General features: G+C 33.9%; 3 protein-coding genes across 4 annotated transcripts in view; 1 reads left to right on the top strand and 2 right to left on the bottom strand.

The window, feature by feature from the left end:
- Window positions 1–6,855, bottom strand: part of LOC129221993 (zinc finger MYND domain-containing protein 11-like) — a 90,044-nt gene extending 83,189 nt beyond the window's left edge. For both annotated transcript variants that reach the window (XM_054856402.1, XM_054856403.1), the window contains exon 1: window positions 6,785–6,855. The gene's annotated coding sequence lies outside the window, so the exon portion shown is untranslated. The remainder of the gene's footprint in view (window positions 1–6,784) is intronic.
- Window positions 6,856–7,938: 1,083 nt separating this feature from the next.
- Window positions 7,939–10,489, top strand: LOC129222134 (scaffold attachment factor B1-like). The gene is given in 5 exon segments (XM_054856585.1): window positions 7,939–8,758; window positions 8,761–8,939; window positions 8,941–9,051; window positions 9,053–9,690; window positions 9,692–10,489. Coding segments are annotated over 5 exon segments (1,953 nt in total). The 5' UTR covers window positions 7,939–8,106; the 3' UTR covers window positions 10,065–10,489.
- Window positions 10,490–58,428: 47,939 nt separating this feature from the next.
- Window positions 58,429–62,210, bottom strand: LOC129222277 (uncharacterized). The gene is made up of 2 exons (XM_054856759.1): window positions 60,036–62,210; window positions 58,429–58,498 (listed from the first exon to the last, which is right to left on the bottom strand). Exon 1 carries the CDS (start codon window positions 62,166–62,168, stop codon window positions 60,876–60,878), a length of 1,293 nt encoding a protein of 430 aa, XP_054712734.1. The 5' UTR covers window positions 62,169–62,210; the 3' UTR covers window positions 58,429–58,498; window positions 60,036–60,875.
- Window positions 62,211–72,089: the final 9,879 nt, after the last annotated feature.

The raw sequence follows: 72,089 nt of genomic DNA, 5'->3' as shown, positions 1-72,089 counted from the left end.
GGTTTTGTTAATCTCTGACTGCAATTGCAAAGTCAGAACAGATCTAACAGTTCTTCAAAAGTTGTCCCAGGAAATGAAATTCAATCAAGACTAAAACAGATCGAACAGTTGCAACTAGACGTTAAATTGTGGATATCATAAATTTGCCACAGCGACTGTGCATGCGGACGGACTTAGATCATTGGACTCTCTGTTTTAAGATTCCATGTTATTTGTTTTGTTAATATTTAAGCAGAGAAACAAATTAGTGAATGAGATTAGAATGCTGTCCCCCCCCCCTAACTTTAGCTGATACAAAATTTCTTTCCCTCTGTTTTTCAGTTTTTATATATTTAAGGGGGGAAGAAGTTTTAAATGCCGGCACTAAACTGGGGTTAAATTATTAGAATATTTTGAGTGACACATTATATGAAACATCTAACTTTATAATTGAAAGTAAAAAATATCACTTTTTTTTATTGGTTTGCTTATTTTCTAAATTAATGTATTTTTCACAAACATAACACATAATGATTTGAAAATAGTTTATGAAATATGCGTATGGATATCCGTGTGTTGCGTGTTTAACAGAAAAATGTTTGCAATTAATTTAAGCAAGACTTTTAATGAGCTAAGTCCGCATGCATCAAGTGCAGTCGCTGTGGCAAATTTGGGATATTCGTGACAGGGGTAGGAGTTCAAATTTAAAAATTCCAGGACATAATTTTAATAAAATTCCAGGACAATTCCAGGACATCATTCATGACTTTACAGATTACTTTCGGAGCAAGTGGAACCTACAATATATAACTATTATGGCACAGAAGAATAAATGGTTAATTCAATCTGTTTATTTACTTAATTATTTATCCAGGAAACACTGGCATTACTGCTTAGTCCCAGCAATAAGTATATCTACTAATTTTCATCACTATAAAATGAAAACTATGATCTTCAGCTAGCAGATGAGGCCATAAGATGGATTTAGAAGGAAAATAAACCAGGGGTTCGCAAATTCTTCCGATTTCTGGTACCCCTATATGAGGAATCAGAGGGTACTATGAGGAATTAGAATTTCCTCCTAGCACCCTACTCTATGTGTTACATGCAGATTTAGTGATACCATGGACACTTCGTCTTCTCCTAGGGAATCCCAGGGTGCCGCAGCAAAGATTGGGAACCCTTGACATAAACAATGAAATAAAACTAGCAACTGCAGCTGCTAGACCCATGAAAATTCAGTATTTTTAACAGTTCTCAAAAAAAGAAGAAAAAAGTTATCAGCTAAAGTAATATCAACTTGCATGTATATTTCAAAAAATACTCTGTTCATGAGATGTCAAACTATTTTCTAAATAATTATGATAGCAACACATTTTAGTTTAGATGTTTGTTGAAACATTGTTACATATATACATTATACACTCATGAACATATTATATATTAATACATTTTTAATGAGAAGCAATTCTCTTGATTTTTTAAATTCATTAACAACTTTACAAAGATCTTGATAAAATAAGGACCAACAAAATGAACAATCTAGCAACTTACCTCTTAAAAACATCACTGAGCTTTACTGTGAATTGAAAAAGTAGGATACACAAGCAGAATATTCCAAATGTTATGTATTTATATGTTCTCCAAAGATTAATAAATTTCCATAAGTTATTCAAATGTTATTAACAGGCTTTTTGTAACCCAAAGATGAGGAATAAACATGAATTACAAAGGAAGGAAAATTTAAGCTTGCCTTTGCCGGAACAACATTAGTAAATGAAAATTTCAGGGAAATCCCCAATTGTACTAAAACAATATTAAAAAAAAAAAAAAAAAAATAAATAAATAAAAAGAATTCAAATTGAAATTTCCAACAAAATAAATTTTTGAAATTGAATTAACATTTAAAACAAAATTATGACCAAAATTTTAGAAAAAAAATTAGGAACCTAGTGATATTTGCCAACTAAAAAACTATAATTGCAATGGGCTTTAAGGAGTCACATAACCTCAAAAATGACCTTTTGACCCAAAAAAATTTTAATGGATTTTAAAATTGGTATCTCTTGGCATTTTTTCAGTCACTAATCCAATGCTCCGTATGTATTGGCAGGTTAAATTAGGGAGCACAAACTAAAATCTCCACGTGCATCGAGCACTTCTCTCAAGAACATCCACGTGCAACGCGGACAGCACTCAGAAGCTGCGATGGCGATAATCTACACGAGCTACGCGAACACGATGCACAACAACGGTTCATTTCATTTCACTTCATTCTGCGCCACCGCGCACCTACACTCGCAGAGCAGATAGAAAATTCAGGGAACATCTTGAATCCCCGCACCGCTTCATTCCCTCCCTCCGTAGAACTTTCTTTTCTACCAGTATTTTTACAGCGGCGAAGGTGTGAACGTGAACCCTCCAATCCTTGAGAGGCGCACGATCGCTTCGCACACAGCGCATGCGCTGAACCTAGATGGCCCACGTGATCAGCTGAGGAGAAGGTTGACGGCAAATGAATACAGCCCGGCGATGGGATTGCAGTTTTCACGCTTTTTTTTTTAACTTTATTTTTTATTCATTCAAACAAAAAGAAAGGCTTGAAATTCCAGGAATTCCAGGACATTTTTAAACATTCAAGGACATTCCAGGACATGAAAAAAAAAATCAGGAATTCCAGGACAACTCCGAGCCCTGTCGTGATTTGTCGTCGAGTACAGTTGTTTAGATCTTCTGACGCAGTCAAATTTAAAATATTTAATGGCTTCGTTTTTTTTGCTTGGTGATAATGCGTTATTTCGTCTTTTAATGAACCTTTAAACAAAACTAGGTAATAAACAAGACAAAGACCTCCATCAAAAGAAAGATAAATTACCGAACAACTAAAATTATCCCATAAAACGTAAAATAATCCACGATTTAAGAAAAAAGTCATTAAATAAAAAGTGAAACGCTAGATTAAAATAGCCCACAAGCTGTAAAACATTTTAAAAAACCTTCATGAAAATGTTGAATAATCCCTCAAATAGAGAAACTAATAGAATTTATTGCTAAGTTGTAAAATACTCGAAAACAATATAATTTAAAATATAGTATTTTATAATCCAGGAAATTTTCTTTGCAACAGAGAGGATACAAGGATTGCAATAAAATTTAGATGGCCCAATTCTCGCAAAACGGACATAGAATCTTAATGGTCAGAAAATAACATGACGTTAAATTAAACTTGCCATTATTGTTCCTTAAAAACACAAAACAGCATTGTTTCAATTGAAAACTTTTTGACTTGAATTTCTCAATTTTAAAAATACAGACAAAATAATAATATCAATGCAAAAAGATGTGATAACTCATCAAAAACAACCCTGTTGTAAAAAAAAATTTCCCCGCCAAGAAAACCATTAACTCTTCCGCACAAAAAAGAAAACCTGCATCCTAAACCCAAAAACCCTCAGCTAAAAATACCCAAAGCTAAAAATAATTTTTTATATTCTGTTTAAGCATTAATGAAAAAAAGCTGACCCATTCCTTTCAACTCTCCTTCAATTTTAACCGAGATTTCTTTAAAGAGTAAACAGGGGTAGAAGTGACCGACTTGTCACATATAGGACATTTTCCACAAAAAATATAGGACAAATATAGTACACATTATATGAATAATTTTGGTATGAAAAGGAAATAATACATATCATATATTATTCAGTTATTATTATCAATGATTTTGTGTAAAAAAAACCTCAAACAAAATACCTTACATCTATATTTACTTTCCTGTAGTTGAGAGAATAATTTTTGAAAAAAATGTACTTTATAGACTAAATAACTAAACAAAATTTGAACAAAAATAATTTTTATTTTTTCTTCCTCACTCATGACCCAAGAACTAATTCCACTGCTCTTAGATTTTATATCAAAACTGAACCCTTTACCACTTTTATTTAGAACAAACAGAGCTTGAGAAGGATCCTTCTGACTTCTTCAGTTTTTCTTTATGCTTGAATGTTTTAGCATGCTGTCTCAATTGCGAAAATCCACTATTGCTTATGGGCACTGAACAGTTGCAAAAATGGCAAAAAAGGGGGTAAAATCATCTTTTCCTTTAGTGCACCATGCACCAAATTCGTAGAATTAATGTCCTCCTGGTTCAACAACTCCATACGAAATGTTGTTAAGCGATGCGATTTCACCATTATAATTTCACTTATTACAACAAACTACGTTTTAACATCATAAGGAACTAACCATTCCACGATCCCAAAATTCCACAAAAAGAAAAGATTGCAAAAAGAAAATTAGAACATTCCGATCAGAAAATGCACTGAATGCAAAAATATACCAACGAAAACCATGATGGAAAACAAAACAAATGGCTGTTTTCCCCCCCCCCCCCCAAATGCAAAATTCTAAAACCAACTTCAGCATTAGTTCTCGAAACTCCACCCACTATAGAGTGACGTCACATTGCTGTGTAGCCAATGAGAGAAGATGCCTGTTGCAGAATTTAGTCAGTTGAGTTTTTTAATTTGAAATTCATTTGGGCACGTACTTTCAGCCAAAAATCCGATGTCAGTAAGTTTATTTACCGTTCTTTTTAAAAGATATGCATGGTATAAAACAGGAATATAGGAAATATAGGACATTTTTAAAAAATATAGGATGATTTTGATGCTTTTTTTGAAAATATAGGAAATATAGGAATAGGATATAGGACTACTTCGACCCCTGAGTAAATCAGTCGTGATTTATTTTCGCCGTAGATGACATTTTTTGAAGAAACAGTGCCAATACCCTGACGGGAATACCTTCTCTAGTAAATTTTACACTTGGGTAGTTGATTTGGGTAAAAAAAAAAATTGAGATCCGTATCTGTATTCGCGGATCTTGACATTAATGATCCGGATCTACTTTTTTAACGATCCGGCACATCACTAGTTGTGGGCGAAAAATTTGCATTAGCCCTTAAATTCGTTACTCATGAATAATTCACGTTATAGCCACTTCGCATAAGTCAAATCGTGTTGTAGCGGGAGTCGACTATTTTATTTTCTTGCTCTGACTGCATCATCTATCGAAGATGCAAAAAGTGTGCAGGTATAAGCAATTTTATGTCTACTCTAAGTGTTCTTGGACTTTAGATATTTTTTTCTCTCGTCATTTAAATCTAGCATTAAATTTTATATACACTGTGCATCGCTTCAATGGCACATAATCTATATCAATGAATTTTAAGAAATCAAGCAAGTTAGGTAATAAATGAAGTTGTGGCTGAAATATGCTTTTTGGACCATTTTGAAATGCAAAAGACAAAAAAATAACGTTAATTGAATAAATAAAAAAAGAGCTACTTGGCTTTTTTCTCCATGTAATTTCAGAAAAACTTAGAAAACCTATTTTCACCTATTTTAGAAAAACTGCATTGTATATTTATGTACCTAATAGGGAAGCTGCATTGATTAAAAATAAAAAAAAAAAGAAAAAATAAAGGGAAACAATTTTTTTTTAGAAAACTTGCATTACCTTAAAAATTATAAGTCTCTACATTTATTAAATCTGTAATTTATCTATAAAACTTCGCTAGTTACTTTGCATCAATTAGATTTTACTATTTGCAATATGTATAATTTATAAAAGCATTTGGGAAAAAACTATGAAGTTTTTGAAAAAAAAGTTTTTTTTGAAAAAAAAAAAAACATGCTTTAAAAAAAAACACTTGGTTTAAACCAAACAACCCTGATTATTACTGTATGATTTTTCCCTCATTTAAAAAAGTGTTGTGATTTTTTTCTATTCTGATTGGTACTGTGGAGTAATTTTGAAGCTCCCTAATATTTTGGTGAGTCTTTTTTTTAAACTAAGTTATGCAGTACTGCGGCTGAGCCACCAATATGTTTGTTGCTTTTTTTTGTTATACATAGTCTATTGGTAATACTATATCGTCGCCTCAGAGCAACAGTAGGATATCTTAGTGTTATTCCTGGGATTAGATGTCTTAGTGTTGCTCTGATGTGACAATATGTATGTATACAGCGCTGCAGTTTGAAAAAAATATTTGAAGTAACACACCTCTTTCTTCTGTTTCGATGGTAAAACCAATTTGTGAGGCATCATAGCTTTTCACGTGTGCATGGGGAAATCTAAAACTGTTTTTTCCTTCAGGCAGGAGCAGAGATATGCAGATTTAAAAGTGCCTTTTGAAGGCGGCTATGTTCTCTTTCTACTACAGGACACCTACTAGACAGGGGTTGGATAACAGTCAATGAAACGAGCATGTGGATGCTTCAAATTGTTAATTGATCATAATTATCTATATTTCCATTTTTGTACTCATTCTAAACTATTGAAAATAATTGATTTTTTAATTATGGATAAGAAAAAGTTAAATAGCAATGGTCGGATTTAGCTCTTTCCTATGTCAAAAGAGGTTTGTCCCCTTTCGATATAATCCAAAAAACCATAGTTACTTCATGGCACGGACATGTCATTTGTCAATTTAATAGTCGTCCTCTAACGACTTATAGCACTTACAAATGAAAACTGTTTGGCAAAAGTCTCGCTCTAAAACTTGTGATGAATATTAGATTTTTTTAACAGTATATGCAAAGGAATGTTAAAATTGTACTTAAAAATTCCAATATAGATTTAATAGTCATGACTTTCATTGTTAAGTTCTAATTTTAAGATAACATGACTGAACAACATGAGCAGTTAAAAAAAGTATTGAGATACAGGATTAACTAATACCTTTCAAGATATAATGATATTTGAAGCCAAAAATGAAATGATTAAGATGCAAAGTTCTACTTACCGTCATACATTCTTCTTAAATGTAAGAATTAAGAAATCTGTTTGTGCTTTTGGCTATTGCCATGGGATGGGATATTATGGATGTTGAAAATAAACAGAGCTGAGTTTTGCTGCAGAATCTCTATTTATTTTTTTTCTATTAAGAAAAAAAAATTAATGACTAATCTATTGTTTCAGAGTTTACTAATCTAGAAAGTGCTAATACTGGTATTTTTAATGATTTTTATAAGTTACTTTACTTCTATCACTAAGGGTGCATTCGGAAACGCGGATCGGTCGCCTCGGTGGAACCGCTGACGTCACTTAACCGCGTTCGGAAACACTGCGGTTGTTTTCTGGCGGTCGACTTGGTAGCAACCTGTGGCACCGCTGTCTGGAAGCGGTTAGCGAGATCACAAACGTCACAAAGTCTGTGTTGGCCAATCCGGTCGTGTTTCATGTTTTTGATCGTAACACACGTGACTTGCCTATTATGAAAGTTACGCGTTGATTGGAGTGTCGTTTGCTGCTGAACTAGAACTACCGCGGTTTAACCACGAGCGTTCGGAAACACAGCTGTTCTACCGGAATTCCTAGAGAAATTCCAAATACGTCATAACCACACCGGACTAACCACGCGGTGGTAACCGGTGGATCGTGTTTCCGAACGCAGCCTTAAGGGTGCATTCGGAAACGCGGATCGGTCGCCTCGGTGCAACCGTAAGCGTTCGAAAACGCTTGCGGTGGAACCGGTGACGTCACTTAACCGCGTTCGGAAACGCTGCGGTTGTTTTCTGGCGGTCGACTTGGTAGCAACCTGTGGCACCGCTGTCTGGAAGCGGTTAGCGAGATCACAAACGTCACAAAGTCTGTGTTGGCCAATCCGGTCGTGTTTCATGTTTTGATCGTAAACGCACGTGACTTGCCTATTATGAAAGTTACGCTTTGATTGGAGTGTCGTTTGCTGCTGAACTAGAACTACCCGCGGTTTAACCACGAGCGTTCGGAAACACAGCTGTTCTACCGGAATTCCTAGAGAAATTCCAAATACGTCATAACCACACCGGACTAACCACGCGGTGTAACCGGTGGATCGTTTCCGAACGCAGCCTTATTAGCTTCGTGAATGCTGGCTTGATGCTGGCAACCGGTCTCAGTGTTGATGGTGATGATGTGATGACGCCATTTGCCCCTTACAGAACACAGAGAATAGAAGTGTGAAGCTCAGAAGAATTAACAAGTTGCAAGAATTCGGAAAATAAATACGTGAGAACTTTATCCATCATTTTAAGAAGTTGCGAGGATTGTATAAATAAAGTCAAGAAGCAACAAATTGGTTGAAGAATGGCAGCCGAGGTTGAAGAAAGTACCAACGTAAGAAGTCCTACAGTTGAAAATAATTGTCAAGTAAATAATGTGAAGTTATGCGATCTGAAAGTTGTTGATTTAAGAATTGAATTAGAGAAAAGGGATCTTGACAAAACAGGTAATAAATCGACCTTAATGGAAAGATTGAAAAGTGCTCTTATAGAAGATGGTGAAGATCCGGATGAGTTTACCTTTGAACTTAACAGCGAATGCCCAGGTACCGCAAAGAAAAAGAAAAATGCTACAGATATGAACGATTCAGTTGAAGTCGATAAGAACAGTTATGAAGAAAAAAACAGTGATGTAACCCTCCAGCTATCTATTGATGAAGATGAAGCACAGCTAAATGAAGATGATGTTGTTTTAGATGTTTCCAAAAGTGATAGCGAAGCTCAGACAGCTAAAGATGATTCTACTCAAATAAAGACAGAAGAAGAAAATCATGTGGTGAACTCTGCGCCTCTTACACCAATTAAATCTACAAAAATAAAAACAGAGGAAGTGAAAGATATAAAAATCACAAAGACAACCCAGACTAAAACTATTGAATCAGCACCTACTGTCTCTCCTAAAGTTTTGAAAGTTATTGGGAAGAATGAAAAAAATGAAAAACCCTACTGTATTAGCCAAAAAGTTTATGGATTACAGGGCTACCTAATGGTACAAGAGCTGCAGATTTGAAAACTTTATTTAGCAAGCAAGGAAGAGTTTTATCTGTTAAAATTGTTATAAGCAAGCATACTCCTGCAAAATATTATGGGTTTGTTACTATGGCTACCAGCAAGGATGCATCAAAAGCCATTCAAAAATCTTCACCGAACCGAACTGAATGGAAAAACTATTTCTGTTGAGAAGACGCAAAGTGAGCCAAGCACATTGTTGAAGAAATCAGAATCAAAAACTATTACTGTGAACGCTAAAAAAACAAACTTTAAAGAAAGAAAGTGTTCCTAAAGTGAGTGCACAGCCCGTGAAAGCATCTGTAGAAAATGTATCTAAGAAAGTAGAAAATAAAGCTGTAGAAACAAAATCTTCTCCTGAATCAGGAAAGCATAAAGAAGAGAAAAACTTATCCAATGACAAGGCTAAAGTTAAAGAAAGGGACAGAAAAACAAGAGAGGTGAAGGACAGAGAATCACATCGACCTCCTGTGCGCAGATCGTCCGGATTAAGGCCCAGATCATATCCCTATGGCGAGAAGCAGAGCTATGGCAGTTATAGAAGACCATTTGGCAGACCTTTCGCTGCCCGTTCCAGTTTTCGACCCAGATCCAGTTTGCTGCTCTATCAGAAAATCCGAGAAGAACGGAGGGAAGCAGAAAGAAGAACGGTCGAAGAAATTTCTCGCCACAGATACATAGAGAGGAAGCAAAGAGAAGAAGCTTACCGTTTGGAACGAGAAAAAGAAAAACTGCGAATTGAGAGGGAGATTTTAGAGAGAGAAAGGGCAGAAATACTAAAATTAGAAAGAGAAAAGCAACGATTAGAGCGGGAGAGACTAGAAAGGGAAAGAGAAGAGTTGAGGCGTGTGGCAGAAGTAAGGCGAAGCAGCAAGCGCCCCCCTGAGCCGAGAGCCGGAACCCTTCTGGGACGAAAGGAAGAAACCCCGCTATGAAAGCAGAAGCTTTGAAACGTCTCGATATGACTTCCCGACGACGAACAGCTCCAGAGAAAGTGGATACCGCAGTGATCTTGATCGAAACCCCGAATATGTGGAGAGAGAAGCAACTCGAAGAGAGATAACGATTCGTCCAAGAGAAGAGAGGCAAGTCTACAATCGAAGTAGTGAATATAGGGAAAGAGAGCGCAGAAGTTTTCCTCCCAGGGAGAGGCATCCATCCTCTGGAGGAAGAAGTAGAGATGACTGGAAGCACGAAAGAAGAGTTCATGTTTCGCCCAGCAGCACCAGAGACAGAAGATTAGCTTACTTTTAAAATCATATTATGTGAATGGTTAAATTGTATAGTATATGAAACCTGCATTAAAGAAAACAAAAAGATATGTCTTGTACAGTTGATAGTTTTAAAGGAAGAGAAAATTTTCATAAAATCATACTATGTAGTCATCGTGAAAAATGTAAATCATCAATACCGATACTGGTGTATATGTTGTATGATATATAGGAAGCCTCAAGCATTTTCTTTTACTGAAAAAAGAAATATATTTTTATTCTAATTAAATTTGGAACAAAGAAAAAAGGATTAGGTATTTAAAGGTAAGAATTTTTAAAAGCATGTGTTTGTTCGTATTTTAAATGTAGAGAAATCCCAAAACATCTTTCGTATTAGAAATTGTTCATTAGTGTATTGCTTGCCTATTAATTAAAAGTCTGGGGGGGGGGAGGGATCTTCATCCAAAATACAGTCTAAACCTTATTTTAAGGCTCCTGATATTTTATCAATATCCGTAAATTCCTATAATATCAAGCATTTCTTGCTATTTGCTGGCACGATTTTCATACTTTTCTTTTTTTATTTGTTCCTTTGACTTTTGTTATTGCCCTTTTTTTATTTTAATTCTGCTAACTTATCCAGTATCATACTCATAGGTAGGCTAATGTTTAACTAACTAAAATGTATAGGCTAAATTCAACAAACTGTATTGAAGCTTGACATCATAAAAGAAACAGCATACTAAGATGTCTCAAGAGTTAGTAAACACTTGCTGCTAAAATTAGAACTTTGAGCATTTTGGAAATTTTTTTGTTATCACTTGGCAATTAATATTTAATTTCTTTTGCTAGTGTTTACGAACACCTACAGGGGTCGATCCAGCGCCAAATTGGGGCCGCTTTGCGGCCCCTTCACAAAATTCCGCATGGCAAAAGTGGCCCCATTCACAAAATTCCGCGTCGTAAAAGCAGCCCCTTCACAAAAATTTATAAAAAGGCAGCCTTTTCACAATATTTTTAAATGTGTACGCATCTACGCGGGAGTCTCTTCCACCTTCACCCATCTTATCTTTTTGCTTGCTGCGTGAGGTGTTTTTGCTTGAGAGCGTCAGAGGAGGGACGCTTGTAATTGGTAGCTTGTTTTCAGGAAAATCCTAAATTTTACTTTGATTACGCAATATATATTTAGTATTAATTTGTGTTGAGTTTCAAAATCCAATTCTAAAATACCTTTACTTAAAATAAAATTATTTTACATGCTGTTTTTATATTTTTATTTGTTTTGAAGATCTTGATTTCCTTACATCGGCCATGGTAATCGAATTTTTCGCATTTTTGATGTTTACTGTACCTTGTTAAGAGGCAAACAAATAAAATTTCTTATATATTTATTAACATCATTAAATTGCAAAGTTTTAAACGAAATACCTACTCTGTAAGAACGTCAAAAGTCAAAAAATTAAACGCTGAATGCTGGTGCAGTATTATTTTGGGTTTTAATTACTTTTAAGTTTTTCAAACACATACATGGAATCTTTAATGAGTATTTCACTTCTGTGTTAAGAAATATGATATCTTTGAGTCTGTTCATATTGTATTTATTAGGAGTTATCATTACGTTCAGCATCATGTGCAATTTTCATTGCTCTTAAAGCAGGGTGGCGACAGATCAGGGAAAAATCAGGGAACTTTATTAATCAGGGAAAAGTCAGGGAATTTTGAAAAAATAACAAAAAATCAGGGAAAATTGATTTTATCAAGAAAAAAATGTTTTTTTTTTTGCTTTACAAAATTAAGTTCTCTAATTCCCTATGCATTTTCCACCAATTATCTGTTTAAAAAAAAGTAAAATTAATGAGGTGCAATTATACACTGCCGCATATTTGCGCACCTTTTTTTCCTCAACGTCAAAATATCGAATCTTACTTATTAATCACAGGATGAACTTCCTAAGATCGCTTCTGTGTCTGTTAGGTTGTTTATTTTACCTAGCTTGAAATTTCCTTTCACGCTTTCAATGCTACGTAAAATAAACAACCCTACATGAAAAGAGGAAGCCTTCATTAATGCCTTAGCTCCTCTGCCTTTATTCCATTGTCTCGAAGTAATTAGCATACTGTAATCGCAATTTCAAGAAGAAATCTTTGGTTTTTGATACTACAAAAGCTTAAAAGTTATTGCTTCGTGTTTTTAATTTAATTGCTAAAATTGAACTTTCAATCAAAAAAAACTTTTTTTTTTTTGCCGTTATACTATTTGCAGTCACCACAGATCATAAAGGTTTTCTTTTCTTCAGTCTTAAATGATACTTTTATTTTATAACCAAGTTGAAATCTTCTTTTATATACTTTGAAATTACCTAATTGCTTTTTTTCTTTCATTTCAAAGTTATTTGTTACAAAAGCAATCTAAGATTTTTTTCGTTACATACTGAAATCATTTGAAATAGAGTTAACTTGTGTACTTAAGTAAATATCTTTATTTTTTATTGTTCAAATGCTGTTTTCATTCATTAAAACCTATGTTCTTGATTAGAGAAAAGCTCCCTATGAATGGATGTCAAATGGTTTCATCTTTTTTGCATAAAAATGTCAGTTAGTTACATAAGAATAACTACATTACTTCTATTCTTCTTAAAATTCTTATGCTAAATGGGTTCTGGAAGTAAAGTTTTTTTTTAATTTTAATTTTCTATATTCTTTCCATATAGAAAAATTTAATATACTATTTTGTAGGTTTCCCCCCCCCCCCCCCAAAAAAATTTGACTTGATATGTTTTTTTTAACAATTTTATTAAAAAAGTAGCATCTTTTAAAAATATATCTTTAATTCAACAACTTAAAACGTTTAAAATACTGCATTTTATACAAACATACAATGGATTTCAAGTAGAGCAAAGAAAAAAAACCAATATCATTGGTAACGTAAATCAGGGAAATTTAGTGAACTTAATCAGGGAAGTCAGGGAACTTTTTTTCACAATTCCTGTCGCCACCCTGTAAAGTATTTGAGAGGGGCAAACAGGGAATCTGTTGCGAGACTTTCACCTTAAGAAAGTGTGCCTTGCATATGTATATTTGTAAAAAGCAATAAATGTAATGTATGTGTCAAATTACGAATAAAATGTTAAGGGTCTTACTTCCCCCCTCCCCCAGAGCATTTTCTCTTGACAGCTTTCAGATATTCTTCAAGAACTTGTAATCACCCCTGAAACCTGTCTAGGGCTTTTCTATAACGATACAACAGCTAAAAATGCTTTAATATAATCTTTTCCAAGAAAAAAATCACGAGAAGGTCTTTTTTACAAAAATAAAGAAAATTCACAAAAATGTTTTGCTTTTTCACAAAAATAACGAAATTTCACAAAAATATAATGCCTTTTCACAAAATGGGGACCCAAAAAATAAAATCTGGATCGACCCCTGACCTAGTATTGGTTGCTGAGTCAAAGATGGCATCAAAGGTGATCACTTTTGTCTGTGTATTCGTATTGATCTTTTTATCTCCATTTTAGCCTACTTTCCCGTTAAAGTGCAAAGTATGAAAGAAAGCAAAACGCATCTTAAAATATCGCTAAAAAAACATGAATTGATCAAATAAGTAAATAGAAAAATTAAACATTCAATGATTTTGGTACTTTGTTTTAAGAAATCAGCTTAAAATGTTAAAAAAGTTATGTTTGACATGATTTGCTAATTAAGAAAATATTGATAAAATACTAGAAAGTTGATGTTAGTGTATAGAAAAGTAGACTCGCTTAATTCTGAATAAAACTTCTTGTTACTTTACGTCTTTCTCCCTGTTTTTATCTCTGGGCTTTTCTCTCTTTCTATTTCATTTTTGGCACCTTTGTGCAGAAATGTGTAATAGGGCTATCTCGAAAAAATGTCCGGTGCGTAACACAAAGTTTTTTATTTTATTCAAGTAACTATGAATTAAATATGGGATTAACTGTTGTGCTTTGTGCAGCATTATTTTTTGAAGGCTTTGGTTAGCTGGAAAAAATAAAAAACTTAGCGTTGCGCACAGGACATTTTTTCGAGAATCGCCTAATAAAGGATTTATACATTACAGCAAGAGTCTCAAACTTATTGCCCACAGGTCAACTGCCTCTCAAAGAGATTTTGTCTGGAACGAAAGAAGCTGAGAAACTTTTTAAAAACAAATTGTTTAAGGCATAGTCCATCTCAATGCAGGCAAAAAAAAAAAAAGGAATAAGTCTTACCTTCAAAGCTTTTTGAGTTTTCGAATTTAACATAAGGGCAATTCCATGGTGTTGGATAGAGACGTACCAAGCGGCACTTTGACCGAGTACTGAGTATCAATTATGTTTTAAGAACCACCACCGACACACACATGATGAATTTTGCATTCATTGGAATAGTAGTACAGACCTCTATGTCCATATAATAGATTTTAAAACCAATTTCCAGCTAAAATTTAACTACACATTATTTAAAAAATTTTGTTTGTGTCAAAAATTTTACAAAAAAAATTATTTTTTAAATTAAAAATAAATAAGTAAAAGATACGATCATGTTGAAATTAACACTAATTATATCAATCTATTATAGTTCTATAGTCCACCAAACATAAATAATTTATAAAACAAACAACGTTAAAGCACAAATGTTCAAGAACACTGCAGACACGTGCTTCTGCATTACAAGGAACGTCTTTTTGAGTGCATAAAATGTGAACTAATGAAATTAAAAGCATCCAACAAAAAAAAAAAAAAAAAAAAAATCCGACTCTTGTCAGAAATCTTTAAATCCATAAGCTCACATTTTGAGCATTCCTTGTAACTCCGTAACACTTATCTGCAGTGTTCCTGCACATTTGTGCTTTTAACATTGTTTTATTTTTTAAGCAAAGGTTTTTTTTTCTTTTAATATTTGTTTGTAGTAAAAATCTATTTAATGATTTAAAATTTTCATATAGTAAAATCCTTCTAATGCGTACACTAACGGGACAAAATTTTTTGTGTGCAATAGAAAGGTGTCTGCAGGACAGGGGTTTAGTAATGTTATTTGCATTGGAACTGGGGAATTAAAAATTGTCCACCTGAGAGGGGTGTCCGTTAGGAGGGGTTTTACTGTATTTTCTATACTTACCCTTTTTAATAAATAAGTTTTATATTAACTTGATAGACATTACTTACTCCATTATTTACTCCATTGAAGCATAACAAACTTCAATGTTCTCAAAATTTAAATTTGACTTGTGAATATGAATTGTAAATGATTGCAGTGTATTATATGCTTGCACATTTTTATTAATTGTCAATCTGTATTGAACAATCTTCAACAATTACAACTACTCGGTATTGGCCGAGTATCTGATGAAAATTTGGCCGAGTACCGAGTAGTTACTGAGTACTCAGTACGTCTCTAGTATTGAAACTTGCATGAAAGAAAACCATTTAGATTTAGGTAGGTCTCTAATGTGGTGTGATTAATAATTTCAGATAACATGAATCAATTTTTTAGAAGTGTACCATTCGCTCAAAATATCCATTCGTTGAGTTTAAATAATTTTATTGTGAAACAGTATTAAAAAGCAATTTTAAAATTCAGATTTTACTTATGTGATTCGAAAAAGGCATCTCTTATTGATTGCTAAAAATAGGTAACAATTACTTTAAACATTCTTTTTTCTATGTCATAAATATATCTATATTGATTCATGACATGCGTTGATTCAGTGCTAACAATAAGAAAGCCGAAAGCACAGAAGTCTATCGACTCCATGTTTGTTTCCATATCACCAGTTTTGTTAGCGGCTGACAGACTTAGATAAAATGAAAAGCTTTCTGCAAACACAAATCCTAACTGGAAAATTTTCTGCAAATAATTATTTTGCCTAATTCATTCTTAATTTATATCAAAATCTAAAAAAGCCAGGGGAAAAAAAACTGTAAAATAATTTTAAATTTTTTTCTGCAATAACATATAGTTAACACTTGCTTTTCACAAACTGAAGAAAATTGCCTTAACCATTCTTTTTTGCCCAATATCAATCGCCAAACGTAGATAAAATGAAAAGCTCTCTGCGAACACAAATCCTTACTGGAAATTTTTTTGCAAATAGTTATTTTGCCCAATTCACCCTTGAATCAAGAATTAAATGTATATTTAAATACGAAGAGAAAGACAAGTGCTTTAAATCATTTTTTTTTACAATAATATATAGTTTGCTTATGTTTCACCAACTAAAGAAAACTTCCAATCCCATTATTTTTTTTCACACTTGTGCTGGCTTTGGTAGAAATAAACTGGGATTTTTTAAAATTTTCCTTTAAAAAAAAAAAAAAAAATTAAACTACGTACTAACATTAGCAGATTAAAAAAAAAATTTCTGCAAAGCCAAAAATTTTCTACAAACGCCGTTCACGCGTTCGTCTATATTATGCAAGACTGACGGCTGATTAATTACCTGGCGCTCACTGTAACGGCATTTTTAAATCAACATCCATAACTTAGTTAATGTGTGTATATGTACTCACATATATATAAATGCACGATTAAAAAGAAAAAATAACATGGATTGCATATGCCTATCCTTAAATATTGAATTTTTTTTAATGTTTTCTGAGAAAATATAGCTGTTATATGCTCTTTAATGTGTAAAAAATCAATTTTACGATCTTTTCCAGAATTTTTTTTTCCCTTACAGCTCAAAATTTCTGGAAATTTTATATCTTTAACAAAATTAGCAATCAGAAAATGAGTATGATCTCATATTCTAAATTTGTCACATGTAGCCCAAAAACAGAGTATGTGAACCATGTGTTGGTGAGATTATATGAGACAAAATTAAATGCTGTTAAAATCATTACAGCAGTACTCTTAAAGTTAACATGTTATACTATTAAAATTACTCAAAAATTCATTAAAAAAAAGTCAGTTTATGAATTGAAAACAAGTAAAATCGTCTATATTTTGTATATTTCATAAATATAAAAAATAAATAAACAGAAGTTTAATACATATGCTAATATTAAAGATGTATGAGTGCACTGTGCAGGGCACAGCTAGATAAAATAGACGCACGTCGTGCGCGGATACATTTGCTGTAGATATGTGCATTGGCTGAAAATTGTTAATAATATCCATATTAAACACTGGTTATCTTCCAAATTTGAAGATAAATTAATGAAAAATGTTTATTAGAGCTTTCACGAATACATGATTGAAAGCAAGAGGCATTTTCTTACTAAAAATTTTACCTACCCGCTGCATGTTGAGTTTCATTCGTGCAGATAGTTTTGAGCTATGTGCGCAGATATTTTATATTTTTATCTTACTCTGGTGCAGGGAAGAAAAAAGAAAAAAATGCGTCAAAGGTTTTTACATTTTTGGGTAACATTTAACATCCAATTGAATAAAAAAAACTGAGTTTATTAGAAAATATAGGATACATAGAATATCTGACAAATTGTGAAAATATGGGAGATATAGGAGGACTATGAGCCCCGTTTCTACATAGTCCAAAAGCTGTCTGTGAAGATATTTAATCAAATCTTTTAATTTTACTTGACTCAAGTTCTGAAGTTCTTAAATTAGTACTCCGACCCCTTTTTATGTATCAGAGATGAAAATCTTCCTCGGATCCGCGATTTTCTGCTTTTTTTTCTCATTTCCCGGATCCCAAGCATTTTCAAGCAATCGGTTGCTATCGCGCTCTTCCCATCAAGATTTTTGCTCATTCACGTGTTCTTTCTAAGGTAGAAAGAAGAAAGGAGCTTCGTTTTGCGGGTGGGGAGGGAAAAAGGCTCGAGAATGACGTAGAAAGCGTCAGCGTTTATGGATTTCGAAATCTGATTGCATCCGTTTCCGTAACACCCACTCATTTTTGTCTACCATGCCATCCTATCACTTAATCCTTTATAACTTTTTGTAGACTATTGTATTATTTTCAACCCTTGTGTTTTATTTTTTGCTGAAGACTTGTACGCTCTTGGGCTTGTTTTGTCACGCACATTTCACAGTCACTTTCTAGCGATCGTCCAAATACCCCCTCACCTCTCCCTTCTGCGCCGACCTTCCCATCAGGATTCTTACTGAGGCACATGTTCTTTCTTGAGTAGAAAGAAGTAAGGAACTTTTTGCTGTTTCTGCAGAGGGTGAAATAGGAGTGAAAGAGGAAGTGCTGGAGAGTAATGTTGGGTGCAATCTGCAATCGTTAGATGTAGCTTTTGAAATCCGATTGCATCTGCTTCTATATAATCTGTAACACTCTCTCATTTTTATCTGCTATGCCAATCTACTTCTTAAACATTAATACCTTTTTGTAGACTCATATTTTCAACCCCTCTTATACTTTATTTATTTATTTTTATGAAGACTGCCACTCCCATTCCAAAATGTTTATCCTATTCTATCTGAGTTAATTTAAGCCAACATCATTCTTCTTATCTAGTTTTATTGCTTCTCAGGCTTACCAAAGATACAGCTCAAGAAGATCTTAAAAAATTCAAATTTATTTTAATTATACTGTGCTATTTTATTATGATAGACATGTAAATATAGGAAATTAAAGATGCTTATATTCTCAAATCATGACATAGTGTTCAAAACTTTTTTATAAATTTAAAACTAATCATTTTTATGCTAGTGCTTAAAATGACCATCAAATCTCAAAAAGTTTTCAATTGGATTTAGTTTTTTAATGATTTTTATAGAATATACCAAGCTGCTCTACAAAATTTTAAAATGCTCCTCAAAAAGACAATATACAGTGAAATACGTTTAACAGCAAGGTTCTTACGCTTCTTCAAAATTCCTCCAATACTCCTTCATTCAGGAAATTTTCCTAAAGGGCCCTTCAAACTCCTTCATTTTGGTTTTAATTCCTTCAAAACTCCTTCTTTTTTAGTTCGAATACATAATTTTTCTCTATGACAGTGACTTAAAATTAGAGACGTACCGAGTACTCGGTAACTACTCGGTACTCGGCCAAATTTTGATCAGATATTCGGCCAATACCGAGTAGTTGCAAAAAATTGAAAATTGTCCAAGACAGATATTAAAATTTATAAAAAAGCGCAAGCATATTTAATATTCTGCAATCATTTTACAAGTCAATTTTAAATTTTGAGAATAATGAAGTTTTTAATGCTTTAATGGAATAAATCTTTATTTTGATGTCCCCAAAGTTAATAAAACTTATTTATTAAAAATTGTGCAAAAAGGTAAGTATAGAAAATATGAAATTTTTACATAAAAAATAGATTTTTGCTGCAAACAAAAATTAGTTATAAGAAATATAAAAATTCCTTTGCTTAAAAAAAGGGAAATAAAACAACGTTAAAAGCATAGTGCAGGAACATTGCAGACACGTGTTTTGGCGTTACAAGAAATTCCTTTTTCAATGCACAAAATGTGAGCTTGTAGATTTAAAGGCATCCGACAAAAGTCGGACTTTTTTGTCGAATGTCTTAACATTCTTTAGCTCACATTTTATGCACTGATAAAGAATTATTTATGTTTGGCGGACTAGAACTAAAATAGATTGGTATAGTTTGTCTTAATTCCAACTTGATCAATCATACCTTTTATTTATTTATTTTTAATTTTAAAAATAATTTTTTTTGTAAAATTTTTGACTTAAGCAAAATTTTTGAAATAATACGAAATTAAATTTCAGCAGGAATTTAGTTTTAAAAACTTTTATGCGGACAAAGAGGTCTATATCACTATTCCAATAAGTTCAAAATTGATTACGTGTGTGTCAATGGTTCTTCTTAAAACATAATTGGTATTTGTTAACTCGGCGGAGTAGTGAAATGTCGAGTACTCGGTACTCGGCCAAAGTGCTACTCGGTACGTCTCTACTTAAAATACTTCAATCGACAACTTAACATTGTCACTAGGACAAAGGTATATTTACGATTTTGATGTAGTAATTTCGTACATTTATTTTTTTCATAAAGATGTGATTTACAAATTGAGCATAGGAGTCATAAAAGTTGAAGGTGAAAATATTATTAGATGACGAAGACATTTCATAAGTGAAGTAAAACATGTTTAAACGGTGCTTAGCTATTTTTTCAAGTTTTATATCTATTGCTTTTCCCTCTACCACACTCTCAGCAGCAAAAGTCAGTTTGTCTAATTATTATTTAAATATTCAAAAATACATTAGATATACTATATTAAGCAATTGTGTTAAAGAAAACAATTGTTTAGTAAATCGCAGTTCGGATAATGTAAAAAGGGTCATCCATGTTTGATGTCATAACTTGAGGGGGAGCCGGGTACATGAAATTGTGACAAGGGAGAAAGAGTGATAAAAAGTGACATCACACAGTTGTTACAACATTATGTCATGACATGTGACGAGGAGTAGTAAGGTGGAGTGTGACATTTTGTGACAAAGGGGAAGGGGGTCAAATACGATGAATAAAAGTGCAACACCATTTAAGGACAGCCCATTAGTACTCCTTCAAAATCTCATTTTACGCCTTCAAAACTCCTCCAAAAATCTTTCATTTTACTTCTGAAATTGAGTAAGAACCCTGAACAGGAAAACGCTTAACATGAAAAATCGGTTGATGCACTGGTATAGTGATCCGGATTGTATACTGCAGACTTAAATCATGAAATTTTTTTTTCGGTCCTTTCACCTTCGCGTTAAACGTTTTCCACTGTAGTATCAATATAATTTCACGTATAATGTAAAAAATATATATTTAAGTCTCACAATTTTTCCTCTTTTTTGACTTCAGGCTGTTTTTATCCCTGATACATACAACTATCTTTTTAGGACCTTCGTTTTTTATTTTCTGCATGTTACCATTAAAACTTCCATAGTGATCAAGAGCAATTCCCTTTGATTGTGATTAAAATGTTGCGAGATTTTTGTGTCATGTCCTACAGATGCAGATTCAAAGTGCTTCTACGGTGAAGTGTTTCCACCCAATTCTGGGTTTTTCAAGCATTTTTTTTTAAGCAAGCAATTCTTATTTTTATTCATCAAATGCTTTAAGTAGTGGAACAGTTTGTAGTTGTACTATATTGGTTATGTTAAAATGACATAAGAATCCATGCTGATCTGAATAGTTGTGGAGCAATGGATTGCTAAATACATAGCCTATATTTACTTGTGTCCTTAATACTAGTGGAAATCATCAAAAATCTTCCTTCAAGTTAAGCATATCAGAACAAAATCTAAAAGCTAGCTTAAGCAAGACACTGAAAGATCGGATATAGACTAATAAGTGTCGCTTCAAAACTGCTGTTCATCAGTTGCAAATAATTATATGAAACTCACTTCAAAAATTATAACAGTGAAACCCTGATTTTAGGTCCCCCAAATCTTTGTTTTTCCCTATGCTAATAAACGTTAATTTAACCCAGATTGTAATCTTGTTATTTATGAATTCTCCGCATTTTTTGTTTTCCCTGGGAAGTAAAAAAAAGGATATGTTTCAAATAATAAGCAAATTTATTTTCAAAAAATAAGCAATATGTTTCATTTGTTTTCAAAAGATAATCCATGTTGTTGAAAGTTAATCTATAAAAACAACTTCTGGATGTTTCTTCCACCAACAAAGATGAACTAGAAGTACAACCCGTTGTTTCTTTTTATATTACATTGAAGAGCTTACAAATAATGAAAGACTATTTTCTTCCTCATAAAGATCTGGAAGAAAGAACTTGCAAAGTACAGTAGAACCTCGATTAACCGAGGTTTCTGTTAACTGAGTCAGTAATGAAGTCTATTTTTTAAAAAAATAATGTGAATTCAATAAAACAAGGAATTTTCAATTTGAAAATAAAAATATTTTTTTAAAATTTGTTTATTTACATGCATTTTTCAATGTTTTAACTTGACATAGTAAAAAAATCAATTGGCTTTTAAAAACTTGCTGCAAGTTATTTTTTATTTTAGTTTTTTAACTGTAAAACATTACTTTTTATTCGTTTATTTTCATCTTTTAAAAGCATTCTATTGTATTTTTAATTCATACATTTTTCAAAATTGTGCTCCTGACAAGTTTTTATACAAAGTTTCTATTAACCGAGATTTCCGACATCCGAGGCACTAGCGGTCCAATTAGTTCGGAAAATCGAGGTTCTACTGTATTTCAATTCTGAAAGATCCTGCATTTACTTGGTGATTCACTATTACGTACTCAACTTAAACGACCAGATTTGCAAGTAGATGTGTTAAAATGTAACATAATGTTTTCATACAATGCAGATACAGTCAGACCTCGATATAAAGTCACCCCTCGGAACTTCACGAAACTGACCTTATAAGTGGGGTGACCTTAAAACCGATTCATATATATATTTATTGATAAATAAACACATATATACATTAATTTTTCCAAAATTTAATACGCTGAAAAATATCAGTTAATTAGGTTATAATAGTTTATTCGATTTGAGCCAATTAAAATTTTTGGAATCAATAAGAAACTCTGAAATGATTTTTTAAAACTTTCATTTAGAGTAAAGCTGCATACAAATATGCCCAAAAACATAACTGATGTGCAACTTACCTTACTTAAAATTATTAATACAGGACTGATGTGTTTTTTCTTTAACTTAAGCAAAATGGTTTCTAAGCATTTTTTGAAAATTTTCTTCAACTTCTCATAACTGGTAAAAAAGTGTGATATGTACGTGCTGAGTGCCTGCGTTGCTGCTTCGTAGTTTAGTATCACTGTCGTAATAACCACTTGCTACTGCATTCTGTGCACTACATGCTACGTTAATAATAGGAAAAACGACATCACTTTTTAAGGATCGTGTATCGCGGTAAATTCTTGGAAGTGAATCTGTTAGGCACGGAAATTGTTCTAAGAAATCTGACAAAAGTGACCTTATAAGCGAGTTATGTATTATCACCTGACCATACATACCTGATAATAGATGACATAGAATTCCTATTCAGTGAGCCAAGACTTTTAAGAAAAGTGACCTTATATGCGGGGTGACCTTATATCGAGGTCTGACTGTATTACACCTTATGAAAGATTCAGCACTTAGTTTTTGCTATTTGATTTTTGCTTTATGTATTTTCTGTAGTTAACCTTTCTCCGTATTTTAACTCTGTTCTTTGAGGAACATGAAGTTGGGTTTTACTAATTATAAATAAAGATCTTCAAAATATGAATGTTGGAAGTACAGAATAAATGATCGGATTGCAATTAAATCAAGGAAAATGATGCTTTATGATCCCATTTATGGTATGTTTTTTTTTTTTTTTCAATAGAATAGAAACACTAACATGGATAGTTTATTTCACTTTTAATTAAAAGTACTTTATTTTAAAAATAAAACAATTATTTACATTGCTGATACAAATGCGTCCAGTTGTTTTAAAAGTTTTTGGTAGATAATATCAAACTCTCAAATTAAAAAAAAAAATCTTAGTAGCTTCCACAATTTTTTTTACACAATCCTTTCCAAAGAAGCTTCGACTCTTTTTGTGGGATCTAGGTGGCTGTCAAGTAGTGGTAAACCAATGTGTTGGTCGTCATTTTTTCTGTAAAGCTCTAAATATTTAAATCTTGTATATATTCATATAAATTATTTGCACTTCTGGTTCAAATAAGTGTAGAGAAAAGTTATTTTTTTTTTCATACAATTTTTGAGCTTTTAATTTATCCAATGTTTGTTACAAAATTGCTAACCATTTTTTTTTTGCAATTATTTGCTATTTTGTTGTAATTAATGATTGTATACTGGTTTTCAAGTTGAAAGAAAAATAAAAATTGTTGAAATACACTGTAGTTTTGTCAAATTTTATAAGATTTTATAATGATTTCTTACAGTAATTTTCCTCCATATTTTCTCTATGTTAAGTAGGCTTTTCATTTTTTTAATTAGAAAGTATTTCCAGTGCGTCTTTTAACTTCATCGTATTTTTTGACTGAAGAGTTTGATTTTGAAAATTCTTGTTTCTATTATTTGAATCTCAGCTTTTAGTCTCAAATGTGATATATGAATGTATATAATGAAGGAATAATTAAGAGTATTAAACCAGCTTCTGTTAATTTTAAATAAAAATAAAAGGAAACCTTGTTCTTGCTAAATGTATTTTATTCATTACGTTCCTGTTGATGAGTATCAGGGTTCAACAGGTCCCAGCCTGTAAAAATCCGTACGAGTTTTTTAAGTCAGAATCACTTGAAGAAACCCACTATCTCGATAAAGTGGGTATATTTCAGAATTAACTGCATATTCAAAAAATTTAGTTTCTTGAAAAAAAAAACTACTTAGGAGACCAAAAGATTAATAAAAATGCTTTGAAAAACTGCAGTAGGGAATCTCTTTTTTAACAGCAGCTAATGCAAGGTTGCCGAGTGAAGAAGTTACACAACAATAATCACATGAAGTAAACCAAAAGCAGCCAACTCGTGTGAAAACTGCCATATTCCTTCAACTGTAACCATACCTGAATAATTATAACATATTTCTGTGCATGGCTCCACTGGATACTTACGTGCCTTGGCAAACGCTGAAACCCATGGCAACAAAGAGGGAGCTACAGGGCACTCCTGTTTCCATTGCTTTGCCATTTATTGGTGGATGCAGGGGTTCCCCTGGCGCCTCTTGCGGTCAAAATGGGCGATGTCCAATCAAAAATATAAACAAACTTTGAAACATTGATTATGATTGGTGGGTGAATGCATGAGCTGCATCGGTTTAACACAGAAAAGTCAAAAATTGTCAAGGCCCCTTAAGCGATAATTTAGTGGGGCCATGTTCTGTGTTAATGCCAGATTTATGACCCTTAATTTAATTACTAATTTGAATAGTGTTGTCAAAAAAATTCTAACTTCTTGAGTCAATTTTAAAATGTGGTATTTATATAGTTTACGGTTTGTTGCATTTATCTTAAAACTTAGTCATGGTTGACTGAACAATCTGCAGAACATATGCATTCGAAGCTTATAACTCAAATATTCCTTTATCTCGAAGTGTTTATTGGGTCCCAAACTCTTGAGATTGTTTCGGAAACTTCCCATAACTCGAAAGTTTTAGCTCCTTCCTTGGGACTTCGAGTTATTGAGAGTTGACTGCATTACTAGAAATGCACAGAGTATTCGGTACCCTGTGTATTCGGCTAAACAAGCCGAATATTCAGTTCAGTTGAATTGCGATTCAGTTCGTCAACAAACTCTTATTTCTTTTTCTCAATACAATGGATGAAAGTTATAGTACAGTACCACTATCACATTCAAAGTAACTGATCTAAGAGAAAACATGCAGATGTTAAATTATCAGTTGATCCATCTCAGTTTTGAATAGTCCGAAATTGGTTTAGGACAGGACAGGTGGCTTTTACCCTGCAAAAGTGTCTTCAGGACATAAAAATGGTTGGTAAAAATCAGTTAAAGTCAGTATTTAAAAATTTGTTAGTATTTACAGAAATTAGTCAGTAAAGTCAGTTTTTCTTTTCTTTCTTTTTTTTTTTTTTTGCAAATTTACTAAATTAATTTTAAAATAATATTCGCTACCAATTTTGTTTTCATTTTCTGACAACTTTTTAAAAAGGCCAAAAAACCTTTGAAACATTTTCCTGTTTTTTCTCAAAGTACAAGGTAAGAAGATTTTTTCGAGTAATAAGGTATACATGACAGCTACATTTGTGTAAGATATTGCGATCAGTAAAAATTTATGTTTAAATTCTTATTTAAAATTTGTGCCTTCAACTTTCATCATAAGTTCTTGTGCCAGGGTTGTATGGTTTGAACCAAGTGTTTTTTTTTTTTTTTTTTTTAAACCTTGTGGGGTTTTTTTTTTTTTTTTTCAAAAATGGTTTGTTCAAAAATTTCATTGTTTTCCCCCAAATATTTTCATAATTTTTACATATTATTGCAAAGAATAAAATCTAATTAATGCAAAGTAACTAGCAAAGCTTTGTAGATAAATTACAGATTTAATAAATTTAGAAACTTATATTTTTTAAAGTTGTGCAAATTTGCTAAAGAGTTTTTATTTTTATTTATTTTTTCAAATCTATGCAGCTTTTCCATAAGTTACATAAATATACAAGACAGACCAACTAAGTTTTCTAAAATTACATAGAAATAACAGAATTTCTTTAAAAATACCAAGCACTTTTTATAATGCACTCAAAAGGTCACCAACTTTTCTGGGTCAGAAAGGACAATTTAAGTATTCCTGTAGTTTTCACACATTCCAAGAAAATGACACCACAAACAAAGAAAAGTGTGTCTCAAGTAATGAAGAGAATTTATTATCATTATCTAGCTTTCAATCATAACTGAGTGTTGAAACAAGCATATCTTTATATATTAATAGGCAAGCCGTTTTCTTTCGGTACCAATTCCTCCTCTGTTTGTGAACCGATTTTCTTCATTCTTTTTTTGTTCGGTAGCTATTGCCGAGTTTAGTGTCATCGATAAAATTTTTTGAAATCGAATGCTAACTAACTGAGATATTAATAAAAAACGAATTTTCGTCCTAAATGGCCTTTCTACGAGAACGGATGGTCCAATTTTTTCGAATTTGATATGGTTGAAAAGGTCTTTAAAAAACACTCCTAACGAAAAGATTGTCAGGGCGCCCCAGGTCCAATAACCTAAATCCATTAGAAAAAAAGTTATAAGCGTATTTTATTTAGCGAAACTCAAAAATTTTATCTCATTTCCATTGTTAAAATTCATTTGTGGAAGCATGAAACATTAAATTTTAATAGGTTTTTTAAACGGCTCTTTCTACATGAAAAATGCATTTAGTGCTTCGAGCTTGATATGGTTGGAAAGCTCGTGCAAAATACTATAAAACACGTTCTACCCGGTTTACCGTTCGAAAATTCCAATCTGCTAAAATGGCTAGAAAATGCGCTAGAAGCAATTAAAAGTCAGTAAAAAAACATTTTTATTTGCTTTTTCATGCGACATAGCTTGAAGGAATTGCTGGATAATATTGTCATGTTGCCAATTCTCACTTGAGCATAAAAAAATGAAATACTTGCATTTGTTTTTATTACTGAGGCTTTTTGGGTAACTACGGGTATTTAAAATATTTTCATTTGGATTATGTTTTCACGATTTTTATATTTAAATTATTTTACGCAATGAGGGAAGAATTTCAGTTCCAGCATCCAATAATACCTGCATTTGCTAATACCACAAACAGATCTCAAGGTGAAACTTTTGATAAAATTGGCGTATTATTACGACGCCATGTTACGTACTCTCACGACAATTATATGTTGTTGTGAGAGTTCTTTCATTTGACTGCTGGAAATTATATCTTTAACGGCAAGATCATGTCTAATTTTATAAAAAATATTGTAAAGAAGTTTTACGTATTAAGGGAGTTTCGTGGCATCATTTCATTCAGAACGACTTCCATAATTGAAATTGGTGAACTTTATCCATTTTGGCACTAATGCCAGGACAAGAAATGGTTTTCTTTTGCATTCGTGCAGAAATGCCTATTTGCAAGGAACTGATTACGAATGAATTCCCTCTTTAAGATGGGGTTCATTAAATTGTAACCGTTCGTGACAAGGCGGAGGAAATAAATGACAAGAGGAGCATACAATGGAGAGAATGGGACATTAAGCTTTTTTTTTTTTGATACGAACATTTATGAAAAACAGTGAGATATGTGGCAAAGGGAAGAGGGGTTATGGTGAAATGTGAAACTTTGCGACAAAGGGGAGAGAGATCAAAAATTTTGAAAAGTGCATTTGTCAGTTTTCCCCTAAACCGTAAACAAATCACAAACACGATTAAAAAAAAACAAAAAACACTATCATTGTGGCGTCCAGTGTTTTTGAATGGACAATTTTTAACGTAGCAAGTAGGATTCGTTCATTTGACTGTTTGGAATTTAATAATTCTAACGGCAGAGGTCAAGGCAACTTACTCAATAATATTAAACTTATTAATAGAAGCATTGTTCATGCAGAAGTTTTACGTATAATCTGAGTTTTGCAGGATAATTTCGTTAGGGAAAATTTTGATAAATGTTAAATTGGCAGGCGCTCTTCATCTATTGGCGTCAAATTTTTGGCACCAATTGCAGCTCAAGAAATGTTTTTACGAAAACAAAGAATAGGTAAATATATATTTGCATACGGTTGCCACAAAATAGGGGCTGTCCACGAATGAAGTCTCAGTTTAAAGTGGGGTTCACGAAATAGTAACAGTTTGTGACAAGGGAGAGGAAAGACATGACAAGAGGAGCACACAATGGGAAGAACGCGACAACAAGCCTTTTCTTAATAGGAACATTTATGAAAAACAGCGTGACATCTGACAAAGGGAAGAGGGGAATAGTGAAGTGCAAAACATTGTGACAAAGGGGGGGGGGGGAGGGTCGAAAAGTTTGACATCAGTTATGCCCCGCCCTTAACCATAAACAAATCACAAAGTCGACCTTTTTTTAAAAATTGTACTATTATTACGATGCCCAGTGTTTTTGAATGGACAGTTATATATTAACACGAGTAGAGTTCGTTCATTTGATACTTGGAAATCTATATTTCTAATGACGAAGAAGCAACTTACTCAATAATAGTAGACGTTTTATGAGTAACATTGTTCACACAGAAGTTTTACGTATAAATTGAGTTTTGATGCTTCATTTCATACGGGAATATTTCGAAAATTGGATAATTGGTGATTTTTATCCATTGGCGTCAATTTTTTTGTTTCAATGTTTTTCCTTTGCATATGTATACAAAGAGTAGGGTAATATTTATTTGCTTAGGGTTAGCACAAAGCAACATGATATCCAAAATAAAATTATTCAAGCGAGAAATTTGTCGACCACACCAATTTCTCAATGGAGTTGTTTCCTTAAACCAAAAGAACTATTTTTAATCACTGAAAGAGATAGAATAAGGAAAAAAATGTTGAGCTTATATACATAATATTTTCTCTCCCAATGGGGTTGTTTCCTTCAATCAAAAGTACTACTTTCAGTCACTGAAATAGATAGAATAAGAGAAAAAAAAATGTTGAGCCAGAAAAAACTTTTATTTTTTCAACAGTTGTTTATTTAAAACTTTTTTGAATGTCCGATTTTAGAAATAAGGCATGGTCTTTATGTCCTTATAAGTGATGTACTTTGGTGCGCGACTCTATTGCCGCGCTAAATATTTACGGTTTGCTCTCAACCGCATTTTCGGGTTATAATAATTTGTGCTGTGCGCTAATGGCGTCAATGAGTGGAATTTTATCACTTTTGCTGACGAAAAAATAAGTTCAATCTTCACACCGATTAAAATAGTTCTTAAAAAATATTAAATTTATTTAAATTATTTAAAAAATTGTTAAAACCTTTGTTTTTAAGCATCCTCTTTCAGTAAAAATTACTTTGAAAATTTTGGAAACGACCCCATTAGGGTCAGGTGGGGCAAAATGGGTAGTCAAAATATATAGTTTTAAAAACAAAATTTTTTAAAATTAATTTTGCCTTTTTTTGAGTGGGTTATTATACTTGGCTGCTTTGAATTCTATTTCACAAAATATATGTTTTCAATAGATTATTTTTTAGTGAGAGGTAACACTTTAAATTGAAGTAGATAAATTCAAGCTACATGTTGTCTGCGCCCGCTAGGAGGCGCACTCCGGTCCTGAAGACCGAACTGGATCCAGGGCAGTAGGTACCGGGACGCGGACGCGCAACTACCCCCAACGTCAGCTCCTCGCCATTTCTCGTCCACAACTACAACTTGTAAATACATTGTAAATATCTATGTAAATAGTCAATCAATAAATAGTGTAACCCGTACCTACAACTGGTGACCCGAACCGAACATGGACCTCCAAGCATTGCAGGAGCAACTCGAGGATCTTAAATCAACGGTGCAACGGCAACAACAGCAAATCGTGCTGTATGAGCAGCGTCTGCCGGCAGCGACGAATCCTGCCCCCTCAGCCGACCCCCCCAACTCCATCTGTCGCGTCACGGCGAAACTGCCTCCCTTTTGGCCGGAGAAACCCGCCGTGTGGTTCGCACAAGTCGAATCGCAGTTCCTGCTAGCTAACATCACCCAAGACGCCACGAAGTTCCACCACGTGGTAGCAAACTTGGATAGCCGATATGCGTCGGAGGTGGATGACATCATCATCAATCCCCCCATTTCAGGCATGTATAATCACCTGAAAACAGAGCTCATCCGAAGAATTTCCCTCTCTGAAGAACAGCGCGTTCGCCAGCTCCTCGGACGTGAGGAACTAGGAGACCGGAAACCCTCCCAGTTTCTGCGACATCTGAAATCACTGGCAGGGAAATAGCCATCCAAGACACCCTGCTGCGCTCTTTATGGCTGCAACGTCTTCCCCCTCACGTACAAGCCATCCTGCAAGGACAAGTTTCTCTCCCCGCTGACGTCATGGCAGAGACAGCTGATCGAATCATGGAGATTCCTCTAGCACCGCTCCACAGTTCCGTTCATGCACTCCACCCTGCTGCTTCCCCCCCTACCGATTTCTCCGCGCTCAGTGAACAAGTGGAACTTTTATCTCAGCAAGTAGCAGCGCTCGAAACCAGTTTCGGGCCGGTCAAGTTTTCGCGCTTCCGAAGGGGATTCCCGCGGCAGATCAAGAGATCGCCGATCTAGGGGCCAAGGAAATTCCACCCCTCGTCACTCGCCCGACCCTGCGGCGGTCTGCTTTTATCATCGGCGTTTTCAGGAAAAAGCTCGCCGTTGCACCCAGCCCTGCTCTTTTCAGGGAAACTTCCACGGCAGTCAATAGCGGCGACTACCAACTGCCAATCTGGAGGAAGTCGCCTTCTCGTTACTGATCGCTTCACCAAGCAGCGGTTCCTTATCGATACTGGGTCGGACCTCTGTGCCTACCCCGCTTCCCTCGTGTCAACCCGGCGCCCGGATCCTAACTTCCAGCTGTGTGCAGCGAACGATTCGTCTATCAACACCTATGGAACATTGATGCTCCAATTAGACTTCAACCTGCGCAGAAGTTTTTCTTGGCGATTCGTTGTGGCAGACGTTTCCCTCCCTATCATCGGCTCAGATTTCTTGGCATACTTCCATTTGTTGCCGGACTGTCATTATAAAAGACTGATTGATGGGACCACCGGACTTTCTACCACCGGCCTGCCGTTAAATTCAGAGCAGCCAAGCGTGAAACTCCTCCAAAACAACTCTTCTCACTTTCACGAAATTCTACAGGAATTCCCCGACCTGATTCGACCAGCCGGAGCTGTGCGGCAGGTCCAGCATTCCACTCTGCACTACATTCGGACAACTCCTGGACCTCCGGTTTCCTGTCGTCCACGTCGCCTTGCACCACATCGACTAAAAATCGCTAAGGCCGAATTTGACTCAATGGTGCAGGAGGGTACTGCACGCCGTTCCGAAGGACCCTGGGCCTCCCCGCTGCACCTCGTTCCCAAGAAGTCTGATGGCTGGCGCCCGTGTGGCGACTACAGACTGCTGAATAGCCGCACCATCCCGGATCGTTATCCCGTCTGGCACATTCACGATTTTTCACATAGCATTCGCGGGTGTACGACATTTTCCGTTGTCGACCTGGTGAAAGCCTACACACAAATCCCTGTAAATCCGGAAGACATCCCGAAAACGGCTATCATCACCCCCTTCGGACTCTACAAATTTCCTTTCATGAGCTTCGGGCTTCGAAATGCGGGCCAGACATTCCAGTGTTTTATTGACGAGGCCCTCCAAGGATTGGATTTCTGCTTTCCGTACAATGACGACATTTTAGTCTTTTCGCACTCAACATCGGAGCACCGACAGCATCTCCGCGCCCTGTTTCGTCGTCTCTCTGATCACGGACTCCTCGTCAACGCCTCAAAAACCGTTCTTGGAGAAACCACTGTAACCTTCTTAGGCTATGAAATATCAGCTGAGGGTACACGCCCCCTGCCAGACCGCATAACCGCTCTGCAGAATTTTCCCCGACCTGAATCCGCTCGTGATCTCCGACGATTCCTTGGGATGATCAACTTTTACAGACGGTTCCTGCCATACGCCGCATTCTACCAAGCACCTCTTCATGACTCTCTCTTGGGCCTGCGAGGTTCTCAGCCCATCCCTTGGACTCCCCAACTTGAGAAAGCATTTTCCGATTGCAAAGCAGCTCTGTGCAAGGCAACGCTCCTGTCACATCCCGCTCCTGAAGCACCCCTGGGGTTATTCACAGATGCATCCACTCTCTCCGTCGGGGCTGCACTAAATCAGTTCATCGACAATACCTGGAAGCCACTTGCATTCTTTTCTAAAAAGCTGACATCCAAGCAATCTGAATGGCCGGCTTACTATCGTGAACTTCTAGCCGTTTACAACGCAGTTCAACATTTCCGACACATCCTGGAAGCTCAACACTGCACTATCTACACCGATCACGAGCCGTTAACCTTCGCGTTCCAGCAGAAGCGAGAAAAGCTCCCCCCTGTCCAGCTTAACCAGTTGTCGTTCATTGGGCAGTTTACAACTGATATCCAGCACGTCAGCGGCGCAGACAACGTGGTAGCCGACGCACTCTCCCGGATAGCAGCATTATCGCCTACCCCGGTCAAACTTGAGGACCTCGCCAGGGCACAGGAATCGGACCTCGAGCTGCAGACGCTGATGAATCAAGATTCTGCACTGCAGTTTCGGACAACGGAGTTACCAGGATCCAATGCCAAACTAATCTGCGACGTTTCCACCGGAAAGCCACGCCCCTTTGTACCTGCTCAACTATGCCGCCAGGTTTTTCATTCCTTGCATGGTCTCAGCCACCCTGGAGCTAGGGCTACGGCCCGACTGGTTTCCGCCCGTTTTGTCTGGCCTCGAGTGCAGAGCGACTGTCGATCTTGGACCCGGGCCTGCCTAAGCTGCCAACGATCGAAAATCACTCGCCATACAATGTCCCCCGTGGAACAGTTCGCTCCATCTCCCATCAGATTCAGACACGTGCATACCGACATCATCGGACCCCTCCCCATAGCGAAGTCCTTCCGCTATTGCCTCACCGCGACTGATCGTTTCACACGTTGGACGGAAGTCTGGCCACTAGAAGGCATCACCGCGGAGGAGGTAGCTAACGCTTTCTTCAATGGTTGGATTTCCCGCTTCGGATGTCCCGAAATCGTCACCACCGATCAGGGCCGTCAATTCGAATCGCAGCTCTTCAAACGCTTAGGCATATACACATAAACGCTCGAGAAGCACTAGTTACCACCCTTGTGCCAATGGCATGATTGAGCGGTTCCATCGGCAGCTGAAAGCATCCTTAATGTGCCACTCCGACTCTTCCTGGCTGGAAGCCCTCCCGATAGTGCTCCTCGGCATACGAAGTGCGTTCAAAGCAGATCTGGACGCCTCCCCTGCGGAATTGGTGTATGGAGAGCCTCTTCGATTACCAGGGGAATTGATAGCACAGACTGCAATAGAGGAGCTCCCGACGGACCCTTCCTCGCTCGTGGACCGACTCCGGAGCCACATGGCTAGGCTGCGGCCGACCCCTGCAACTCGGCACTCCAGGCACACACCTTTCGTCTCCAAGGATCTGGAGAAGTGCTCCCACGTGATGCTGCGGGATGACACCATTCGAGGAGCTCTTCAACCTCCCTATTCCGGACCCCACCGAGTCGTCCTGCGGCAAGGTAAAACCATTGTCATTAAAGTCGGCACAAAGGACACAAGGGTGAGTCTGGATAGGGTGAAACCCGCCTACTCCTTGGACGACGACAGCAAATGTTTACCTGCTGAGTCGAAACCGCAGAACACCGCTCCGGAGGCTGCCGGAGGTGTAACCACCCGTTCTGGACGTCGTGTCCGTTTCCGGGACATCTTCCAAGCGTAAGCAATGAACTACCAAGGGGGGTGGTGTGGCGCCACCAGCGCCCGCTAGGAGGCGCACTCCGGTCCTGAAGACCGAACTGGATCCAGGGCAGTAGGTACCGGGACGCGGACGCGCAACTACCCCCAACGTCAGCTCCTCGCCATTTCTCGTCCACAACTACAACTTGTAAATACATTGTAAATATCTATGTAAATAGTCAATCAATAAATAGTGTAACCCGTACCTACAACTTTATAAAATAAACTTCGCTCCATCATAGTAAATAAGAAGAAGCCAGCGGTATACTTATTCTAGAGTTTGTGTGCACTTGCGCACAAAATAACAATTTCCTCAGAATATACTGGTCATCATATTTGTATTTGATTGCAATCAGATGCTACCAATATCTCTAATGTACCTTTAAATTCCCAGAACACATCCTGGTTTCAATCCGAAAAATATACGTCATAAAGCACAATTTTGTCACCTTATAAAGATTTGAAAAGTGCAATACTGTTTGCAATTTCAACAAGAGCTTCAGATTTGACAACTACCTGCATGAGTTATTAAAAACAACTTATGTATGCTGACAAATGCAGGAAGTATTGACAAAGATGTTTTAGAAAGGCTAAGAATTGAAAGTGAAAAAAACAAGAAAATAAAAAATAATGAAAAGAAAGTTTCCATTCAGAGGAAGTATCTGGAACAGAAACTACTAAAAATGCTTATGAAGCTAAGTTTAACCACAAGTGCCTGGGTATAAATATTACACTTAGAGGAAACAAGCAAGAAAGAATTAATTGGCAAATATGTTGAGGGAAATATTATAAGATGAAATATTTTTAAAAAATACGAGATGGGGGATTTTTTTTTTATTTTTCCTGATATAGATGACATGGATTTCATTGAAAAACATCACATAATAAAAAAAAATTTAATGAGCTACAATTTTACAATAGAGGCCATTACTTTTTTAAAGAATGACAAGTATGGAGATCATGCATTGAAAGAAACCTTATAATTATTTTGTCAAATTTACTGTTTGCACTATTTTTTTTTAAAAATTAAATAGTTAAATTTTGTTAACTGACTCTTAAGTCTATATTATCACATTACAATGAACAAATAGTATGCTTTTTTATCACTTCTTAGACTTCCTGTGGGGTAAAATGGGTATAGAAAACATATAGTCATAAACACTCCTCTCAAAAATAAATTTGTATCAAATTATGTGTGAAAATCATTTAATTCTACTCACAACAAATGTAATGTATACATAAAATTAACAAAAATTAGAAACAAAATATTTTGAGTCAAAATCCGAAAGTAGGCTATTTTATACCCATTTTACCCCACCTGACCCCACCAAAATATCCCTTTCATCCATTTATTTTGAGATTAACAGACAAAAACCAAAATTTTAATAAATTATTACTGTTTGGTATTGTGTGTCCGTATAAAAATTGTATGTTTTCAGATATGCAGTAAACATGAGTTAGAGTAGAAATACAAATGTTGGAAATGGTTAAATTCATACAAGTTTTCTTAAATATTCATTTATGAATATGGTCGAATTTCGACCACAGGGCGAATACTAGTATATTTTTATTGGGAAAGTTTGGTTTGAAATGACTAGAACCACACTTTTCTTCGTTTGTGGTGTCATTTTCTTGGAATTAGTGAAAACTACAGGAATACTTAAATTGTCCTTTCTGACCCAGAAAAATTTTGTCCTTTTGTGTGCATTATGAAAAGTGCTTGATATTTTTTTAGAAATTATGTTATTTTATTCTTTTTAGTATAAATGTATTTCAGAAATAGAATAATTTTATCGTGACGAAACTCCACTTTATTCTTTCATATAAATGCTCAAAAATCATTTAGTGAAATCCCGAAGTCTCTAAGTGGTCTAGTAGCAGAGATATAAGCAAAACCAGACCTCAGATTTCTCCGTGACAATAAGGCCAAGTATAATAAAAGTGCTTAGAAAAATCCAAGTTGGTAGCTCTTTTATAACTTTTAAATTATTCTTTTTAAGTCTTTTGTATTTAAAAATAGTCCAAAAAGCATATGCAGGGTTCATACCCTTCAGAGAGAAAAAAATTCAAGCACTTTTCAAGGCAAAAAAATTTTTTTTCAAGGCAATATCATAAATTTGTTCTAAAAATATTGTATGCAGATTTCATTTACTGCAAACACACACATATAGAAATAAGTCAATAATACAAAAGAATATATTTTCTATGCTTTTCTACAACAAGAGACACTGATGAAAGATCTATGTTGAAAGTTTTTCTGAAAATTTCGGTCATAAAGAGAAGCAGATCCCAAAAGGTTTAATTTTGCAATCTCCACATTCAAAGAAGTATATTTTTTAGAATTAGCAAATATTAAAAAAAAAAAAAACCTTTCATGAGTGTTTTTATTTTTTATGGGAAGAAACCAAAACATTGCCAGAGAGGAGTTTTTGAAGTCAACCCCCTCCCCCCCCCCCCCCCCCCGTTTCAACATTTATTTCCAATATTGATATGGTGGTTTATTACAATAAAGGGTGGTTAGGACAAAAACACCACCCAGAAAGTAATTTCAGGTTACACTATTAAGTTCTAAAATATTAGAGGTTCGCAAATCAATTATTTGTATGTATGTATTAGTTGTTCAGCTAATAAGGCATTTCAACTGTCCCCGAGTAAATATAAAAACTAGTAAATAAGAAAAGTTTATGAAAGTCCACAGTTCAGTCTCCACACCTCAAATTTACAAAAGATGTTTATGAAGTGAAATACAGTGTTAGTAAAAAAAAAAAAATTGCATCACCAGCGCCGCAAAGGAAAGAAATATCATCCCGACTGCATTCAACACACAGTCAAGCATCCCTTATCCGAGATGATTTGGGGACGTAATTCTGATCAAGGAGTTGGTGGGTCTGGATTTCACTTTGTGCAAGGAACAGTAAACGCTGAGGTGTATATGGCATTTTGGAGGAGAAATTGCTTCCTACTATCCGGGATCACTTTACTTCAGTTCCAAACGTCATTTTCCAGGATGATTCTGCTCTGTGCCACAGAGCAAAACTGGTAAGTAACAATTTAAAAAACTTGATCCTGCCGTTAGACTTAAATTGACATGGGGTTAAGCAATTTTTTTTTCTCTAAACTCACACACAGGTTCAGAAATGGAAAAATGAGCATGGGGTCAGCAGTTTGCCTTGTCCCGGAAACAGCCCCGATCTACGTAAACAGTTATCGGATTCCTGCTGTTAAATGTTTCAGAATTTTACATACATTCATCGCTAATCGGTCGACCAAAACTTCTCACATAATCCCATTGTTGTGAAAATGCAAGGGTGATGCAATTTTTTTTTTTATCAGCACTACTCTGAACGTAAACTTGAGCCAATTCAGCTTTTAATGAATAACTTCTAATAGTCAAAAAATGTGCAAGTTCAGATTCATAGAGCCATATTTTGAAATTGATAAGATTCACAAGAAGTTGACATGTACAAAAGCAGTTTTATTCGGTTTTGGCGTTATATATAGGTCATTTCATAAATTTTTAAACTAATATTCAGAATATATCTATATATTAGCACTTCAGAATGGGTTTTATCTGCAATGAGTAGTAAAGCACTAATTATAGAATTAGTCATTCGCAAATAAATATGTTTCACAATCAAAAGAAAGTGAATTATCTTGCACTTCTGGTAGCTTCATGGTTTGCATAACAGCTGAATTTTCAAGAACCATCTGGTATTTTCTTTTGACTGTGAATAATAATTTTCATTTAAAAGCTTTGAATTATGATGGAAAGATGAAAAACTGTTTTAAAATTTAATTTGCCTAACAATTTTTTAGTTTGCAAAGAAAGACAGAGGGATTTTTTAAACTTCAAAACCTATTGTTTACTTCTGAAAAGGTGTGCGGTTTATAGAGTATTGCGTTATATAGGTTGGCGTTATAAAGGTATTCTACTGTATATGCTACCTTAGATTAGCATATTTTTCTGACAACTTAATTAGCGAAAATTTGCTTCCCTTGTTTGAGATTTCAATCCTTTTGCATCTTGTAAATATTTTTACATTTTTGGCAACTAGAAGTGATTTTGACACATGCTACATCAGATTAGCTTATTTTATTTTTTATTTTAAAAACTAAAGAATTACTTTGGTCTTGTTTAATCATGTGCTTATTTATTTTTGGAATTTTGAATTTAATTATGTTTAGTTAATTTTTGGTGAAAACAATTTTTTTTGAAAAAAAATTTAAATTTAAGCAATTGAGCACCTAACAAATTAACTTAAAATTTGTATTTTAAATATGAAGTTGAATTATATAATTTTATAAAGTTGAATTCACAAGTACATCATTTTCTTTATGTCTAATAAAATAATTAAGGTATGTAACAGGGGTGGTTGTGTTATGATTATTCACTGAAAATCCAGTAGTGTTAATTTTATGATTTTACCTCCCTATATCTCGAATTTTCCCCCTTTACTTCAAATGTTCAAAATTACTACTTTAGTAAGGTTGTGGGTACTTCAGCTTACCGAAAGAGGCTGTAATCAGCAAAGGGGTAGATAGCTTAAGGGTGTTTTCCCATTTGGTTCAAAATTTTCTCCACGGGGGGCTCCACCCAACTGACCGGAAACACGATTGACCAATCGGGTGTCTTCCAACTCTACGTAGGGTTTGAAGGGAGGGGCTTAGGTGCTCGGACATTCAAGGCTGTTTTATAGAGTAAATTTCTAAGCTTAAAAATCTGGCGCCTTAGCTTGGCGCAATTTTTAGCACCATTCGGGGTTCAGAGCGTGGGTTGCCATTGAAAAGTTCAAAGTGGTAGAGAAGAGAGCAACTGGGCTAGCACCATTCCGGTGGACGGGGGGGGGGGGGGGGGGCTTTTGAAAAGTTCCACGTGGTGAAACTGGTTGCACGTGCCTATGCAAAATGGGAAAGTTCATTGAGAGCAATCGTCAGGGTAGCAGACAGGAAATAACATTCGCCTCAGGCATCCACTTCCAGAGAAAACCGGCGTCTCCAATTAATTAAAAAAAAAACACCCTAGTAGTAAAATATTAATTAATTCTAAGGAAAATAATAAACATTTATAGATTATTTTCAACTGAAAAATTAAGTACAATGACTTGATTAATTATTTGTTCAAACTAAAAAATCAAATGCTAATTTAAATAATAATCTACTTTATTAAAACCGATTAATAATATTTTATTAAAAAAGAGCAAATAATCGCTTTTTTAAAATAGCTAATTTTAGCGTTCATTGAATGATTGATCAGAAACTTGGAAGCTATTTTCTCTAAATTTTTCTGAATAACAGTTGTAATAATTTATAATTAGTTTGTAACAATTGATAATTAGTATTCTGCACATAATCAGTTGTGCATTTAAGCAAAATTCAGCGGGGGAGAAGGGGGGGGTCGTATTTGACGACTTTGCCAACTAACTTACAATAACTAACCAACAACATATTTTAATCTCGAAAACCGCGTTTCTCATCTCATATGCTTCTAAGTTCCAAATAAAGTTCAGTATTATTAGCCGATCGGATCAAAATATTCACTTTTGAATGAAGTAAAGAATACTTGTGCGTTTAGAGATGGACACTCCTGCAAAAGTCTCTCATTTGCGTTTGACTTTTTTTAAAAATTCAGTAAAAAGAAAAAAAATGATCTTTAAAAAAAATTGTATTGTACTTTTTGTAGAATGTGCAGACAGAAGTTTACAACTCGTATTAATTTATAACTATAAACACGAGCGTTTAGTAAGCCGCAATTACATTGTATGAATCTCCATAATTTTATTTATATTTTAGTACAAGAACAAAAATTGGTGGAGTGCATGGGTTCAAATGCCTTTTTTTTTCAAACATATAGTAACTTTTTTCAAACAAAACACTCTCTCTCTCCCACACATCAAAGCAGCTTCAACTTCCACTTTCGGAGAGGTCATTAGTAGCATATAATAGACAAAATAAAAATGAAAAAAAAAAAAAAAAACAGGAGAATTGCGTTACATTAAATGACTAACTATGGGCATGGTTTAGGGTTTTTTCTTTTTTTTTTAACTTAGATTGTTTTTGAGCTGTGATGTTACAGTTCTGGATCTTGGTAAAAACTAATTCTCATGATGTTAGAACTTTGCACTCTTATAGCTATGAAATTTTCATTAATTTTCAACAACGATTCATACATTTTTCTGACATAAATTGAAATGCACTGGTTTGACCAGTTATGGTCACTCTAGCTTAGTAATGGTTGATGCATACACAGAAATTTTTGGGTCCGTCGCACATGACTTTTACGGTCGCCCTTCCATATTGTTAACTCCTACGGTGCTAAATATATTTCACCCCCCCCCCCTTTTTAAAAATCTCGAGTCCCCCGCCCTGCGCACGCCCCTGAGTTATAAGGCCAGGGCCATACTAAAAACTAAAACTGGTCATGCTTGCTGAGTTCAATTATTTTCAGGAAATACACAAAAAAGTAGGTTAAAACTTATTTTTTGAGCAACATCCATCAAATTTCAAGTAACCAATTCCAGCATATTTAAATTGAAAATTTGATAAATAACCCCCATTTTTATTAAGCACTTTTATTACTTGGCCTGGTTGTCACGGAAAAATCTGAGGCCTGCTTTCGCTTATATCTCAGCAATTAAACCACTTACGGATTTTTGGATTTCTTTTAATGATTTGCTTAATTTAATGGTACAGCTAAACGCTGAAAAATTAAAATTCTAAAATAAAATTATTTTTTCAGTTAGGATGGAAAACAGCAAACTTCATGCCCCATTAAATGTTTGAATATAAAACTCATTTTTACAAATTTTGTTGCCTTGCAACAGTATTGTTAATCGTAATCATAATGACTATTTTGAATCAAGGCTTCAATGGAGCAAGAATGAAATTTATTCACTGTCGTTGCTTTTTTAGGGTTTTTATCCTCATCCATGCCAATAATCGATAACAGGGCTATGTAAAGAGACATATTAGATTCTTTATCACAAAACGTATGTTCTGAACCCATTCTTTTGCGTATATCTCAGCCAACTTCGAAGCTCCGGAATTTCACTAAATGATTTGTTTAATCTTAAGGTGCAACTTAACGCTAAATAAAAATTTTGTTTAAAAACGAAAATCTTCAAAACAACGGATTTTTTTGAAAAATACTAAGCACTTCACATGATGCACTCAAAAGGACAAAAAAACTTTTTTGGTTCAGAAAGGCAATTATATTGGAAAGGACAAAGTATTCCTGTAGTTTTCAATTATTTCAAGAAAAAGACTTCACTAACGAATTTAAGTGAACTCAAGTCATTTCAAATCAAACTTTCCCATTAAGAAAAATATGCATGTTTCAACCCTCAAATTTATGATTGAAAGCTAGAAAATTATAAAACACTCTACATGACTTGAGCCGTACTTTTCTTCGTACACATTCGTTTGTGAAGCCTTTTTCTTGGAATAATTGAAAACTACACGGATACTTAAATTGTCTTTTCTGACCCGGAAAAGTTATTTTGTCCTTTTGAGTGCATTATGAAAAGTGTTTAGTATTTAAAAAAAAAAAAAAAAAAAAAAAAATCTGTTATTAATCGCATTTTTCAAAAGCGATTTTTGACAAATCGCTTTCAAAAGGTTCGTTTGAACCAAGGCTGCGGAGTCGGAGGGAAGATGGCCGACTCCGACTCTTAGATTTTTTTATCTATTTATTTACTTATCTATTTATTTCAATCCACTCCAGCTAATAAGGGGGAAAACCTCAAAACATAGATTGAAGTACTAATTCCTTTTTATGAAAATTTAGCGTTGTATTTTATTGCTAACCTAAGATGCATGCAACGTTAGAAACTAAACTTGAATATTAAGTTTTCCAATAGTTTGGATTTTATAAGTATGAATACTTTAAAATCCCATGCTTTAAAATAACTGAAAAGAATTAATTTGCTCTCCTTTAATGTATAACATATAGATGTTGATCAAATCGTTTGCTTTCAATTTTTGAAACTGTACTTGAGAGAGAGAGAAAAAAAAAAAAAACCTTGTTTCTAAGTTAAAAAACCTTTCTTGAGAAGGGGTGGTCAGCCTCGGGTTACATCCATCTGGTGAGTGACTCCCTAAGTTAATTTCAGAGTTTATAAAAACAATAAATACTTTTTTCCTGGAAAATTTCCCCCATAAATCTTAAATTATACTTTATACTTTATAAAATTTCAACGAAAATAGGGCACTATATTGTGGGGAGAGGCAGGGTACATGTACGTCTGGAGAAACTCGTACACAAAATGTGAAGGAAACATATTGTGTCATATAATTCTCCATTTATCTTACTCACAAATACAAACCCCAGTTGCTTAAAATATCATTACAAATTAGAATTTATTGAGGTGATTTGCTGCTACTCATCGATAACTTATATAAACAATTCCATCGATAAAATTGTGAAATGAAGTTTGAAACATTGTCACATGCTTTCATTTTTTGCTATTAAGTTCAAATTAAACTTTGATTACAAAGAATAATTCTTAATAGATTGTGTTTTTGATCAATATTTAATATTTCATAAGATGTAAAAATTAGAAATTAAAATGCTGCAAACTTTAAAATGCAAGTGCTTAAAAAAAAATAGCTGGACATTTTACATTACATCCATGATTTTAAGTAAAAAAAAGGAGCAGTTAATGTAAACTAGCAATAAATTAATATTTTTTTACATTTATTACTAATTAACATTATGGATTTTTTTTCTATTTATAGTGTCATATTTGTTAAGAATAGTAAAACTAATGTAATGTGTCAGAAGATTTAATAAACATTGAAAAGCAAAAAGATTTAAATTTAAGGTCTAAGTATTTTTTTAAACATTTAAATTAATTTAAATGAGAAAAATTAATAATTAAGAATTCTAATTAATTTTGTGACATAGTATTATACTGATACTTTCATTCATTGCATAAAAAATGTTTCTTTGGGAATTTTTGAAGTTTTCAATTTGTTCACTATGCGGTTGCTGAATGTTGAAGTAGGGGAATATGCGACAAAGTGAATAAGCGGGGCGAAGTGAAATGGTGAAATATTTACTTTGCTGTTAGCGCTACCTAGCTAGTAATATTTTAACTGTGTAGTAATAAATGTAGCCTATTCTAGCTAAGAAAAAAATAACTCTAACAATTATAGAATGTGATAATACAAGCAATTTTCGAAAAATGATTCTCATATTGTATTATTTTATTGTAAGTCGAAAATTTTTCTAGGTATTATTAAATGATAAATTTCTTGTAATTAATATTTGAAATATTAATTGAGACCTAATATTCGATGCAACATTTATTTAGTTAATATTAAGCCTATTAATATTTTAATTATTTTGCACAGTCAGACAAGTACATGCGGGAAGAGTGAAAAATTAATTTCGTTTAATTATTCAATCATTTATTAAATCTTTTACGCATTTTATTGATTACTTTATTAACATACCTTAATTTAGTAATTCAATTATTTATTCATTCATACTCTTATTTTCTTATTCATTCACTGTTTTACTCGCTTGTTTATTTGTCCCCCTACATTAATTAATTTAATTAATTATTCGTTTATTTCTTTCAGCATCCTTTCATTTATTCATTCAATCTTTTATTTACTGATTCCTTTGATCAAAAATATTTTTTTATAATCGAATAGAAAATATTTTATTTCAAACTTATTTCATTTTTCACTTTGTTCCATGAAAAAATAAAGCGAAAATTTTCCTTTTTTTTTTTAAAGCGAAAATGAAAAATACTATTTCAATGCACGTTTTATTATAAAATACAATGTTCTTTCATGTACTGTAATTTTCAAAACAAATTTCCAATTTGTTCATTTTGAAAATGCTCAGTCAGCTTAACCATTTCACTTTGCCCCACATTCCTCTACTCTGTCAAAACAAATAATCGGTTTGTCTGCCGATATACAGTATACCGAATACCAAGAATTCCGTGCATCTCTAAAATAATAATAATAAAGAAAGAAAGAATGAATCATCAAAATTCAAAGAACTGGATGAATAGGTTTTCAAGAAGTTTAGAATTTTATGCTATTTAAAATTTATTTACACGGGATTGCTTTTTAAAAACTAATCTAAAGTTTGTTAGTTTTATTTTTATCCTCTTTCTGGTAACTTTATCAAAATAAGTTTTTCATTTATGTTTTTCCTTTATTTATCCTCGTTGATTTCTAGCTGCTTTTTTTCATTGTGCTGTAATCTAATTTTATAATCTGGACATAGACTGCAAAGTTTTAATAATTTCGATAATTTTGTAAACTTCTCTATGGGAAAATCATTGTGTTTTATTGAAAAAAAATAGCATTTATAATCAGTTGATCATTCACATTTGTCACTAAAATAATTTTAATTCACTTAAGACATTAATTATGTAATTAGTTTATAGTTTGGAAATTTTAAGCTTAAAATATGTTGTGCATTATTTTTTTTGTTTCCTGTGTAGGCAATAAATACTTTCATTATCAATTTGAGTGAGAAAAGTAAAACACGCGAAATTTTCGCCATAGTACTACGAGTCTTTTCCCCCTTTCTCACCACCCCTCGACAATAGGAGTAGATAACACTGTATGTTCCCTTTTGTATTCCTACCTCCATGGCAAGTAATTCTTCCACCATGTATTGGCATTTATCGATATTTAGGGATCGCCAAAACAGTTTATTTTAGACAGTGGGCAAAGATGGCGATGGAGTGGCTCAGACTTTCAGATCTCTTTATTAGGAGGGAGGTGTTCGTCACGTGACTAGCTTATGTTGATGTGTTTGACAGTTTGAGCCAGTTGGAACCTCACCAGCTTAAGGAGGGTCATTGATCTTCATTTGGATCTAATAAATTGACTAGGACCAGCCTAGCTAGGCCCAATGCCTGTCGCTGGTTATCAACAGGCAGTGGGCCTGGTATTTCTATGCAGAATATTTTGACTTAATCAACTATTTTAACACAAGAAATGAATTGTATGCATATCAAAAGTTATTGTTGTACATATGTATATTCAAGTAATTAGTCAACGTCAGTAGTATCAAGTCAAGTCTTAGTTTTAAAAATTACTCCCCCCCCCCCCCCGCTCTGATTTGCTCTTTGAAAGTTTCAGGTAATTTTTTAAACGCAAAAGCTCTGGTCCCAAGGTGTGCGTTATAACGGTCTTCCATTGTATGAAAATAACATCCGATTAGTCAATATATTTAAATATTTGCAAGATGCAAAAAGATTGAAATTTCAAACACGAGAAGCAATTTTTCGCGAAGTCTGAATTTGTTCAACATTGGCATGTTTACCATAAAAAAATTTGTTTTTTTTTTTTTAATTAAAATTGAATAAAAAATATACTAATCTGCGGTAGCATATGCGAAAATAACATCTGATTAGCCAAAATATTTAAATGTTTGTAGGATGCAAAAAGATTGAATTTCAAACACAAGAGCAATTTTGCGCGAAATCCGAGTAAGTTCAATGTTGTCATAGTTTCCAAATCAATTCTTTTGTTAATTAATGAAGTTAAACGAAAAATGAACTATTCTAAGGTACCATATGTCAAAATATCTTTCGGTTGTAAAAAACATCAAAATATTTACAAGATGCAAAAGGATTTGAAATCCCAAACACGGAAGCGATTTTTCACGATGTTGCATATTGAACACATGTTCAGAAAATTGCATTGGTGAAATACTTTACTTTTAAGCAAAATCCGATGATTTTTGAGAGAATTTAAGCACTAATAAACTTTTTTTTGCAAGCACTTTTCAAGGTTTTTCAAGGGCCTACGAACCCTGATATTTCAACCAAAACTTCACATACTACATAATTTGCTTGATTACTTAAGATTTATTGAGATAGATTATGTACCAGGGAAGCGATGCATAAAGTAAAAATATCCTTACACTAGAATATTTAAACAAGAGAAAAAAAAATAGCTAAAGAAGTCAAAGAACACTTAGAGTAGGCATAAAATTGTGTTTATACCTGCACACTTTTTGCATCCCCGATAGAGGATGCAGTCAGAGCAAGAAAAGAAAATGTATAAAACAGGGTTGGGTTTTGGACTGTCCAAAACTGGTTTAGGACAGGACAGGTGGTTTTTACCGTCCAAAACTGTCGAAAAGTGTCCGAAACTGCCTAAAACTATGATAAAGTTAAAGGGGTGTAATCTAATCAAGTGGTATTGACTGCAATAATCGTAATGCATAAATATAGACATAACCGAGGTTTAATTAATGAGTTTTTTTATACTATTTTTTTCTAAAATGAAGTTTTAAAAAATATTTTACTTCAAAAAAATTGGCAATAATTAATACATAAAAACGTCCTTATGTAACAGTTGGTAGAGTTAATGAGAGGAAATTCACAACACTACCAAGACAACTAATTTCAGTTCCATTTATAATTGAAAGGAATATTATTAAATGTGCAATATTTAGATGAAAAAAAAAGCTTAATCTTTTAAATGATTTTTGCAAATAAGTTTTACATGATGTTTTAACAAAAATTATTTTTTAAATCATAGATTAAAGAACATGAAATTGATGATTCAACACTTATATTGTAAAACTTATGTTATCCTTTTTTGTTCATATTTTTTAATACATTCTGAAACAACAAAAAATTGTAAATTATTGCATTTAAGTCAATTTTTACTATACACTGTATTTTGAACACTTTCTTTTGCACACATGCATAAATGTCGAGAAAAATTTGGTTTGTGGAGGGGGGAAAAAACTCATGCATACAAATTGAAATTTTTAATGAAGAATTTAATTTCTACATAATTAAATTAAAATCAGCTGCATAAATAAACTACATATATATTCATACTTGAATGCTCACATTGAATAAATATATTAAATAAACAAAAAAATAATTTTGACACATTTTGTTCGTTTTTTGATATTTTGTCACAAAATATAGTTTCTCAAGAAATAGTTTTGGAAACTTTCAGACACAAGGGCTTTGAACAGGATGATAAAAAACTTGCCAACCCTGCTTTAATTTGCACACATGCATAAATATAGGGAAATTTGGTTGCTATTATCAAAAAAAAAAAAAAAAAAATTGAAATTTTGGATCAAGAATTCAACTTCTATGTAACTAGATTCAAATCAGCTGCATAAATAAGTTGAATGTTCTCCATTGAATAAATGTTCAGTATAAAAAATTACTTTAATACATTTTATTCTGTTTTTGATGCTTTCTCACAGAATGCCATTTTTCTAAAAATTTAGTTTTGGACACTTTCGGACAGGACGGTAAAAACCAGGGTTTTTACCGTAGTGTCCAAAACCTTGCCAACCCTGGTATAAAATAATGAAAACATCCATGTAACTCTATGCTCTTATAAAAATCTTTAGGAGTGTTTGCGATCTCAGTAAAAATACTTCAACATTTTAGATTCATGTGTTGCCGTGATACAGGAGTGGCTCTCGCCAAGGTTGCAACAGAAAGAGAGGCCTTAATTAGGCAAGATTATTCGAAAAAATATGAGTTTAAAGTTGATTACTTTAACAATTTTTTTTAAAGAAGATTAGCAACCATAGAGCTAAATAAGAGACAATCTGTAATGCTCCCACTCTTTCGAAAAGAAGAATTTTTGTATAAAAACAGTGATACCTCTACAAGTGGCCATCCCTCCGTTCTCTAAAATTTTGGCCGTTCAAAAAGGGTGACCACTTTAAAGGTTTTTTTTATTACAGTGGCAATATAATTTCTATGATACATAATATAAGCAAGTGTTACACATAAAAGAAGTTTGAGACTTTTCTATAGAGGAAATATTATGTTTTATTTAACTATTGTTTAAATTTTTCCAAGAAAGAGTAAAATTTGTGACTTTACTCTTGACTTTTTACTCTTATCTGCAACAATTGTTTTCAGCTACCTTTTTTCAGTTCAAAATGTAAGTCTCTAACCAATTTATTTGTGATTGCATCAGAATTTAAAATGATTTTATCTTTTATCCACAATGCCCCAAAACCACTTAAGTTGAAAATTTAGCTTCCTCATGATTGCAAAACATATTAGAAAACTAATCGTCAAAGACCGAACTAGTGGATGAAAACCACAAAAAAAAAAAAAAAAAAAAAGTCATTCTAAAAACATTAATGATGAAGACAATAAACTTAATAGTTAATTTTTATTGATTTCAAATTAACTTTAGATTTGATTGAAAAACTCTAATTTTCGGCAGACTCGTTCACCAGAAGAATTTTCTCTTAGTTGGCACAGTAAATATCAAAGCACTGCATTGCTGTTTTGCATTTGAAAAGAATTCCAAATAGTGCTCTAATTATACTCTCGGCAGGTTTCTGTGCTTGCATTGCTCAGAACTTCAATACGTTGTTTGAGATTCATAAAAATATTCTTCAACAGTATTCCGTTTGCAACTCAGATCAATCAAACACAATCACACTGACGAACTAATACAATGAGCGTGAGTGACATTTTTACTTAAATTTTTGGAATTCGTTAGCAGCCAATAACACTTCTCCTCCTTGAACCGAAAGGCTGTATTTTTGAGACAGGAAGTGAATAAATTTTCATGAAAAATGGAATTTACGCACTCACTCAGCGGCTGGCAGTTACTAGGGGGTGTTTTTAACATTATGTCTATAGGCCAAAGAATACGTGCTGCAAAAAAATTGGCTGTTAAGAAGCGTAGCCGATTGAAGAGATTTCACTGTAGTGCATTTCCTGTGTCTGCTCAATACTTCTACACTGCAGTGGCATATCTGGGAGGGGTCAGGGACGCTTTTCCGGTTGGATAATATCTCTTTTTCGAAAAGGGGGTGGCATTTTAACCCTCAAAGGGAAAAGAAATATTTTGAAACATTATTCATATAAAATGCAATGTATGTTATAAATTAAAAGGAGAGCAAACTTCTCCCAGAAATATTACAAAATATCGAGTAAACCTGCATTTTTAAAGCAACAACATCAAAAAATTTCCCGGGGAGCATTTCGTAAATGTTCCGAGTGAAAGTCCCCGAAAACTCCTCCCCTAACAAAGGTCAGCCAAAATAACGTTTTTGAGGCTTCAATTTCGAAAACTTTCCAGAGAGAGCCTTGAATCTCTCCTCCCTCTATAATAACACCTGAAACCACCTAAAACTGTGTTTTTCAAACTTTAATTTCGAAAATTACTGGGGGTAGAAGCCAACGGAGGCCCATCTCTCTAAATTAGCCGAAGGCAATCTCTGATTGCATTTTTAAAAATTCATTTCCAAAATTTTACCTGGGGCAAGAACTCTAACCTCTCCTCCCATTATCAAAGATCGGCTAAAACTGTTTTTTCAACTACAATTTCGAGGCTTTTCTAGAGGAGCAATCGCCGGATCTCGTTACTTCTGCAGGAATATTTTACTTGGGATTTCGTTCTAATGTTTCAAATGCTATTTTCATTTATATAATTTCAATGAAAAGCTATAGGGAGAGGGCACAATTTTTAAAGTTCACCAGAGACAATCGAATCCATAGGCACGTGAGCATCTTTATTTTTCTTTCATTCCTTGATATTTTTTACTTAGTGTTACAATGTCACGAACACATGAACTTCATTGTGTAAAAGGGGGTAAAAATCCATTTGAAGGGAAACCATGTCAAAAGTCCATGTCCCATTCAAATTTAGAACTAGACTTGATATTGCGAAACGCACGTTCTTTCTCTTTGCAGCACCGTTTCATGAAAACATTTTCTTTAAAACTAATGCAACATAACCAAAATGCTTATACTTGAAGAAGAAATGATGAAGGCTGGGTGTAATGTAGAAGCTGGTTATGAGGGGCTTCCTTGCCAGTCGATCACAGCCACCTCAGTCTCATTTCAGCCGCCTGCACATTCATCAATTCATTATGGTGCTTTGCACTTTTAATCTCGTCTTTTTTTTTTTGAGCTAATGGGGGAACCATGGTAACCCTGGTGACTCCCGTGCACACGCCTCTGGAGCGAGTTTCATTGTTGGTGACATGTTAGTGTTACTCGATCACTTGCTATTATATGTATGAAGATGTATTGAATAGAGAGAACTTATCTTAGTTTTAAAAGCTGAATTGATTCATTTACTGTGAAATATTCTATGTTTATCAATGTAAATTAAATATAAATTGAAAATTTTGAAGATTAAATAAAAAAAAATCAAACATCCGATTGAAATTTTAAAAATCTGACTCTTTTGATTAAAAAAAAAATCATGAACCCTGGGAAGTAGCTATTTTATTGATCTGTGTTTTGGAAGGATAAGTCATATGTTACTTCCTGGGCTGCAGAGTCTGAAGGAAAATGGATGAGGCTCAAACTACATAAAAATTCTATTGTACCATCCAAATGGTTGAATGTATCAAACATAAGAAAAATTAGTGGACTTTCATTTCATACAATTCATCCATTTTCTTCTGCCGACCAGGAATTTTTACGAAAAGTGAAGTAAATAGCAAACCTGATTTCAAGTGTTTTGTAAGTACCTTAAATCACCATTAAATCCCTTTATGACATGGGATGAATCTATTTTTCTAAATATTTTACCCACTGATGTTCTTTCGCACACTGATGTTCCTAGGAAATGATCAATGAGGCTCAATAATTGGCATTTTATTAAAAGCTAAAAAAAATTCTTAGACATAAGTAAAACACACAATAAATACATGGCATACAGCTTACTGAAAAAATACAGTTCAAATGAGTTTAGGACTAATGAAACATAATGCAAGAGTACAAATATAAAGAAGTTTTTCTGCAATACTGCATGAAAATTACTAACTGTATTTCAACTAAGCAAGTCTTCATTTCCAGAAATCATAATTCTCTCCGCATTTTTCTAAAAGGAAAAAAATATATCCATTAGAACAATTTCTAAGTACGGTATTATTCATATACATTCTTATTTCATAAAGTACAGTATTATCAAAGTTGAAAATAACTGCAAAATCAAAATTACATTTTGAAGTTTGCTTCAGTTTGCAAGCATATACTATGTATTTTCAAATACTAGCTGATAACCACTCTCAAGTGAAGTTTTAAATCATTTTAAAATACATTATCAAACTTTGTACAGTGCCTGCTGCTTAATAAAATAACATTTGTACTGAGAACATTTGATTTTATAAAATGGCTGATTTTATGAACTGGCATACCTACACTCACATAAAAAATGAAAGATTTTGAAGTTTAAATACTGAAAAAAAAAAATAATAAATTTTTCATTAGTTGAAGTGTTTCAAAATACAATTGACATTATTTCTTTTATTTACACAAGGGTCTTAATCAAACAACAATAGGCCTAAATTTTAGCAGAACTGAGGAATAAAGATTCAATATCGTCTGAAAGTTAACAAAATGTTTTGTCATTTTCAATTCTTTTATTTGCACAAGGGTCTTAATCAAACAAAAATACGCCCAATATTTTAACAGGATTGGAAAATGTTGAAGATTCAATATCCTCTGAAAGTTAAAAAGTATTTTGTAATTTTCAACATTATATTTTCCTTTTTACTCTATAGTGCATCATATCACATCAAACGATTTTCTGACATGTATTGATGTTCAGTACTGAGATTTCCACCTATTCTGAGACAGATTCCTTCACTTCTTGGTGCTTCTTTATTAATATTTTACTTATGTCAAAAGTTTGATTTTATACAATGGGAGAATGATTTTATTAAAAGCTGATTTTAACATGTTTTGATATTGCAATGATTCTGTTCTTCCAGATTTGATTTTAAAAAGTGGCTGATTTTATAATCCAGTAATTTTATTTGTGACGGGTACTGTCTAAAGCTTAAAAGCAATGGGGTGATTTGCCAGTAATTGACCATTTAGTGGAAGTTTTCACAACTTCTGCTTAATTACACAGGGCAAAAAATAGGGAAAATATTGAAATTTTTTCCTATGTATCAATAAAACTATAAGGATAAACAATTGCTAGTCAATATTCTGTTTTAGGGGAGGCTGGGATAATAAGAGACAAAACAAAAAAAAAAAAAAAAAAAAAAAAAAAATTATAACAATAATATAAAAACAATATTCCGAATAACTTGAAACAAATATCTCATATTAACTGAATGGACTCCTCTTGATTTTTTAGGTGATTATCTAAATTAAATATTTTGATTTAAAAAAATTTCAATAAATTCTGGGCTCTAATAACCCCATGTAGGGTAATAAGAGACTAAGGCTGCAACTCTTTATACTGGGTGTTCCGTTTTAACCTGCAAAAGGCCTTAATTTGAGCAACCGTTAGTCCTTGATGCATACTCCCAATTACAAAAATGTTCAAAATCAGATACAGGATTAAGATATTGAAAGTTTGAAACAAAAATAAAAATGAGTCTAAAAATAAAAATATTAACTTTTTATACGTTCCCCTGTCCCCTAACTTATATTTGGAGAAATAATTTCATTAAAAACTATTACTGACACAAAAAACTTGACATTTGTGGACCAAAATTCAAGGAGATATTCCAGTTTAAAATTTGAAGGGACCCTACAGAAGATGAGATTGGACGTTAATCCTGTTTCAGAAGAATGTCAGGTTGTCAAAGTAAAAAGCACGAAGAATTTATATTTTTCATTGCTATTCAACAATAAACGCAAATGTTATGCTGTGATATGCAAAAACGCACTGAAAAACCTTAAACAATTTGAAAAACAACACTTTATAATTTTATGAATACTTGTTATATTTCCCCCCAAAAGGTGTTATTGACGGCGAGTGAAAAGTGGTGTAAGTCACAAAACATTGCTTTTCATATCTCGGTGAATATTGGTCGTACTAATTTCAAACTTTTTGTGTAGGAATTATTTTTCAATGGAGAATATTTCTCTAAACATGAGTTAGGGGACCTAGGGCCTGTATAAAAAGTTATACGGGCCTAGTTAATTTTTTCATTTTGTGACTCATTTTTATTTTTGCTTCAAACTTTCAATGTCTGAACTCCGCATCTGATTTTGAACATTTTTGCAATTGGAAGTAGGCATCTAGGTCCAAGGGTTGCGAAAATAAAGGTCTTGCAGGTTAAAACGGAACACCCTGTATATAGCCAGGTAAAATCATGCGGGCTAAATGAGGGGTATCTGCAAACAATTCTGAATCCACCAATATTTTTCAATTTTTGATATTTTTATCCGAAACAACTATTTTTTCTCGAAAATTAATGTTTACAAATTCATTTCTTATAACATTAGGTCCTAAATAATAGACTTAATGATAGTTCATAAGCTAGGGATGGACCAAAAACATCAATATAATTTTTAAAGTGGACAGAAAATATTTTAAAAGTTCTCTAAAGTATAAACAAAAATATGTAAAAAACTTGTCTTTAAAGAGTACAAGTGTTATTAGGGACTTTCTCTAGTCCCTAACTTAGGCTATTTATTATTTAATGAAGTATCATCTAAATATGGTCTACCCTGATAGCTGATTTTAGATTTAGGCTACGTTGAAAAAAAAACTATTCCATGAACTTGCTAAACTTAGACTAACCATCAAACTCATTGTATTTTATCTGAAAAAAAAAAAAATTGTTAGTATGGGATCAGCCACCTATTAGGTATAGTGTGGGGACATAAGAGACACCTGTCTCTTATTACCTACACAAGAATAAAAATGGGATAAGAGACTGGCCCAGAACCTGTAAATAAAGAAGGCTTTCAAGATTTTAAAAAATATTACATCAATAGTCATAGTTTTGGTCAGAAGTTTATACATTAATAACTCCCAAACACCTCACTTACAAAAAAAAAAAAAAAGAATAAAACCTAAAAAAAAGTCACAAACTTTTAAAGTAGAATCTACATGAATGCTTTTTTCATTGTATGAAAAAAACCTTCATTCATTTTTTCAATGTATGAAAAAAAAAATTCAAAACATGTTATAAATTTTTAAATAAGTGTAATGTAGTAAAGTATACATATGGTACTTTATATGACATATTTTAAAAGTTGTCTAAGTATATTTTTTTTGGGGATTTTTTGACTGCGTCTCTTATTACCCTGGCTTCCCCTAGTTACTATTTTTCAAATTATTTTCAATAGTAGTTAAAAAGGGAGATTTTGCCAGTAATTGACTAGTGTCTGCCAGTAATTGACCACTTTTTAAAAAGCAGTAAAATCTAAAATCTAGACAACTAAAACCCGACTATCTGTGTTCTGTATATCTGTAAATAATGTTCACCTAAAGGTCACCTCTGATTGCCTTGTGTGGATGACATCATAACAGATGTAATGTGATCTTGATTATGATTGTTACATGTCAGTGACAATACATCACGTTCAAAAAGTCACTAAACTAGGCAACATTTAACAATCTCCTGCCAAAAATAATGTCAATTTAGCCATATATCTCTTACATTTTTCGCCAAGCCCATATCCAAACAGGTATGGTGTTATCACTATGCAAGCTGCCGCAGGACCTAATTCCAATCACCATAGGTGTTAGAATAATGAGTAAACATTGACCATTAAAAGAAAATAATAAACAACCACAAATGGCAGTGGAACAATTGGTGTGTGACGAAATTTGCTTGTTGGCAAATTCTAGCACCAACTGAAGAAACTCTCTTAACTCTGGTTTTCCTCAAACAATGATTTGCATGTGGTTTTAGTGATTGGTTCTACCTCTACTGCTGTCTGGTCACCACCTCCGACATGAAAGCCTTATCACTGGTTTTATCACATGACCGAAAGAGGCCGAGGGAGAGGAAATTTCCCAATGAAAATCGCTTTAATTTATGTCTCTTAAAATACTAAAGCTATTATTTTGAGAACAGTAGCTAAAGAAACATATTAACATATACAGTGGTGGTTGTATAAAAAAAAACAGTTGAACGTTTAATGCATTCATTAACGATCTGAACTTATGAGTTGCAGTATGTCTAAATACGTTCAACTGACACCACAAAGGAAGAGTGTTGTTGTTGCATTGGACAAAGAAGGATTGTCCTCACATTCTATATAGCAGGGGTAGAAGTGATCGACTTGTCACATATAGGACATTTCCCACAAAAAATATAGGACAAATATAGGACACATTATACGAATAATTTTGACATGAAAAAATAAATAATACATATCATACATTATTTAGTTATTCTTATCAATGAATTTGTTTAAAAAAAACCTCAAACAATATTATAACTCACATCTGAAATGACTTTCCTGTAATTGAAAGAATAATTTTTGAAAACGCAAACTGTACTTTATAGACTAAATAACAAAACAAAATTTGAGCAAAAATAAATTTATTATTTCTTCCTCACTCATGACCCAAGTACTAATTCCAATGTTTTTTGATTTTATATCTAAACTGAACACCTTCAGTACTTGCATTAAGAACAAACAGAGCTTGAGAAGGATCCTTCTGACGTTTTTCAGAGTTTTCTTTATGCTTGAATGTTTCAGCATGCTGCCTTCATAGCGAAAATCCACTATTGCTTATGGGCACTCAACAGTTGCAAAAATGGCAAAAAGCGGTGAAATCATCTTTTCCTTTTGTGCACCATGCACCAAAATTTGTACTATTAATGTCTTCCCGGTCAAACCACTCCACACAAAATTTTGTTAAGCGATGCGATTTCGCCTTTATAATTCCACTTATTACAACAAACTACGTTTTAACATCATAGGGAACTAACATTCCACGATCCCAAAATTCCACAATAAGAAAAGATTGCAAAAAGAATATTAGAACATTCCAATCAGAAAATGCACTGAAGACAAAAATATACCAATGAAAACTAAAACCATGATGGAAAACAAAACAAACGGCTCTTGCACCCCCCCCCCCCCAAACGCAAAATTCTAAAACCAACTTCAGAATTAGTTCTCAAAACTCCACCCACTATAGTGACATCACAGTGCTGTAGCCAATGAGCGAAGATGCCTGTTGCAGGATTTAGTCAGTTTCGTTTTTTAATTTGAAATTCGTTTGGGGACGTACTTTCAGCTATATTTCAGCGAAAAATCCGATGTCAGAAAGTTTATTTACTGTTCTTTTCAAAAGATATACAGTCGACGCTCGATATAACGACCATCTCTGTCCCAGAGAAAAAGGTCTTTATAACGAGTGGTCGTTATAAGAAATATAATTTAAAAAAATGTACACAGTCATCATGCATGCCCCGTTGTTCCATTAAAAAAAATGGTACTTTTCCAAACATTCCAGTTTAATGCCCAAATTACTTTTATCATAGGAATTTTTAGAAAAATTGTGTGCAAAATACTATGATAGAATATTAAACAAATTTTAAAGTAGAAAATATAGGGAGGAAAATGTTAGACACTTACGAATCTGCTACTACTACTGCTACCACTACATTTTCTGAAGAAAAAACCAGAAACAGATGTTTGCCTTTTTAGCAGACGTGATTTTTGCAAAACATTATTTTCCGTTTCAGATGTACCCTTTTCTTAGGAATGTGTAAAATTTTCGATTTTTCCTCCCATTATTTTTTCTGTGCTAGCTGTGGTGAATGATAATTCCCCCCCCCCCTCTCAAAGTTGGATTTGACATTGAAAACTTCAGGCAGACCTCCGTAAACAATAATCAAGGTCATTTCAAGCTACAAATTTGTTTTATTGGAAAGAACACCAGAAATACCATCCGCTGAATTCGGTCGTTGTATTGGATTAGATGATACAGAACGGTCGTTATAACGAAGGCAAATTAACGTAGAGTTCATAGGAACAAAGTTGGGACTTTTACCACTGGTCGTTATAATGGGACGGTCTTTATAATGTGTGGTCGTTATAATGAGCGTCGACTGTATAGGGTAAAAAATGGAAATATAGGAAATATAGGACATTTTTGAAAAATATAGGAAATATAGGATGGTTTTGATGCTTTTTTTGAAAATATAGGAAATATAGGATATATAGGAATACTTCTACCCCTGATATAGCAAAAAGAATAAACTGTTCGCAATGGGCTGTTGTTCGACAACTGAATAAGCTAAAGAGCACCGGAAGCACATTAAGAAAGAGTGACAGTAGTCGTCTACGAATATCCAATGCAGCGCAGGACAAATATTTGATACGACTCAGCCTTTGGAGCAGACAATCATCTTCCACAGACCTTAGAACAGCATGGGAAAATGAATCGGGTGTTCACGCATCCACGTCTACTGTACGAAAACGACCGACTGGTGCAGGTTTCGTGGCACGTCAACCACGAAAGAAGCCATTTTTGACCAAAAAAAATGAGGAAACAGCATCTAGACTGGGCAAGAGCTCACTAAGAGTTGACTGTCGATCAATGGAAATCAGTTGTGTTTTCGAACAAGTTCAATTTCAATTTGCACGGACAGCACACAGTTAGACGCTGCAAAGGAGAAGAATATCATCCCGACTGCATTCTACACACAGTCAAGCATCCCGTATCCCAGATGATTTGGGGATGTATTTCTGATCAAGGAGTTGGTGGGCTTTGCTTTGTGCAAGGAACAGTAAACGCTCAGGTATATATTGGCATTTTGGAGGAGAAATTGCTTCCTACTATCCGGGATCACTTTATTTGGCCTATGGCACTCTGCTCTGTGCCATAGGGCAAAACTGGTAAGTAACAATTTAAAAACCTTTATCCTGCCATTAGACTTAAATTGACATGGGGTTAAGTAATTTTTTTTCTCTAAACTCACACGCAGGTTCAGAAATGGAAAAATGAGTATCAAAGTCAGCAGTTTGCTTTGGCCCAGAAACAGTCCCGATCTAAATCAGATCGAAACTTGTTGGAATAGAATGGGTGTAGAAGTAATGAAACATAAGCCAACACCACTTGCATAACTCTGGAAATCAATAATTTATGTCTTGCACCATTAACTCAGTAAAGAATATATTCACTCACACATGCGTTCAATGCCCTGCAGATGTCAAACTGTCAACCAACAAAACATTAGGTTATAATTTATGATGTTCAAACATTTCCATGTTACTTTTGTTCATTTTTGAACAGAAAGAGTGTTACAATTAAAACCTCTACCTACTTTTTCGTCGTCCACTTGGAAAAGTGGATGCACTTCACATTGTACTTGTTACAGTTTTGGTCATGTATTTCCATTAATAAAGTAAACAATTATCGGATTCCTGCTGTTAAATGTTTATTTCATAAGTTTTGCAGAATTTCACATACATTCATCGTTAATCAATCAACCAAAACTTCTCATATATCCCATTGTTGTGAAAATGCTAGGGTGATGCATTTTTTTTTTACCAGAACAAGATAAAAGGAGTATTTGGAAATTTTGCCTCGAGATTTTGCTATTTTTAAAACCACTTTTTGTACTTAATTGCTTGAGCTATATGGGAGCATATGACATAAGCGCTTCTTCCAAAAATGTACTCTACTGAAAAAGTAAAGACTTTCAATAGCACTTAAAAGGATCTCTACACACACTTTAAGTGGAGTAGAGACAGAAAGCTACATAATTTCCTCTGAGGGGAGTGGATTGGTCTCACTTGTTTGCCACAATATGACTCTCAGTTTTCAGAAAAGGGTCAAATATATTGGGGTTTTCCGCCTTGACTATTTTTTCTCTCTTCTGAATGGACTAGACATGTCGTATTGAAAATTCAAGCAGAGGTGGGCACAACTAATGTAAAACAGTTCAAACTCACTTGTTTAGATTAGGCTCTGTGTAACACACTGGTTTGGAACGCCTCTTTGGTCGATCATCAGTCAAACTACCTAAATAAATACATAAAATGTAACAATAGGCGTGACAATACAAAACGTTAGAAACAAGGAGATAAATATCTAGCATTTTTAAAGAAACTAAGTTGTGTTACTGAACAAGAATTAGCAATTATTTATTATTTAGAAAAAAAGAAGCACAAATTAGAGTTTTAAAACTGGTTACATTGATCAGATCTACTGAAAGTTTGAGAAGTACTTTTTCAGTTTTATTGTACAATAATTCCTCATAACAATATAATTATATTGCTCATTCGGATATATTGCACATTGCCTCCCTCTCCTGAAGAACTAAAGGTAATAAAACTGATTTAAATTTTAAATCTCTCAACTGTTAAAAATATCATATTTCTAAGAAAAATAGTTTTCCTTTCTTGTTTTTGCTAATTAATAAAACGGGAATGTTTTTAATATAATCTGAATTCTCAGCCCTTTCCGTTATAATTGTTTGAATCTCTTTTTCACCATCTTATCCATTATTTTTTTGCATAAAAAAAAAGAAAGTATGAGTAAGACAATTTTCTTTTGTTGTTTCTATATAAAAATACATCCTAATCCAACAATAAACTAAGTTGACTGAAGAAAGATGCACTTAACAATCACTGGTACAGTAAGTTGAATAAAAATAATGATGAGTCGTTGTTTATAACAACTTTGGTTATATTGTGTTTTCGGACAGATTGGACTTTTCTGTTGTCTCCCGACAAGCGAGATATAACCAGATATTACTGTACTATTTTCATGGTATCCATTTTCAATATTTAGTATTTTTTGCCTTGTATACTGCTAAGTGAAAAACTACTATTATTTTGTATGTATTTGCATTGCTATTCTGCTTTAATAACTCAAAAAAAAAATCATAATTATTTCTTATGGCCCCAAAATCCACCAAATCTTGAAATCGCACAATAGGGCCGTTCACCATGACGTTTTTCTACCTCGCATTTTCTCGCTCCGGCTGTGCAAAAACCCGGATCGAAAAATTCCTCATTCACATGTGAAAAGCTGGTTTATCCCAGAGAGCGGATTTACCCAGCATCCTTTGCGCAAATCCTAAATGGAGGAAGTAAACCGTCACAGTTGGCGCAGTGCATTCTGGGTAACAACCCGGCTTTTCTCCTACCCCCAAGCAGGAGGAAAAAAATTCCAGCATTTCCCCAGCAAATAACCGGCTTGCGGTCGAAAGCAGGGTTTTTCCTGGGTCGAAAAGCGTCATGTGAACGGCGCTAATGATACCAGGGGCAGCCCAGAGCCAAGGCGAGCCTCTTGTCAGTTTGATCTATCCGCACCCCATAAAACTTATTAAGTTTATACCGCAACTTTTCGAAGCCGGACCCCTTAGTTTCCCGCTAGGATCATCTAGTCTCTTGGATGCCCTACCTGGTCCCAAGCTGTGATGATTTTCAACTCTCTACTATAGTATAGGAAACTAACAAAATATTAGAAGTAAAAACTGAGCATTTTAGAAATGAAGAAAAGGATTGGAACTAGCACTATGGGTTATTACTATAAAACAAGATATTTTACTTACTTCTTGGAGCTGGGATATTTTCATCATTTGTCTTCATATCTTGATCTGGATGTACAGAACTGAGTTTTTTTACTTCTTGGGTCATCTTTGAATCCTTTGCACTGTTTTGTTGCTGCTCTAAATTAGGACAACTTTCAGGTATTGCTTTCGTTTCAATTTGTTCTGTTGTCAGTCCAATGCTTTTTTTGTTTTCTCCCAGATCGCATTTCAGAGAGTCAGCTACTTTTTTGAGAACATAGTCATTTTTCTCTTTGAGAGGCTTTCGATGTTTTGGAGTTTTTGATTGTTTTACATTCTTTCCAGAAGTGTTCCTTGGTAAAATACTTTTCTTTCTGCAATTAACTTTCTTCACCTTATCACTGATGAGGATATCTTCTGCTGGTGTAACATTTTCAAACGCAATCTTTTGAGGCATTATTACATTTCTCCAGAATAGTTTTACTCTTTTTACCTTTCTTCAACTGGGATATTAAGCTTGCCAGACCAGTTACAGATTTGTCTTCTTCATCGTTCATATTTTGGTCAGTATCAGACTTGGCATTTGTTACTTTAGAACACAAGATATCCTTATTATGCTCATTCACTGGTGAAATTTCAATTATTTTACCATTTGAACCAAGCTTCACATTTTTCACTCTGTTCTTTGTATGATGTGAGGTATGTGTTGTATTGGTTGAATTGTAATTTGGATTTAAAGATGCAGAGTGCGAAAGCACAGAATTTTCAACTAAAAGCTTTTTTGTTTCCAAGCCCTCTGCTGGTTTGGAAGGAATCTTAGAAGCATGACTGACTTGTATATGAGTATTACTGATATCAAAGCTGTTACTGTATTTATGATTTTTACCTCCTATGCATCGTTATCATAGAAGCATTACAATCTGCAGAATCAGTTTTTTCAACCTCTTGCTGTTCAGATGGCACAAACGTATAAATTTCAGTCTCGTCATCAAGGTCCATTTCACCATTTGTGGCTACATAATGCATCAAAGAATGAGGATCAACTTCTAAGGTTTTGTCTTTGAGACATTGCCCGAGCTCCTTCGACTGCATCACATGATTTTTTGCACTCTCATTTGTTGCTTTCTTAACTGTATGTTGTCCTTTTTTAATACCTTCAGGAAGTGAAAGAACTTTTCCCTCTTTGCCTTTCGTTACAGGTTTTTCCCCATCCAATTCTGAAGCACTGCTTTCCTCACTGTCACTTGAAACATTATTTTTAGTACACTGCACAGTTTTACGCTTATCGCAATAAATGACAGCAGAATTTCTTTGGAATTTATAAACTGAATCAAGTGTAGCAAAGGAAACCCTTTTTCGTTCTAAAGGATTCAATTCTCTCTCTGAATCAACAGAGTCACTTGACACATTTGCTTCTTCAATTGTATTTGGTTTTGTCCAATTGGAGTTACATTTTTCTAAATTTTTATCATTTTCTGAATGTGATCTTGGGAAAGAATCAGCAATATTTGTTACTGATACATCTTTTTTATGATTTTGTTTACTAGGGAAAAATTTCTTACTGTTTAACTTTTTATCACTTACGCTAGCATCAGATTTTATGCCTAACATAGCATTACCACAGTTTTCAGCAAACACTCTTTTCATTTTTGGGTTTGATGAATCAAAATCATAAGTATCTTGGTCTGGCTCTTGGGAGGAGTTTTTATTTAAACTTAACGCAGTATCAGGTAGAAAGGAGGAATCTGTTGTTTTAAAATTGCCAACTGCTTTCATTTCGGTGTCTGCTTCTAAAAAAGATCTCCCCAATTCTTGCTTAGAGCAATTGCTACTGTTACTTTTAGGAGTCACACGTGGCTTGTGAATGACTGTCACACGCTTACTTTTGCTAGTAGAAAACCTTCTGGGCTTTGTTGTGGAAGGTGGAGTAGAAACAGAAGTGTCTGTGTCAGAGTCAGATGAGAAAAAAACCTGATATTGTACATTTTTAGAACGTTTTGATCTTTGATTCATGTCCGTTTCCTGGCATGAAGAATTTTTTTTCCTATTGCTTTGAAGGTTACAAGAAATCAAATGTGTTTTATCATGCATTTGTTTCTCATTATCAGGCTCCAAGCTATTGCCTTTGGATGGTTTTTTCCTTCCTGCACATTTCATTCCAGAAACTTTCTGCATATCTGTTTTCAACAAAGCAGTATTTGACACATCAGCACACAACTCTTCACTCTCCAATACAATTTGCTTTTTTAATCTCAGTTGAGGAATAACAGTGATTTTGTTTATTTTCCCCCTTGACAACTGAATTTTTTTCTATTGATGGTATGGAAGTTAGACTTCCAGCATTCTCACGTACTTGTATGGTTGTGCTTTGTTCAGTATCTGCATTTTGTTCACCTGGTACAAGCGGTAATGTCTGAAGACCATCAATAACAACATGTGCCTTTATTCCGATTCCATTGTTGCCATTACTGACAACAGACTTTTCATCAACCAATCCTTTTTTGCTTGAAATAGAAGTACGTTGATTGTAAACCATTGGTGAATCAACAGCAGGGGATTTTCTTTCTGAAGTGATTTCATTTCCATATTCTGGAATGTCATTATTTTTATGCTTGGATTGCATAATTTTCTTTTCTGGTGCAGAACATATAGAACTGTCCTGGAAATGGCTTTCCCCAGCAACAGTGGGAACACTCTGGGTGTCTACTGAAACTTCATTGTTAGTTGGGATTGAAGGAATAACATCTGTAAGTTCCATATCTTCGCACATAACTAACGTGTGATTTATTTTATCTGAAAACATAGATAAAGGTGCACTGCTAGATTCACTTTCTAGAGATACATGTTTATTCTCAGCTGATAAAATGTTTTGTGCTAAACTTATATTATGATTAAAAGATGCAGGATCAAAAGTATCATCTCTATTTGAAATTGCAGGTGTTTTGTCCAACAATGCATTTGTCTTACTTACTAGCTGAGTTACTTTAGAAGGTGAGCTTAAAAACTTTTGTATTTTTACTATGTCCTTTGAATTTTGCATAGCTGATTCTTTACTTTCTGTTGATTTTTTTTTTCGGCAACTGAGGCGTTCTTTTCAGAGGAAAAACTTTCAGACACTTTTGTTTTAGCACTCTTTAAACTCAGTCTGGAATTCCTACTTGCAGAACATCGAGCTATACTCACTATGGGTTGTATATCTAGCACAGGGGTCAAGGATAAATGAGAATCATCAACAGGTGAACCAATATCAGACAAAGTTCCACCTGAAAAAGAAAAACAATACACTCAAATAAAATTTAAGATATCGATCCAAAATATTGTCGCTTCAGGGAAACAGTAAGACATCTAATCCCAAAAATAACACTAAGATATTGAACTATTGCTCTGAGGCGACAATATACTAGGCCTTTTCTATACTATATATTCTAGACTTTTTCATAAATAATGCTAAAGTAATAAAATTATAAAGAGCAAAAAGTTAGAATCGTTGAAAAAGAGGAATCATAACACGGTTTAAAGCCAAGTTCAAAAGTTCTTCAGCAAAAAAAGGGAAAATTTAGAAAAAAAACTTTAGCAAAATGCTAAAATGTTGATGACGAATGAATACGTTTACATATTTCTGACAGCCTCTAATGTGTTTCATCTCCAGTTGAAAGCAAAATTCTATATTCAACCGAGACACCTTCTTAGAATCATAGATAGCAGCTAATATTTTTTTCAGTTTTGTAATCAATAATTTGAAATTGTAAGCATTGGGAGCACACAAGTTTGATTTTTAAAACACAAATAATGCGTTTATTCTGGGGACATAATACCCATCAAGACAAGAATTTAATAGTAGTTTAAACATGTTAGCAAAATATATAATAAGATTAAGTTTGATATGGCCACGCTTGCTTCCTCTCTAGGATTGTGCATCATTTTTCGTTTTTCCCAATTTGAGCAAAAAAAAAAAAAAGCCTTGCTTCACTTTCATAAATTAAATGGCATTTTGCAAAAATTGTGACCACAGCGGGAATCCTGATTCATAAGAGATTTTTAAAAATGTTTCAGTAGCATTGAGGAATTTCCAAAAAAAAAAAAAAAAAAAGCGGCAATGATTGTCAAAAAAATTTGTTGAAATCAGAAAAGCATTTTTACAACATGAATGCACAAACTGAATTCCATGTTGGAAACAGCTCAATATTAACTGATGTTCTCATATGTATTGAACAAACAGGTTTATGAGTCAACTGCAATAAAATGAAACTACAGTACCGAGATATTTATTCTTTTATCCTTAAGTACCTACATTGCATTAGAACATAGAAATAAAAAATGAGTAACAATATCATTTTTTTTTTGAATGATATTGTTCTTCTCTATCAATATCTGTTCATTTTCATTTTCAGCAGAAGAATTATCTGGTTTGTACATAGATCTTTAAAAGGGATAGATAGGCCTTTCTCCTACAGCGCAGCGTATTTCGCCCGGAGAAAGTGGGGTCATCATGATTCTTCCGAGAATCACGTGATCAAGGGACATCGTGTATCCCTCTTCTTGGGCAGCAGTGATATAACAATGCGAAGCGTCGTTAAAAGTCTAGGATTATCTGAAGATTTTCATTATACTTATGTGAGAAATCTCTATATGTGTGAATCTGAGATTTTCTAGCGAAAGAGGGTTTGATGAATTTTATTAAAAAATAAAGACATAGTGAGTAACAGAAATCTTTCTTTCTGCGAAAGGCAAAAAAAGTCCCCATGCAGAGTTGAAATTAAGAATATTTTAAGCAATTTACTGTAGATGCCGAACATTATATTAAATTACTAAAAACAAGCGATGGAAAATTAGTTATAGTATGTCCGCGAAAAACTGGATTTTTAAGTTTTTCTAATTTCTATGAAAAGTGTGCTGGGAACATATGAAAAGTATATAAGTGCCCGAATTCCAGTTCTAAACTGCGTAATGACTTATAAGTTTACTCAGGATCACCTTGAAACTTTTTTCAGTGCAATCAGGTTATGAGGGGGGATTCAACAATAATCGTCGGATAATTTCGAAGTGCGAAAAAAAGATTATTAATTCATACGGAAATTAAAGAGTCCAGTTCTTCAAATTGCCTGATTTTGACAACCTTCAAATGCTAAGATTAAATTTGAAGCGTAACAAAAATGCTTTGAAAGAAAGCCTTTTCTTCCGATTCCTTTGACGACGATTTGGAAAATTCAGAAATCATCTCAATTAACATGACGCAGTTAATTAATGATGTTTCTGACTACGCTGGATTTTTTGTCCGTCAAGTGCACTCTGTTGTGAACTGCGACACTGCAACGCAGTCTTAACTACAACAAATCAAAAAATAGAGCTAATAAAATTTAAGAACTTTGGGACACATTTACGTATGTTAACTTATTGCAAGATTGCAGCCATTGAAATATGTACATTTGTGAAGAACAACTGAGCGAGGATGTGAAAAAGTTTTGGGAGTAAAACACAAAAATATAATGTTACTCATGAGACCACAAGAGTTATGAGAAAAATTTCGAATTCAGTTTTTCTAAGTTTAAATAAGCATATGTTGGAAACAGAAGCAGCAGATTTTCTCGTTAAAAAGTTTATAAAATTAATCGTTACTAAATCTTTAAGCGTTAGAATGTATCGCGCAGTCAATTCAAACAACGAAAATAATTCACAAAGACCAATAAGTAGGAAAGTAACAAAATTAATATTGTTAAGGGACAATAATCACTAGTTTTCTTCACCCTCGAGTTTAAACTGTCAAAATTATCATATTCTGTGGACGAAAAAAAAAAAAAGAAGAAAAGAAAAATTGGGGAGGGGGCAGAAGTCAAATGACCATTCATGTAGTTTATAATTGCAAATGAATTTATTTTCTGAGTACTTAAAAAAAAAAAAAAAAAGAAAACACTGAAGTTGCTTAAAAATTAGGAACAAACCAAAGTTATTGGCTTGGCTAATATAGTGTTGGTGCGAAACGCATGCGAATATTAGAATATTATTTAATTGAGTTGATATTCGATACTATTTACATTCGTATTTCTAATTGGTTTATGATTTTAGATAGGGTTTTATGTTAAATTGTTGCACTGGCTTCAAAAGTTGTGGGAAAAAGCACGCATTGAAACTATTTATCTGTATTTGAAAAATTTGATTGAAATATCTATTCTACTCAGTCTATTTCTACTCAGTATTTAAAGCACTTGAAAAACTGTGTAAATAGCTTGTGCGCCTGCTTCAAAAGTTATGATGGGAAAATATCTAATGAACCATTCCATAGAAAAGCTGTCATTTTGTCCCGCATTTCATTAAAAAGTAATAACTTAAAAAGGTAACAAAGAACATTTTTTGCAGACGTACAACAAATACATTTGCAATATCTTAATGAAAAAAATTGTTACCTTTTTTAACTATTACTTTTAATGAAAAATATGAGGTGTTACGTGAAGGACAGAGTGTTCCCTTTTTGTTTAATATTGGGTAAAATGCTTTAATTTAACCCATGCTTAAAGGGGGGTTTAACCCTTAAAGCATTTAACCCATGGGTTAAATGCTTTAATTTCCCTTAATTGTGCAAATGATCGCGGCACAAAGTAATTCTCTTCCATAAGGGAAACAGTTTCTTGTGAGGGGTGTCCCTTGATCACGTGATGTCCAACGGGGGATGTTGACGCGCGCTCTGAGGAGAAAAGTGGGGAGAAGGCACATCTATTCTATTTTAAGATCTATGAGTTTGTACCAGGTAAATTGGATTTTGTAGCTCTAATCTAATAATTTTAATGTTTTTCACTTAAAATATTCAAAGCATCACAGAAACTAAATGTTAAGTTTGTATTGCATACTTGCCTTTTTGAAAGAAACATAAGCAGTAGATTTTCCTTCAAAAGAGTTCATTTTTGCATCAAAAAAAAAGTTTGATTTTACATTGAAAATACGGTTACAAATTTTGTAAATAGTAATTGTTTTTATGATTTATTTGTTATCTGGCTAATTTTAGTGTTTGTTCTATTAATATTCATCTAAAATTATCGTAGTAACTTAACCTGTAAATAGTTTCTTGTAATGAATATACAACCCCCTCACATTCGAATGACGTACATGGTCCCCTGATAAGAATTGTGAATAGAATAAATACAAAACATCCAGAAAGAAATCAAATTTTATAAAAAAACTTCTCTAGATCTATAAATAGCCGGCCGTCCTGTGAATGAAAGGAGAGAGTTAGTCTGATTTTTAATGGTCGGACAGCCCATTGTGCTGGAGAGTATTTAGCTGTTATTGTGAAGCCTTTACGCTGTGTTTTTGCATATTTTGATGTAAATAGGTGTGATGACATTGAGTTAAATGTGTTCATTGATACTTGTCTAATTGCTATGGTTATTTTAGCAGTTGTTTACTACATTTCTTGTACAAAGCTGTAAACAAATCTCCTGTGTTTTTCTAAAGCACTGTGTTGTCATTAAAGAATTTCTTGAATTGGCCAGACTCGTAACAATACACTCTGTAACAAAAAAATCTGACATCTAGAACAAGGGCGGATACACGATTTCATTTTTTTTTTGGGGGGGGGGGGGTCATGCTCAAGAATGTTCGTAACGATAATTTTCTAGAACTTAGGTTTTTTCTTTAGGTGTCGACAAAAAGCACTAAATGAGCCATTAGCTGGATGACAACTTAATTGATTTCGTAGGAAAATAGTTAAGAAGTGTTCAAATTGCTAGTTAAATTGAATTATAATAGAAGCTAAGAAATTACAGAAACCATATCCATTTTTTAAATTAAATATGTAAACATGTTATATTAGCAATCTTAACAGGAGAGATATAAAAAAAATCATAATGATTTAGTGAAAATATTAGTTTACAATACTAATTATTGATATCTTTTGCTCTAAGTGAATTTAACAATAATCTTTGTGCAAAAAAAAAAAAAAAAAAAAAAAAAAAAAAAAAAAAAAAAAAAAAAAAAACAAGTATAAAAGTAAACAAAAGTATTGTACAGTTTATAATACAAATTCTTGTCGTCTTTTGGTCTTCGCGAATCTTAGAACGATGCTTTCAGGGTCCAGCAGAATATCTCGATGGACAGACATAAGGGCAAGCCCATTGAGTCTCTCTTCTCCCATATTCGCTCGAAACCAAGTCTTCGGTCGACGGAGGGTGGAAAAAACTACGCTCCGCGGTAGCTGCACTAACTGGAAGAGTAGCCAGAATCCATAGAACTTTGTAGATGGGGGGGGGTACATGACGCTGTCACAATTTTCCAGCACTTCCAAAACGGAATCTGGGATTTTTTCTTTCTTAAGAATGGCTCGCTTCCATTTCTGAGCTCACAACGTTAGCTCTTGCGTTGCGGATGCTGCAGAATATCCAACGAGGTCTTGATACATATTGATGATTTCCTTTACAGTAGCTTCATCCTCTGATGTTACTTCTGGTTTGGGCAACACAACTCAAAGCTTAAATAGGACTCATAACCTCAGAAGAAAGTCTCTCTTTCAGATCTTGAATCACATTATCTAGAAGAGGTATGTATACATATCTCCTAAAATGTTCCTCACAAGACACAGGAGGATGGTTTTCACGACTCGTTTGTGAGGCCGCAAGCCGTGGTATCTTCATTTCAACATCTAACCTTTCGGCTACTTCACAAACTTCATAATAAAGCCCACCGAAGACGGAATCAGCTTTATTACGCTTTTCTTCAAGTACACTTAGGGTGTTGTGCATTGCCTCTGTAGCCCTTTTCAAATCAAGAGAAGATGTTTGAAGGAGACGGCTAAGGGACACAGTAACCCCAAAAATGTCACTAAGACACACAACTGAGATCAGAAATTCTACGCTTTGGATAGCTTGCATAAGAGAAAATGCATCAGACGACTTTTCGGTCCTGCCATGTAGAAATTTCTGCTAGAGCGTCATGGATCTTGGTGATAGATTCTCCTTGGAACTGAAGATAACCCTCATGGCGCTCGATCCACCGGGTATCGCAAATGGTTTGCACAGAGGAACCCATTTTCCTCTTAAAAACCTCATGTCGTTTCGGAGAGGCGTTGGCAAAAACTACAATTTTTTTAATAGTCCCAGTTGCATTTCTGCATGAAACTACCTTCGCAGAGCGGGCCAATGCATTATTTAAAATGTGGTTGCTACACGGACAGCGATGGGCGTGTTTTGCAACTTTCTTTAGTTCTTGAACAGCACCTTTTGTTTCTGAAGCCATAACCGAAACAACTGTCGACTCCGAAACCAACAGAAAAGTTCAAGTCCAAATCAAAGTTTTTCGCCGTGTCTTCTACAATATGAACTAACGCAACACCCATTAAACGCCGTTCTCCTCCCCATAACTCAATATCTTCCTCTCGAATCATATCATAAGCATTGACAAAAGTAATAAAATCTTCCCTCAGGCTATCTTTATAGATGTACCTCAAAGATAGACTTAACTAGCATATACTAGATAATATCTGTAGTCTCATCAAATATTATTGAAAAATACTGTGCTTCCTTAACTCGTGAGAATATAACACTTTGAATTTCTTCTTTGCAACAGTTAATCAGTTCATTTTGAGTATGCTTGCTAATATATGTGCCATTGGACGAAGCACTTTCTAAGTGTTTACGTAAACTACTGTCCCCAGCATCAATCCTAAAACGAAGTAACTCTCTGAAATTCCCTTCATTATTTACTAAATTGTGTTTACCTTCATTTGCAAGAAGACCGTCAACATTTTTATCATCCCTGTGACCTCTCAACGGAATACTTTGCTTACCACATAATATGATTTTTTTTACAATCGGTATCAAACGCTGCTTATTTTCCTCTATTTGAACAATTTGCTGTAAATTCATTTGATTTGCTATCTTTAAGCTAGGGTTGTGGTACGTAGCAAGAAAGTTCTTTCCAGAATCAATAGCATGAACATGATATTGATTTTCTCATGCCAAAATCAAATCTCCTTTTTCCCTTAACAGATTGTCAAATTTTTTTAAACGGTTCTTTAACAAGTCTCCTCAAAGGGGCGTTTTTCTGAAAACCGCATCCCGATCCAGAAGTGAAAAGAACACAGTATTTACAATAAAGGCCCTTTTCTTTGTCCGAAAGTACAAGCCAGTGAAATTTTTCTAAATGGCTTCTCTGGGCATATTTTTTCGTTGGCTTTACCTTTTTCATTACATTATTGCAAGGAAATTGGTAATTTGAAGGAGGATACCACGGCTTTTCAAGTAACATTGCTTTGGTGTGATCACTAATATTTGCCAGCCCAATATAATTTCCTACACCACTTTTGACAAACTAATTTGGGTTACGGAGTGCTGCAAAGATTCACTTGAAGATGTTATGGACCCCTGGAACTGAATCTGCCTGCAAAAGAGCACACAAGATTGTCAAAGCGTTTATAAATATCAATTTTTCAAGTAAGGCAAAGAAGACAGTTATCAAATCAATCGCTTATTGCTTTCTGTAGATTAGCAGATTACCTATCCCCCCCCCCCCCTCCGCATCTTTTAAAATACTTTCAATTTCGCGGTATTCGTCGATCGTCTGCAAGAAATAGACAAATAGACTTAATATCTCCAAAAATATAAATAATAACAAGAAAAATAGTCGAAATAAATCACTTGGTTTGACCTCTGGGATTAATCTTTGAAAAGCAGCGAAGGAAAAGTAATTGAAATTTCCTGATCTGACGGAGAACTTAAAACTTTTATTGAAACAAAGTTCTAATCCTGTTTGAATTTACATAGCGACTTTGAATATGATAAGCATATTAGTTATAATAAATAAAACCAAGATAATAACTTCTTACGTCGGTCTGGTCACAGCTCTTTTTAATATTTTATGTACTGATACCCTCCGTAAAAAAGGTTCATTTCATTCATATATCTGATTATAACAATTAACTTGTATTTTACTACAGTAAAAAAGTTCAAGGTTTCAAAAAACCCAGGGAAGACACATTTCATTAAAACGCAGGTCAAGAAGGTAATATTAAACATACGTTCTATTTACTTAAATATATATTGCAGCAGTATTCGCACCATCAACCAACACAATAAATAAACACAGCAAAAGTCTAATAAAAGTTAAATGTTTTATGAACATGTTAAATGGATTAAATATTTGCGTAATACTCGACAGACATCCATATTAGATTTTAAATTTGCAGATAATCGACACATCCATTTTGTATGCAGAAAAATACAAAATAATAACACAAAATGCGGTGAAAATCAAACTAAAAATTAAATATCTTATGAATATAATTCGGACATTGACAAATACTCACCCACTGATTCTTTTCAATAGCAGAAAAATCGGAGGTGGACGAAGACGGCGCAGCCCTCGAGTCTGATGCAGGAACTCCGGATCCATCGGTTTTGTGTTTTTCTGTTTTTAGTAACTTTTCAAAAAAAGACAGCAAAGTTTTGTCACCCGAATGCTTCACTGCTTTTTGGGTGGTCCTTTCTTGACAAACGCAGCTTTCTTCAGCAGTTTCCGTCAGAATTTACGAGAATTCTCGTATAACGAGGTTTCGCGACACGAAACTAAAATTTTACATTACTTGCACGACACTGATTCCAAAACACTGATTAAAACTAAATAACTATTTACAAGACATTAAAAAAATAAAATCAGCACGAACAAAAACGATACACCCTAAAAATCACAATCACAAAAGAAGGGAGTAGTTATCTACATAGACTTTACATAAAATATTTACACGTTCAAATATTTATCAATTGAATTGATGCCTACAGCACAGGAAATAGTTTTACAATAGCGGTTGTCAGTTAAATTTGTTGTACAAAAAGCAATCGGCGGGCGCCAGACACTTCTTTGCTACTTTTTTTCATTTGACTGGCGCCTGAGGACGACTCAAAGCAAAGAATGACTCAAGCAAATATACTATTTTACTGTCGACACCTTTTATACTTATGTATATGTAAATAGAAAAGTGACATGTAATACCCCCCCAAAAAAAGGAGTTCAAAATTTATTTACTCGGTATTTGTCTCCGTCAGGTTTTCTTTCCTTTTTTCAAAAGGACATTTTACCTACTCAAATTCAATAAACCTTATAACATATTGCAAA

Source organism: Uloborus diversus, chromosome 5 (assembly GCF_026930045.1).
Source record: "Uloborus diversus isolate 005 chromosome 5, Udiv.v.3.1, whole genome shotgun sequence".
Classification (NCBI taxonomy): Eukaryota; Metazoa; Arthropoda; class Arachnida; order Araneae; family Uloboridae; genus Uloborus; species Uloborus diversus.
Note: the sequence above shows the minus strand (reverse complement) of the source record. Positions and strands in the feature narration are given on the sequence as shown.

Bases quoted from the DNA above. Each gene is read 5' to 3' on its own strand.
- LOC129222277 (XM_054856759.1), bottom strand. From the start codon at position 62,168: ATGCAGAAAGTTTCTGGAATGAAATGTGCAGGAAGGAAAAAACCATCC.